Source organism: Plecotus auritus (genome assembly GCF_963455305.1).
Source record: "Plecotus auritus genome assembly, chromosome: 7".
Lineage (NCBI taxonomy): Eukaryota > Metazoa > Chordata > Mammalia > Chiroptera > Vespertilionidae > Plecotus > Plecotus auritus.
The window spans coordinates 76,381,681-76,453,769 of record NC_137774.1 but is presented as its reverse complement, the minus strand read 5'-3'; positions in this window follow the sequence as shown (position 1 = coordinate 76,453,769).

Genomic DNA, 72,089 nt, shown 5'->3' with positions numbered 1-72,089 from the left:
CTTACACTAGTAGGTTCCAGAGTGACCTCTAGGAAGATGAAGAGTTAGGCTTATAATTTTCCCTTCAACATCACCTATAGAATAACACAAATTCTGGAAATATCTTTAAATCTACAACTTTATCAATCTTTTTTTTAAAGCATGGTGTCCTTAAACCATAGTGATTCAAGAGGAATCAAGAGGAGCTTACTGGATGATGAGGGATTTGAGAGCTAGACCTTGCAACCTTATATCTATTACTCAAACTGTAAAGGAGAGCACATATGGATGTCAGAGGGGCAGGCACATGGCAACCACAACTGGGGGCCTATCCTCTAAATGTGGACATATTTAAGTGGCAATGAAATAACAGAGTCAATAAGAAACTCCAAATCAATGTCTTCTATCATTAAACGAATATTTTATGTCAACCATGGTGCTACATCCCCAAGAGATAGTTGATGTCAGAGAACATGAGAACATAAACTCCCACACTAAGTGGCTGAGGAGGTGGAGCAATGAGTCATGAAATCAATAGCTAAGCTCTTCTCAAGGTTATGCAGCAGATGGAAAAGTTTCTATAAAATTCCAATGACCACTTTGGAACCCTTTGACTGGGCTGATTCTTACAATGAGTCTTAAGCTCCAATGGGGGCTATAAAAGAGACCAATAATGATGACAGAAGAGGCTCAACAAGGTTAGCCAAAGACTGAACCTCACAAGGGAAGTGGAAGTCTGTTGCCTATGAGTGCCAATGGGCCTTGACTGCCCATTGTAGGGAGAAGCAAATGGCAAAAGGGCTTAGAGAACTCTCAGGCTGATAGTTAAGTTTCTAACTCCTCCGCTGCCTTCTTCAGTAATGAGGGAATCTCGTTAGGGGTTGACACTGCACCAAGCCTTATAGAACTCCATTTGGAGGCACCAAAGTGAGATGGGCTTAGCTTGTCCTGGGTTCTTTCTCCCATGGGTAGAGACTGATCCCATTGAGGCAGTGCCCATGTGAGACCAGGCATGGCCAAACAAAAAGCTTAGAGCCCTGGCTTCAGACTAGAAAGAATGGCTTTACATCAGGAACACTAATAGTGAACTCCAATTTTGAGGATCTAATGCCATACCTGAGTCTTGGTGTCTTTTTCTGGGGAACATGGGCAATAAATATATCCTTTACAGTATAAATTGCTGATTCAGTAAAAGAATGAGGTCAAATTACCTAACACCTTTCTGGGCACAGATTAAATGTTCAGAAAGTGGTAACTTTCTGACCCATCACTTTGCAGATCTAGAGAAACTATATTACTGAACAGATGTAGATTTTGACTCAGATGTTAGGAACTCAACAGATAGATTTGGGCCTGCTCACCTCTCTCATAACCAGTTCTGTTTCCTGTCTTCCCACCTGCCTCCCCGCCTTTGGTATTCCAACTTAAAGTCAGCTCAACTTCTGATATAGCTCCCTCTCCACTCTGGCTTTGCTTTATTGTAAACCCCAGCAAGATATTCCTGTGATTAGGACAATTCCTTCCCAGCTCTGCATCAGGTCTCCTTGGCTACTTCTGTGAGCTGTTGCTCTGCTCAAAGATTAAATGCAGTGTTTGCCTAAGTGGGTTTGGTGGAAAGTCAAGCAGGCCTGTCTCTCCCTAAACCACCTCCATGCAGGTTAGGAGCCAGAAATCAGAATAGAAAGTCTTGTGATGGAGAAGAAAAAGGTGTGTCTCGTGTACTGGAGTTTTCTAGAACAAAGAGAACAAGAACAGCCTCACATCTCAATAGATGATCTCTGAACAGGAAAAATGTGCTGTGAGCAGTCGTCAGACTTTATGGCGAAGGGGAGTTTCTCTCTGAATGCCGAAGGGGGGAGCGTGCCTGCTGTAGAAGGGGAAAAGGTCAATTCCTTCAGAAAGAAAGGGATATACAAACATACAGAGGCAGGTTCAAAAAAAGTTCTTTGTGGTTGAAGCACGGAATGTATAATAGCAGGTGGGGCTGGGGATGAAAAGTGGTGCCCAATGTGAACAGATTGAAGACAGGGAGCTATGAAAGGGGCAAGAAGATAAGTCAGAAAGTTTTGGTGAATATTTTCTGTGTCCTTCTGCAGGGATTCAAAAGGGACATAGAGAACATTTACTTAATTATGCCAGGATTAAAGATGAGAACTCATCCAAACATACACTAAAACAGATCCCATTGCTGCAGACCAAGGCTCCCTCAGTCACTCAGAATCAAGGGGAAAAATATTTCAGAACAAGTATTTTTGGGTAAGGAAAAAAGAAGCTGAATTACTCAAATTTTTACAGTCCTACTTAAAAGGCAAAATTCCCCATGGGTTCAAAGCATATCCATATTTTAAATGACAATTCAACAGTGAATTCTCAGAGACATTAACAGGAGGAGTTATGAGGAACATAGCAGAGGAGTTAAAATTTGCAGGAAAAAAGGGTTGGGGATTATATGGACTTGAACTATGGAAAAGGTTGAAATGCATGTAAGAAAGCAATAAAGATGAGTGAACCAGAAACTCCCTGCTCACTTATGATAAAACTAGAGGCCCAGTGCACGAAATTCGTGCATGGGGGGGGGGTGTCCCTCAGCCCAGCCTGCACCTGCTCCAATCTGGGTCCCCTCAAGAGATGTCCAACTGCCCATTTAGGCCCTATCCTGGTAGGATCGGACCTGAACGGGCAGTCGGACATCTCTCTCACAATCTGGCTCCCAACTGCTTGCCTGCCTGCCTTCCTGATTGCCCCTAACTGCTTTTGCCTGCTGGTCTGATCACCCCCTAACCACTCCCCTGCCAGCCTGATTGATGCCTAACTGCTCCCCTGCCAGCCTGGTCACCCCTAACTGCCCTCCCCTGCAGGCCTGGTCACCCCCAACTGCTCTCCCCTGCAGGCCTGGGTCCCCCCCAACTGCCCTTCCCTGCAGGCCCGGTCACCCCCAACTTCCCTCCTCTGCCAGCCTGTTTGCCCCTAACTGACCTCCCCTGCAGACCTTGTCACCCCTAACTGCCCTCCCTTGCAGGCCTGGTCCCTCCCAACTGCCCTCTCCTGCTGGCCATCTTGTGGGGGCCATCTTGTGTCCACATGGGAGCATCCATCTTTGACCACATGGGGGCAGCCATCTTGTGTGTTAAAGTGATGGTCAATTTGCATATTACTCTTTTATTAGATAGGATAGAGGCCTGATGCACAGGTGGGGGCCAGCTGGTTTGCTCCGAAGGGTGTCCTGGATCAGGGTGGGGGTTCCCTTGGGGCATGGGGTGGCCTGGGTGAGGGGCCTGTGGTGGTTTGCAGGCCATGCCCCCCAGCGACCCAAGCAGAGGCCCTGGTATCTGGGATTTATTTATCTTCTATCATTGAAATTTTTAACCTTGAGCAGAGGCTGAGGCAGGCCAGGGCTGCAGAAGCTTGGCTTCCTCCATTGCTGGGGAAACCCAAGCCTCCTGCTCACTCTGCGGCCGCAGCCATCTTGGTTGGGTTAATTTGCATACTTGCTCCTGATTGGCTGGTGGGTGTGGCTTGTGGGTGTAGCGGAGGTACAGTCAATTTGCATATCACCCTTTTATTAGATAGGATATCTAGTTAATACCAAATAAAAGATACAAATAGACCTGTTATTTTTTTTTTTTAGAAAGTCTCTCTAAAATGATGATTGTGTTAATGACGAACCAAACGGCACCAGATGTTAGACCTTGGGTTTGTCTAAGAAAGGAATTCAGAACCAAGGAACTCAAATATAAGCAAAAGTTTATTTAGAAAGTCACAGGGGTAGAAGAAGTGAGCTGTGGATGAAGTGAGCCAGCTGGGCTACGTGGACTCACAAAACCAGTTACAGAGGCAAAAGAAGGGCCCTTGGAACTTAGGAGAGAGAAAGGAAAAGAAAATGTACCTGCACCTGGGGAAAGAAGTGGGTGGGAAAAGGTACGGGAGGGTTGGAGAGAGAGAGAGAGAGAGAGAGAGAGAGAGAGAGAGAGAGAGAGAGAACAGAGAGAAAGCACACCTGGGTCCTTCGTCATAAGGGCTTTTTTTTATTATTATTATTGTGGGGGCCATCTTGTGTCCACATGGGAGCATCCATCTTTGACCACATGGGGGCAGCCATCTTGTGTGTTAAAGTGATGGTCAATTTGCATATTACTCTTTTATTATGATGAAAAACATGTAACATGCAATTTCCCATCTTTTTTTTTTCAATTATAGTTCATATTCAATATTATTCTGTATTAGTTCCAGGTGCACAACATAGTGGTTAGACAATCATATACCCTATAGAGTAGTCCTCCTGATATTTCAAGTACCCACGCCCTGGCCTTACATAGCTATTACAATATTATTTTTCCCCCATTGAGTTCTCCCCGGCCACTCCCACTTCCCAGCACATTGACCTTACCGCCCCCCCACAGTGTCTGTGTCCATTGGTTATGCTCATATGCATGCATGCAAGTCCTTTGGTTGATCTCTTAGCACCCCCCCACTCCCGCCTCCCCCTGCTTCCCTCTGAGTTAGATGCTTCTCTGTCTCTGGATCTATTTTGTGTATCAGTGTATGTTGTTCACTATATTCCACAAATGAGTGAGATCGTGTGGTATTTATCTTTCTCTGACTGGCTTATTTCACTTAGCATAATTCTCTCCAGGTCCATCTATGCTGTTGCAAATGGTAAGAGTTCCTTCTTTTTTACAGCAGCGTAGTATTCCATTGTGTAGATGTACCACAGTTTTTTAATCCATTCGTCTGCTGATGGGCATTAGGCTATTTCCAAATCTTAATTATTACAAATTGTGCTGCTATGAACATAGGGGTGCATCTATCCTTTCTGATTGGTGTTTCTCAGGGGAGGATCTCAATAGAATATTCATCAGCTCCCCAGGTGTGTCTCCTCAGAGTTGTCTCCACATATTGGTGGGCACCAGGGAAGGGGTTCATTAGTCATCGAAGTTGGTTCTGATGTCAGCCATAGCATCCCCCCACCTGGCCTTGCTGCTTTTCTGGACCTGGAGCTGAACCCAGCTAAGGCCTAGATATCATCTCCAATTTGACCAAAACTCTGTCTCTATGGTCAACAGACCTGAGACTTTGCTCTTAAGATTATTTGATGTGGGTCAGCACCTTATTGTTGTGAGGCTTAATGTTGAAGGGAGTGGCTATACAAGGACTTGTATGGGAGTTATATGAGGCTATTCTCCAGCTCCCCTTCCTCTTCTGAGAGAATCTACTGTGTGGCTGGTGACATGTCAGGGGAGGGTCCAAACCACATACCAGCAATATGTTAGGGGAGGAAAGGTCACCCTGGAGCTTTCTGCCCCAGTGACCTTCTGTATCTGGCCTATCATTCCTACTCTGCTCATGCCTGTCTAACTGCCTACCATATCATTTTCTTCCCCTTCTCCCCCCAGCCCCCATTTTTTAGAAGCACTTTCACAAATAAAGTGCTGCCTTTAGGAAGGAAGATTGGCTATGGGGAAGAAGCACCTTAATTCGAAGGAAAAAGGTATGAAAGGCATACAATTTCTGAACTTAGAATTGTTCTTAGACACCGTTGGAAGAATCCTACTTTGAGAACAAGATTCACCATTTATTTTATATAGGTTTGTATGGGCTTCTGATCACACATACACTCACCTTAAACTTGAAATGCACATCAATTTAGTGGAAGAGATGAAAATTAAATTGATAATTTTAGTAAAGAATGAAGAATGCTCTAAAAATGTGTTACTTACAAAGGAATGCTCAGTGGTTGGGAAAAATCTTGAGGACATCATAGAAGAGGTGACATTTGAGCTGTTTAAAACAATTTTTATTGTTTTTTGTTTTTGTTTTTGTTTTTTTAGAGAGAGAGAGAGAGAGGAAAGGAGAGGGATAGAAAGATAGAAACACCGATCAGCTGCCTCCTGCATGCCTCCTGCTGGGGATCAAGCCCACACCTGGGCATGTGCCCTGATGGGGAATCAAACCTGTGACCTCTTGGTGCATGGTATGATGCTTAACCACTGAGCAACACTAGCTGGGCTGAGCTAGTTCTTGGGAGATCAATAGGAGTTCACCAGGTTGGAGAATGACTTCTGTTTGGAAAGCACAGGTCTGCCACATTGCAGAGAACAGCGATAGAGCTTCAATGAGGTGGAATTTTAGTCTAAAGGAGAGTTCATGTGGCTGGGCAAAAAGCAGGGTATACCAACTTGCAGACCAAAGAGTCTTTATCTTCTTTCATGGCCTGTAAATTAACAGATGTTGCTTATGAGAAGTACATATCTGCAAAGGGACCTGAGGGATATTTAATAGTGGGCATTTTCCCAAATCTAAGGGAAGCATGAGTCAAGTCAAGCCCAGTGCTTCTCCCCTCAGGGAAAAGCTAACTAAAAATGTTCATCCTCTCGGTATTAATTTTTGAGGGCTGCTATATCAAAGAATCACAAACTGGGTGACAACACAAGTTTATTCTGTCGTTTTAGAGATCGGAAGTCTAAAATCCAAGTGTCAGCAGGATTGGTTTCTTCTGGGAGCTCTGAGGGAGAATGTGTTCCACGCCTTTATCGCAGCTTCTGGGGGCTGCCTGCAGTTCTTGAAGCTCCTTGTCTTGTAGACACATCACTCCAACCTCTGTCTTCCTCTTCATATGGCCCTTTCCTCAGCGTCTCTATCTTCTCCTCTGTTTCTTACAAGAACACTCATCATTGGATTTAGGGTCCACATTACTTCTAGAATTGTCTTATTTCAAGATCCTTAACTTAGTTCCATGAACAAAGATCCTACTTCCAAACAAGATCACACTCACTGGTATGAGAGGTTAGGAGCTGGACATAAAACTTTGGGGTCACTATTCAACCTACTACAACTCCATTCCATTTTTTCAAAGTTCTTCCTTCTAGAGAGAAGGTGGCTCTATAATTTCACAAGGGAAAGGGAGAAGTGGTGATAATTATGCAGTCTAAGGTAGATGTTGGCCCATCCAGAAAGTAGAGCTTGAGGCCAGAATTAAAGTGTTAATACTTTATTTGAGGGTTGAAAATTCAGGACGGTGCAGGTAAGGGAAAGATGGAAGCGAGGCAAGGGAAGTGATGAAGTGATACCTATGCACTGCATTTTAGGGATGGCCACCACTTCATGACAAGCTATGGAGGGACCCATCAGTTTTGCTCATCAAGCACGGTGGCTCTGCAGAAGGGACTTTCTCAGGAAGGGTTGCAAGAAGGAACTGAACTTGGGAGGAGACTCCATAATGCTGGGAGAAGAGGAGAACTATTTATTCAGGTCCTCTACAGCTATTTTCCTTTAGTGAAGTTTTACCTTATGGGTAACTGACTTTCCACACTTCAAGGTTATATCATTGCCATTGAATATCGCTCGGGAGGCTGGGTCTCATGGTGTGCCAATCCATCCAAAACCAGAAGTGGATGGATGATTTGGGGTTGTCAGGGGTCAGCATACTGGGAATGAGGGTCATCTAGGCCCAGGGCTTCAACCTTGGCCCTAGCCAACTCAGGGAGTTTGGCAATGGAACCAGCAAAGATTGCAGGTGAGTGGCCTAGAAGTCGGATGGTACTTTCCCAAAGAAGAAAGGGGTTGAAGGAAATCTAATAAGGCTTATATTTGTGCCTGATACTAGTATCAAGGCACAATGTTGATGGAGACAGTTTTTACACCAAGAGTTTGCTGCAAACACTAAAAATTTTTACTTTCTAAAGAAGTTGTGGGGAAGTTAGTATGGGCGAGAAAGGCAAAGATATTCCATTAACTAGCAATTCCCTTTCACAGCATAGATGTTTTTATATATATATATATATATATATATATTTAAAAAAATACCCTTGACTAAGTTGTTTATGGGAATGTATAACCATTTGTATTGCAATACAAAAAGAAGTAAACAATGAATGAAATGATATGTACATCTTTCACCTGAATTATTATTTACCTTTTTTTTTTTTTTTTTTTTTTTTTTTTTTACTTAACAGAAAGGGAAGAGAGAGAAATGGCATCTATACACCCGAGCTTTGCATAATTTTTTTAAAATATATTTTATTGATTTTTTACAGAGAGGAAGGAAGAAGGATAGATAGTCAGAAACATCGATGAGAGAGAAACATCGATCAGCTGCCTCCTGCACACCTCCCACTGGGGATGTGCCCGCAACCAAGTTACATGCCCTTGACCGGAATCGAACCCGGGACCCCTCAGTCCGCAGGCTGACACTCTGTCCACTGAGCCAAACCGGTTTTGGCTGCATAATTTTTTAATGCTAGAATCATAATAAGATCTGGAAGAAATAAAAACTTATGATCAGAACAAGCATTATAGACATTTATGGAAAACTGGAAGTGAATAGTCCTTTCCCATCTGTTACTAATTCATAACCGGATTCTCTCTGGTACTGTGACTGAAGTACATTTTTATAATTCATTTCTTGGTTTCAACTATTGGGGAGTTCTCATCTTTGTTAATTTCACAACATCAGATGTTCATGAGGAAGTTACCATTATGACTCTGAGTCAACATGCTATCAATTCCAAGAGGAGAGGATGAAGCCAGATAAAGTGGTTTAAAATAGAGCTGTATTTCTAAACACTCTATGCTCCAGGAAACTACTGGGAAAACTAGGAAAATGGCTTAGGGCCTGGAGGCGGGGGGGGGGGGGGGGGTGGGGGCAGGGGAGGGGGGGCTGTGCACAATTACAGGCCATCCCATGATCCAACAGTCCTGTTTGTGCTGGTGTCTTCATTGGTGCCCAAACCCATTAACTTCTCATTAGCAGAAGTGAACATTTGACAGAATAGGAGAGAGGAAAGGAGAGGAGAGTGAGGAGGAGGGGAGGGGAGGGGAGGGGAGGGGAAGGGAGGGGAGGGGAGGGGAGGGGAGGGGAGGGGAGGGGAGGGGAGGGGAGGGGAGGGGAGGGGAGGAGAGGGGAAGGGAGGAGTGCTAAGCTTAGATAGTCCCACAGCCCCAAATTTTGATATGCTTGTCCAGAAGAACTTCACCACTAAGAGCAAAAGGAAAACCGCTGTTCTTAATAACAACAGTCACAAGCAAATATTTTTTTATGAAGCAACAGGTTTTAACACAGGATCTCATTTTAAGCCAGCAACTGTTTGGCTGACATTTGCTATCCACACAAAGAAAGACAAAATTATACTGAACCTGATCAAGATATATTGTATTCTAGCCCAATCTATGGAATTTTTAGTAAGATAACTGTCCTTTATATTCCCCCCTCCCATCATAATATCACTTTCCAGATTAATTTATATGTCTTTGCTTATATGTTGTATAAGTTACAGTATTTTTTACTATGAAAACAATATTCATCTGGTTATTTCATATATCAACAGAGACTGAAACAACAAAATGTAAACAAAAGCACAGCTGTCATTTCCCAGATCATGAATCTTACATTATTGAAGTACTAGAGTGTTTTTTTTTTAAGCTTCCTATCCTCTTTCCTCTAGTATCATATTATTGAACTTAAGAGGGTTTAGCTGGTGGAAAAAAATTAGTAGAATACTTTAGAAAAACATAATGATTTCAAAATGAATCAAGTTAATATTGTCTGACACAGTAATTCCAAATGCAGAAATTCATCCTGAGGAAATAATACTGATTCCAAGAAAATATTTTATACTCAAAGTTATTGACCACAATGTTATTTACAAGAGTAAAGATTTCAAAACCATTTCAATGAATCACCATGGTTACAAAAATTGTAAAATACCCATTCGTTGCCAGGTATTCTAAATTTTATTTTTTATGACTATTATGTAATAACATGAGGGGAAAAAATCTCAGAGAATGATTACTGCAGCTCATTAGGTGCCGTCTATAATTGATCCCATTGCTGGCACAGTACTCTGGTTATTTAAATGAAAAGTAGAAAGAAAAGCAGCAGACAAATAAACCAAACAAAAAAAAATTTCTTCATTAAAATGTTTAGACCTCATATTACTCTCTCTGAGTTCAACCTTTTAAACCTATTCAAACAAAATGGTAATAAAATGCTAAGAGTAATAACCAAAGTTTCTTAAAGTTTGCTCTATAATAAACCTAATGTAGATATTGTTCTCATTTTGCAGATGAGGACATTGAAGTCTAAAAATATTTAATCGCCTCTCTGAGTTCTCACAGCTATTAAGTGGTAGGTGGAGCATTTAAATTCATGTTGATTTGACTCCAAATCTGTGTTATTTTACAAACAACCTTTAATATGTTTCTTAAGGTTAAAACTAGAGAGATGGAAAACTATAAAGTATTAACAGAGGCAACCAATAGGTGTGAAAACTGTGAAAAAAGAAAATGAAAATAGAAATTAAGGCTATAGTGAGCTCTGAGATAATCAGATACTCTTTGGAGAAGGGAAAAATTGATGAGAAATTTTAATCAGACTGTCTATATTCAACATCTTTTTTAAGTCTTTGTAGCATTCTCTCCAATGACAACAATGGCAACAAAAACATAGAAATAATAAAATTTTCCATGTATAGGAGAATGATGAACTAAATAAAGTTCCATCAACATAATAGATATTTTTCAGATATTAAAAATTATCATTTTATAAACCAGCTTCTGTGGCTCAGCAGTTGTGCATCGACCTAGGAACCAAGAGGTCACTGGTTCAATTCCTGGTCAGGGCAGATGCCCAAAATGTGGGCTCGATCCAGTAGGGGGCATGCAAGAGGCAGGCAACTGGGATCTTTCTCTTTCTCTATCCCTCTCCCTTCCTCTCTCTCTCTTAAAATCAATAAAAACATAGTTTTAAAAATTATCATTATGAAAACTGTGTGCAAATATGGAAAATGTTTTTGATCAACTGTGAAATGAACAAAGCAAAACACAAAATGACCTGGGCAATATCAATGCCATTCTGTGAAAACACGGGTTATGCTCTTGGACTGGAGTCGGGCATCTAGTACAAAAATAACTATGTTTGGAGTAATATTTTTATATTAGTACATAATTGAGCTATTATATCTTCATTTCAATGATAGACATGAACACACACATATATTTAAAATCTAAGTTCCACAACTTTGCTTAGCTTAATATATAAAGCTCAATCAGATAAAAGAATAGATTCCATGTATCCATGAAAATGGAATAAAATGATGAAACAGTTTTATCCATTATACAGCCTTGAAAATTATTAACTTTTTTGTATAAGGCATTTGTATTATTATAAAATTGACATGAGGTTTAGGAGGAATTAACTTTGGAGATCATCAGCAAACCTTGGGAAAAGTCTCATGTTAGAAATTGAAAATCTATTGACTGACTCAGCTCAGAATGGATCACTCATTTTGGCTGTACATGTGAGCCAATAACTGCTGCCATCTCTAATTAAGAGGTATTAGGGATTGACACCAAAGAAAATAGAAGTTTGGGAATAGAAAAAAGCTAAGAAACGTGTGCCTGGTTGTCAGAGAGAAATAATTAAGTGTAACATGATTTAGAGAAAATAGTGTCCACTACTAGGACCTCAAATCTCCCCAGAGGGTAAAACAACATGACAGTTTAGAACCATGAGTAAGGTTAAATTTCACCAAAGGGCATAATGCCCCAGTTCCTGGCAAGTAAATATAATTCAAACACACTGACATGTCTGAGATATATGATGGAGAAGAATGAGTTGGATCAAGGGTATATGGGTTTATTTAATGATGAATAAATAAATAGTCACTAGGTCTAAATACCTCTAGGAATGAGAAGGAAAATTAATTCATTAATTAATCTATTTCTCAATCTATCTGCCAATGCCTTCATCCACCTATCCTTGCATCCATCCATCTTCTTATCCAGCCAGCCAACCAGCCAGCCAGTCATCCATCTTTCCATCCATCCATCCATCCATCCATCCATCCATCCATCCATCCGTCATACATTATCCATCTATCCATTTATTGATCAATCATCCATCCATCCAGTCAGCCAGCCAGCCAGCCAATAACTCATCATTTACCAGAAATTAAAAAACCTTCAGAATGTTTAGAATGTATAGTATGGGGGAGTATTAACAAAAAGTCTGAATGTCAAGGAGATTATTTGCCTAAAAGTTTAGACTTTATCCTGAGAATGATTGGAAACCATTGAAGAATTTTGAGCTGCCAAGTGACAAGATGAGATTTTCCTTTTAGAATCAAGTGGCTAGTAATTAGCATATGGTCACAAAAGGACTGCAGACTTTGACTTCCTAGAGAGGCAAATAGTAAAGGGGAGTGTCTGAGGTGTCTGACTAAGCTGGAAGAGAGACATTCTAGCAGGTTTTCTGACAGTGGGGTTTCAGAACTTCCAATTATTCCAGAAAACCACGCCTTTCTTCTTTAATCATACATAACCATCATCTATCAATCAGACATTTAATCTAGCAGGTTCTGCTGAGCTGAGCCTCTATTTCCATAGTCAATCTTAACTACCATTTTAGGTTCACATCAAACTTGTCACTAGGGGCAATATGATAGCATATAAGAGCTGGGAAATGATAAAAAATAATACAGTCTGAATTTTTCCCTCTCTAATGACACCATCACATCCCTGCAAGGTCTCTCTGGTTAAGAAATAAATAGGTAACATGCCAATTCAGTGCCTTTTTTGAAGATGAAGCCAAACCATCCAATTTCACCTCTGCAGAGTTCTGTCAGACTTTGTAGAAAAGTGTAGAAGGTTCACCCTGCCATGGTCTCTTTCCTTTCTACTCCCCAAACTCTCCCTAGTAGTAACCCAAAAGTATGACAGCCAAATATCATCTATGTTAAATCACTTCTTCAATAGTAAGATGATTTATAGTTGATTAGGTAATTAAATCAAATACAAGTAGCTGGAAGTAAATCTATTTTTATCATCCCTGTAAATTAAAAGTTCCGCATCATAAAAAATCATGACCATCTTGAAAATGACGAGTCAAGTGCCTTTTAGAGGCAAGTGGGATTTATTGTCAATTAACGTATTGAACTGTATAGTCAGCATAAGCCTGTGCTCAAGACTTTTAAAATTATTGGCTTCCGCTTCTGAGCTTCTCTCGATCACGGTAATGAAATGTACCTAACTATTCTCATATTGAACAATTCCGTAGGTTGGGTTTATATCTCACTATAACAACATTTCATTTTATTATTATCTCTAACCCCCTGTAATGAATACAGATACATTCCTTTTTTTTCCATCATGAGTTTATCAATTTTCATTGATTTGCCTATAATGAATACAGGCAGAAAAAGAAAGGCAGACAGATCATATCCATTAAAGTGTCTTTAGCTTCCTTCAAAAGTTAGTCTGCAGCATTGTTTAATTAAAAAAGAAAAAGAAAGTCATCAGGAAACTAATTAAAAAGAGACATTACTTTCGGGCCTGCTTATAAATAAGAAGTCAATTATTATTGCATAAAGGAGCTAGGGAGCTATGGCATTTTAGAAATTTGGTATCTTTACCCAGCCCACTTGGTAAAATAAAAGAATTGATTCTTATCAGATATTTATTGCCTACATTATCTAGCTATAACGTCCTATATTTTTCTTAGTCTCCTGTACTGTTTACTGTTGCATTTATGGTAGCTTGAATTCATGAGGATACAGTTATTAACATTAAAAGTAGTTTGACAGTAAGATAGTCCAGGATGCTCCAAAGGTCAGCTTGGACATAGACTATCTTTTATGCTAATCTTAATACCTATATCCGCCCTCAAATTCTCCTCATAGTCCAAGATAGATGCTGGGGTTCCAGCCATTGCATCAATATTATAAGAAGCCTAAAGGAGGAAAGATAGTGATGACAGGAAAAGGAGTTAACTCGAAGCCCAGGCAATTCTTAGTAGTAACCTTTTCCCAAATGCCACAGAACATGTCCACTTATATCTCATTGACCACAACTATAAAGGAGGATGAGAAATGTAATCTTTGAGTCTGACACAATACTCTGAAAAAATCACATTCTATTACTAAGTAAGGGAGAATAGATATGAGGCAAACAGCCAGCTGTGTCAGTCTTTTCAAACCAGTGTGTAGCCTCACTGTTTGGAGATACTCAATCCTGATCAAACTACACCATCATCTTCCCAACCTTGAATGGAGGGGAGCTCAAAGAAATTATTTTTCCTATAACAACTGAAAGATGTTTTAATTGGGACTGTAGGAGCAAAGAGGAGTGGCCCTTGGTGTGGGCTGGTGGAAAGGGGTCAGGCCCTAGCCAGTTTAATTCAGTGGATAGAGTGTCGACCTGTGTACTAAAGGGTCCCAGGTTCGAATCTGGCCAAGGGCACATGCCGGGTTGTGGGCTCAATCCCCCCAAGTAGGGGGCATGCAGGAGATAGCCAATCAATGATTCTCTCTCATCACTGATGTTTCTATCTCTCTCCCTTCCTCTCTGAAATCAATATATATATTAAAAAAAAAAAAGAAAGGGGTCAGGAAATGCTTTCTAGAGGAGGACACAGAGCTAAATCTTAAAGGAGGGATCCAGACCAGTGGTACATATCTGGCCCAGAGGCAACAAAGTATGTAAGGAAAAAGAAATGAAAGTAAGTTTCTGAGCACCTTTCTTAAAAGCTTCCCCTAGACACCATTGCTCTGGAGCAGAGTTGGCCAAATCCTATATAATAAAAGCCTAATATACAAATCAACCGAATGGTGGAACTACCGGTGGAACAACCAGTCGCTATGACACACACACTGACCACCAGAGGGAAGATGCTCAATGCAGCAGCTGCCCCCAGCCCACAGGCCCCAGGCCAGCCAAGGTGAGTGCCTGCGGGGGGCCCCCAATCGCCCCGCCGATTGCCCCACAGATTGGCCCTGATTGCTGGCCAGGCCTAGGGACCCTACCCATGCATGAATTTTGTGCACTGGGCCACTAGTTTATAATAATAAAAGTGTAATATGTTAATTAGACCAGACAACCTTCTGGACGAAGCCAGGGCTGCGAGGGAAGCTGGGGTCCCATGTGCCAGAGGGAAGCCAATGCCAGCAGCTGGGGAAGGAATGCCTACTCTTGCATGAATTTTATGAATTGGACCTCTAGTTGTCTATAAAAGGGGAAGAGAGTAGATATGTGAGACTTGGTGGTCATACCTTCTCTATTATGAGCACTCAACTCTACCTCCTGTAGCAAGAAAGCAACCACATGCAATAGGTAAGCAACCATGACAGCTTCTTCACAGTCCTGACCTGGGCTCTGGACTCAGTGTTCCAGCCCCTGCCTTTGAGAAGAGACAGAAGGATCCTTCCATTCTCCTGGTAAAAAATGGCATCACAAAATTTGGAGCATATGAAGAAGCGACTGATTGGTCCACACAAAAAATCAACAACAACAAAGTAAGAAAACCATGTGATGAACATACATGTCAAAAAGAAGATCATAGAAACTGTTATTTTCTGGATTTTTTAAACTTTGCAGTGTGCTGTAGCATTTAAAAATTTGTAATTTGCCATCGTTTTATTATTCAAAATAAGTATTCCCATTCATATCTGCATTTGTATTAGTACTTTCTTTCTTTTAGAAGGGCCTCAAAAACTGTATAAACAGATCCATTCTTGCCCAGAGGCATGAGAAAATTGCACATTGGGGGAATTGCAAGTAATTTGGTATTGCTCATGCGAAATGGTGAAGTGATTAAAATCACAGTCGGACTGCCTGGGTTGAAATCCGGGTGTTACCACTATTCCCTCTAAGACTTGGGGAAGTTATTTCAGCCCCGTTTTCCTTCATCTGTAGAATGGAGATAACAACATGCCTGGCCTCGGAGGGTTGTTGGAGGATGAGATGAGATAATTCACGCGCAGGGGTAAGTGCAGTGCAGTACCCGGTGAGTATGCCTCGGTGCTAGTGGTGGAGACGATGGTGAGCCAGGAAAGTGGCTGGTGGGGAAGGGGCAAACAGGGCCGGATTCGAAGGGCTGTGTGTGCAACAGCAGGGATTTGGAATCCATCCTGGAGCCGGTGGGGAATGCAGGAGTCTCAGTCCAAGCCTGGCCTGGTAGATTTGCATTTGCATGAGCTCCTGGAACTGTGAATCGCAGCTCTTAAAAAAGGAGGCCGACTGGGCCCCGCTCATACAGTTCTTGCAGTGTCAGCGAAGTTGGAGGTTTAGTTTTCAAAATCCCTCCCGGGGAAATCTTCTGTTGAGTTATATCAGCCGGCATCAGGGCCCAGAGCAGAAGGAAATGAAATGCATCAGCGCAGGCCTGGAAGTGTCCTGAAGGACCCCTGTAATTAAAGCTATCTATCCATGTTTCTGGGCGCTGGGAGGTGAACCCAGAGGTGTGTGTTGAGGATGGGCGGCAGGGCCAAGTGCCTGGGCCTTCCTCAGTGCCCCAGGTAGGGCCGTCCATCCCCGCAGTGACAGGGCCAGGGCTTCTCCACACACTGCCTGGCTCTGCAGTCTTTCACTAAAGGCTCAGTCAGTGTGCGAGGAGTGGCCGGTGGTGTTACCAAGACTGCCCAGGTGCGGGATTGGTATGAGCTGAAAATTACCTGACCTCCGGGGCTCTGTCCAGACTGGACAAGCAGTATTCTTATACGCTCCACTGGAGCTTTGGCTGTTTCTCCTTCCTAGCTCTTAACACAACTGCAATAACAGCAGCAGCAACAATAGTAATAATAAATCTCTCTGGGTAATATCTTGTTAAATATCAGGCTATCATCCTACGCAATTAGCTCTGTGGTGATAGGGAACAGTTCTGTTTCATTCACTTTGCATCCCCAGGACCTGCCATGGTGGAGGTGCATAATAAACCCGATTGTGTTTGTTGTGTAAATAACTCAATAATTTAGCGAGTCAGGTGAGAGAGGTGTTTTTTGTTTGTTTTATTTTGCTTTTATCTAGGGAGCTACCCCATTAACCTATATTAACCTGGTTCAGGATTCACGCCTTCACTCACTCATTCTTTTCCATTTTTAAGCAGCTTTATTGAGATATATTTCACATACCAAACAATTCACCCACTGAAAGTGTATAATGCGATGACTTTTAGTATATGTAGGGAGTGATGCATCTACCACCTAATCAATTTTTAGAAAATTTCCCGAAAAGGAACTCCACACCCTTTAGCCATCACTACTGCTCCACCTCACCCCAACCCTCATCCTCCCCAGCCTAGCAACCCACCAGCCTACTTTCTGTATCTATAGCTTTCCCCATTCTGGACATTTCGTGTAAATTAAATAATATAATATGTGGTCTTTTGTGACTAATTGTTTTTCTCTTAGCATAATTATTTCAAGGTTCATCCACATTGCAATGTGTATTGCTAGTTTATTTCTTTTTACTGCCAACTAACATTTCATTGTAAGGATATAGCACGTTTTATTTATCCATTCATCAGTCGATGGGCATTCGGGCTGTTTTGGGGGCTTTTATGAAACTCATTCATTGTTAAGCACTGATTGGCACCTACTCTCTGCTGAGTACCATCCTGGGCTCCTTATGCAGAGATAAGTAAGAGTTTGTCTTTGTCCAGGTAGAACAGTGCAGCCTTTATAGGGAGAGCATTGTAGTTAAGGAATAGATAACCCAAGAGATGCTGAGGAAAAGGACTAAATAAATCCAGATGAATAAATAAGTACATTTGCAACAAAGGGGCTAGAGTCAGTGATTCAGGCTGGATGAGTGGGAGTTCAGTGGAAGAGCTGAGAGGAAATAGAGGCTGTGGCCAAGCCTGTGTGTTCTAGACAGAGTAAGTGGGTTGAGGCGGCCAGAGGTCAGAGTGCATGGTGGGGAGGTGGAAATGAAGCCAATAGGAGCTTCTACACTCTGGGGTATTCAGGGTAAATGATGGAAAAAAGTCTCTTTCCCACCCCAGAACCCCAACCACACAGACCCTTTCTTTTGACATATTAAGCAATAGATTTTAATGAGCACCTATTATGTATAGATACTGGGGATAGAGTAGGGAAAAAGACAGAGTCTTTGAACTCTTAGAGGCCACATTTTAGAAATGTATAATATATTTTTCTGTCACTTTTGAAAGGATTATCCTGTTTGCATTCTTCCATTGCACAAGTTGCTTCTTTATTTTACACTCAAAGAGATATCTTGGCAAGTTGCTCCATAAAAGCACTTAAGTGTCCACCTTATGGTTGTTGTTTTTTTCTTTAAAGAGCCACATGGCATTCCTGCTAGAGCAGCATAATTTATTTAAACAGCATCAATTAATGATTATTTAGGTTTTTTCTGGTCTTTATTGTGACCCATGTTGCAATACATTGATCTGGCTAGTATATCTGGAGGGAAATTATTAGAATTAGAATTTAAGGGTTAGGAGTATGCACATTTTAAGGGTGTATTATTCATAAATTGATCTTCAGAGGGGCTACAATGAGTCCATGCCCCTGTGAAGGAAGTGTCAGAGGCTGGCACAGCCAGTATGACTCAGTGGTTGAGCATCAACTTATCAACCAGGAGGTCACAGTTCCATTCCCAATCAGGGCACAACGTGGGCATGATCCCCAGTGTTGGGCATGCAGGAGGCAGCCAATTAATGATTCTCTCTCACCACTGATGTTTCTCTCTCTCTCTCCCTCTCCCTTCCTCTCTGAAATCAATAAAAATACATTTTTTAAAAAAGGAAGTATAAGAGGCTGAATATTACACTGAGATGCCAGTATGATGCAGTGTGTGTTTGGAAACTATGATGTAGAAGCCATTTTGACTTGGAGGGGTGGGGTGAGGTGGGAGAGAGTAAGGGAAAGAAACACCAGTGTGCAGTTACCTAGGGTGAGAAAGGATATGTCAGAGGCAGAGGACTGGGTCAGAATTTAAGTAAGAAAACTCAGCCAGGACAGATGACTGTAGAAATGAGGAAATAAGTGGTTTCAAATCTATCATGTTGGACGTGAAAGGGACCAGAACCATGGCTGCACCTGAAAGATAAGGAAACTGAGGCCTTGAGGAAGGGACCTGACTCTCAGAAGCCAGCACCGTGCATTCCAAAGGCACAGACTTCATTCAGATCAGCTAGGAGAGCTGACCTTGAATGCTTCCCAGGGAAGGCTGGAAAAACAAACTCTCAAAGTGCCCATGTGGGAATTGCGCTTGCTTTTGGAAAGAGACCCTAGGCAGAGCTTGTCGTCTGGGGGACATATGGAACAAGGCGTTCTCCCCGAAGAGAAAAGGGTGTGATGCAAAGCTGCCAGGGGACCAGATGGGATTCTTGAAAATCAGAAGCTTCCTCCGTGTTTCCATCACTGCATCAAAATGGGGCTTCATTTGAGGGGTTCCCAAGTAAGACCATGAGACTTAGAGGGACATTACCTTCAGGTTTCTGGGGTTCAATTTGGACACCGGAGAATTGTGTCCTCACTAGAAATGTGAGATTCTGACAAATTCCACAGCTTGAAATGTAGACCCAAATATTCATTTCCAGTTCTGACAAACAAGTTTAAATTAGACTAACACTCCCACCAGGATCAACTAAAAATATTGTGTTATAATAGAAAGCATTATCAGAGCAGCTGTGACTGGGAGGGTGCTGTTCTAGAGAGAAAAGAAATTGACTGAGGTGAGCCCGATAAGCTGGAGAATCTGAGCAGAAAACATCGCTAAAAGTCAAAGAAATGGACTGGAACTTTTGTCACTCTCATAGGGTTGTGGAGGCCAAACAGAAAAGCAAATACAAAACTCAGAATTATCTAGACAGCCATGACCCAAGTGGACAAGATCCCAGACAGAATATAAGTATAGGAATGGAACCTAATAGTCAGAGCTGAGTTCCCCCTTGAATTATTTGTTGATTTGTAAGTAGGGACAGAAGGAGGGGCAGAAAGTCACTGCTGGGGGGCTGAGAAGCGAACAAGTTGAGGGGAGATAAGGATTGGGGTGCAGAAGTCTTCAAAGTGGAAGAGCTCCGGTAAACATGCAGGCCTTCCCTCGGGGCCGCTGATAGACTGCATCCGGAGGATCACTCAAATGAAATAGAAACATCCTTAGAAAGTTAAAGCACACTTTGAACCATATTTGTTTTGGATTGCTTTTGGATGATCTTCTCCCACTGGAAGATAAATACATAGTTCTAGGAGAAAGACAACAGCATCCAGAGACTCAACAATTTTTTTCTAATACATATTGTGTAGCATTCATCCAAAATTTACCATGTGGATCAAGAGATGAGGCCGGTAGACAAAACAGACAATAGAGATAGAACCAGGAGGGATCCATGTACTAGAGAGTACATCAAACATGGACTACTTTGATTGATATGTTCAGAGAATGAAAGACAAGACAGAAAATCTAGAAAGATAACTGAAATATAGAGAAACTAATTTAAGGAAAACCCTAAACTGGAAAACAATGAAATCCACATTGCAATAATGTTGGGCTCACAAAGCAGCCCTATACCAAGAGAGCATCAATGGACCAGAAGTAAGTCAGTGGGAAGTATCCAGACAGTTGCTCAGAAAAAGAAGAGAAGAGTGGCCCAGGGGATCCAGTGTTTTGATCTAATGTGCATGTATCAGGATTATCAGAATTGGATGAGTCATAAAGGGACAGAAGCAATATTTGAAGAAACAATGACTGGTACTTTTCTAAAACTGATAAAAGACATGGACCCACAGATTCAGGAAGCACAACAAACTCAGGTAAGATGTATACAAAGAAAATCACACTGGGTCACATTATAGTGAAATTGTTCAAAACTGAAGACAGAATATCTTAAAAGCAGACAGAGAAAAACATTATATTCACAGAAATAACAAGTATGACAGATAATTCTCAGGAAAAGATAGATATCAGAATACAAACACTGAATAAAAGTAAATGCCAAATTAGAATTCTGTAAAAGCCAAAATATATTTTTTAAATGAAGACATGGTCAGGAAAACAAAGCCTGAGGTAATTATAGCAGACCTAAACTAAAATAAATACTTTAAAATTAGAGTTATTTTGGTTCAGAAAAAAAATTATTCTAGATGGAAGCATGAAAATGCAGAAAGGAATTAAGAACAATAAAAAATTTAATATATTTGAATATATATGTATCAAATGTATCTATTGACTATAAAAAATGTCTTATGTGATTTAAAATATATGTAGAATTGCCCTGGCCAGTGTGGCTCAGTGGATAGAGCATTAGTCCGCACACAGAAGGGTATTGGGTTTGATTCCTGGTCAAGGGCATGTACCTGGGCTGCAGGTTTGATCCCCAGCCCTAGTCAGGACAAGTGAGGGAGGCAACCAATCTATGTGTCTCTATCACATTGATGTTTCTCTCTCTCACTCCTTCCTCCCTTCTACTCTCTCTAAAAATCAATGACAAAAATATCCTCAGGAGAGGATTAACAAATAAATAAATTGAATATATGTAAAATTGAAATATATGACAATGACATAACAAAAGGCAAGTTGTAATGCCAGGTTCTGTTCTAATCTAATCTAATCTAATCTAATCTAATCTAATCTAAGGTTCTAATATCAGAAAAAGAGTAAAAGCAGTATCTCATATACTTTGGACAAGGATGCATGCTGTAACCTCTAACTATTAAAAGAATAGCAAAAGTATGCATAATTGGGACCCACGCTCTTGTGGGGGGAGTCTGGACTCTCAGGCGGAGACTCGAGCTGGGGAAGGCGGAGGACTGAAAGCGCACATGCGCGCAAGGGCAAGGCTGACAGGAAGCCAAGACTGAGACTCCACCCCATCCAAGCTGAGCACAGAGGCTATTGCAATTTGGCAAGTCTAATCCTATAAGGCTGTCTCCAGCACTGAACTTCTCCCAGCATAGACACAGCTGATCCTTACAGCCAACTGGCCCGGAGGTCAATTCTTCCCAGTGATACCAACAACAATAAAGACTTAATTACAACAAGGCTGTACACACAGTCCACAAAGGGGTGCACCAAGAGTGTCCACCTCAGGTTAACTGGGGAAGCAGACCCACTGGGCCATATTGGAAACCTAGCACAAATATCTACCTTACCAACTCAGGGAATCAGTGAAAATGTGGGGTCAAAGAATCAGATCACAAACGAAAGAAATGGAGGAAAACAAACGACTGGATATAGAATTCAAAACCACGGTTATAAGACTTTTTAAGAATATCCTAGAAAAGGCCGATAAATATAACGAGACCCTCGAAGATATGAAAAAGGACCAACTAGAAATTAAACATACACTGACTGAAATAAAAAATATTATACAGAGACCCAAAAACAGAATAGAGGAACACAAGAATCAAGTCAAAGAATTGAAATACAAAGAAGCAAAAAACACTCAACCGAAAAAGCAAAAAGCAAAAAAAAAAATCCAAAAAGTTGAAGATAGTGTAAGAAGACTCTGGGACAACTTCAAGCGTACCAACATCAGAATTATGGGGGTGCCAGAAGAAGAGAGAGAGCAAGATACTGAAAACCTATTTGAAGAAATAATGACCGAAAACTTCCCCCACCTGGTGAAAGAAATAGACTTACAAGTCCAGGAAGCCCACAGAACCCCAAACAAAAGGAATCCAAAGAGGACCACACCAAGACACATCATAATTAGAATGCCAAGAGCAAAAGACAAAGAGAGAATATTAAAAGCAGCAAGAGAAAAACAGTTAATTACCTACAAGGGAGCACCCATACGATTATCAGCTGACTTCTCAACAGAAACTATGCAGGCCAGACAGGAGTGGCAAGAAATTTTCTATGTGATGAATAGCAAGAACCTACAACCAAGATTACTCTACCCAGCAAAGCTATCATTCAGAATTGAAGGGCAGATAAAGAGCTTCACAGATAAGAAAAAGCTGAAGGAGTTCATCACCACCAAACCAGTATTATATGAAATGCTGAAAGGTATTCTTAAAGAAGAGGAAGAAGAAAAAAGTAAAGAGAAAAATTATGAACAACAAATACATATCTATCAACAAGCAAACCTAAAAATCAAGTGAATTAAAAACCTGAGGAGCAGAATAATCTGGTGAATATAATAGAATCAGGGGCATAGAAAGGGAGTGGACTGATAATTCTCAGGGGGAAAGGGGTATGGGGGGTCCATGAAGAGAATGGACAAAAATCATACACCTATGGGTGAGGACAGTGGGGGGGAGGTAAGGGCAGAAGGTGGGGTGGGAAATGGGTGGAGGGGAGCTATGGGGGGAAAAAGGAGAAATAATTGTAATAATCTGAATAAAGATTTATTTTAAAAAAAAGTATGCATAATTACTATATCAATAGACGAGGACACCACAAGAAAAATATCCCAATAGAAATAAAAGACAGAAAAAAGATAGAAAAATGAGATAGAGAAAATTGAACAGTGGTGGCTATGCCTAAATATATCATAAATTATATTAAATGTAAATAGGTGAGCTAATCCATTTAAAATACAAACATTGTCAGAATTGAAGAGACTGATATATTCTGTTTACAAAAATACTCTTTAGATATGACGGTAAATCGATGTTAAAAATAAAGGCATGGGAAATACTTTCTGAGCAATCTCATCTTTGGATATACTCTTGATGATCTAATTTTTTTAAAATATTGAATTTATTGGGGTGACATTAGTTAATAAAATTATATAAGTTTCAGGTGTACAATTCTATAATACGTCATCTGCATGTTGCATTGTGTGTTCACCACCCCAAGTCATGTCTCCTTCCATCATCATTCATCACCCCTTTACCCTTTTTTACCTCCCCCATCTCTTTCCCTCTGGTAATCAAGTACTGTTGTCTATGAATTTTTTTTTCTTAATCCCTTCACCAGTATCTCTCAGAACATTCTGAGAGCTAGCCATTACCAAATTCACCTTGGAAGAATTTAGTTCTGTTCATACCTTAGAGTGTATTTAGTTCACCACCTGAGTGTTGCTGGGACCCAAAAGGAATGATGCTGAGAAGAAAGAAAATGCTCTGTAGAGTGAAAGGCAGGCCTATTTGGGTCAGACACTTTGGACAACAAGAGGGTGCTGTGTATCTGAGACATAGAAAAGAAGAGGCAGGAGAAGGAGAAGGCGTAACAACAAAACCAGCCTTGCCTATTTACACATTAGCTGATGTTTCATCCAAAAGGAAACCAATAGCCAAGTTTAAGTATCTGAAAGTTTGAGATATCCCAAGACTCAAAAACCAGGACATTTGGATGTTTACTTCTCCTTCATCCAGTGGACTGTTCCGAAAAACAATAAAATGATGTGGTGTGCAAAGTGGTGATAATGAATAGCTAGTCTGGCAATTATGTCACTAATCCATGCAAAACCACTATGACCCACCTGCTCTATTTTAATCACTTTTTTTCCGGTAGCCCCATTTGATAAATACACTATCTTCTATGAGGAAAAAAAAAAAGAAAGGCATGGGAAGGCTGTGCCATGCAAACACTCTCCAAAAGAAAGCAGATACAGCTATGCTAACATAAATGTGGCCGCCCGGGAGGCTGCAGCTGGACACAGCGGATAGCGTCAGTCTAAGGAGAAACTGGGATTTATTCATTTATTCAGCACATGGCTGCTGCACATCTACCATGGGACCAGGAAGGACAGCTGTCAGGAGGGATTTCAGGCATCAGGAAGATGAGCGGGGGGAATATTTTAAAGTAGGGAGGGGCTGTGGTGACCCATCTCAGCCCTACTAGGCAGATTGGACTCCTTTTCCATGCAGAAGTTTGCTTTGGTTTTGATAAAAAAAAAAAAAATTATTTTTTAACTAAGAAAGGTTCAGATTAATAAAGTGGGATGAATGGATGAATAGAAACAATGTGTTTGCTTGTGCTTGTATTTTTAATAGAACGATCTTAAAAAGAAGGGGTATTTGTATTGTTTCTGGATACTTGCTCTACATTATCAAGAACAAAGCGAGACCAGCCCACTTAACCCTTCCACTACTGCCACTGAATTCCTGGTTCTGTCTGGACAAGGCACTTCTTCTGTCTGTGCTAATTGAGATAAAATAGGAAGATAAGACTAGCAGTTTCCAGAAGTTTCTGGAATTCTATTATTTAAAAATATCAGAAGCTCAATTTGAGAAGGGTTAGTCCTCAGGGGACTTCTCTGAACAGTGTATGTGTTAAGAATAATAGTAATTATAATGATAATAAAATAATTATATATTAATAAGTTATATTGTTATAGTAATACATATAATTATTGTTGATAAACCCTCTACCATTTAACTATACCCACAATAATTATTATTGTTAATTTATATTAGCTAACATATATTGAGTGTTCACTCCATGCAAGGCATTGTGCTAAATTTAAAAAAATGTTTTTTTATTGATTTTTAGAGAGAAAGGAAGGGAGAGGGAGAGAGAGAAACATCAATCAGCTGCCTCCTGTATGACCCCAAATGGAGACTGAACCCACAACTCCCAGCTGTGCCCTGACCAGGAATCAAACTGGGACCTTTTGGTACACAGGACGACACTCAACTAACTGAGCCACAGTGGCCAGGGCTATTCTAAACTCTTTAAATGTTTTGTTTTATTTAATTATCACAAACGTGGAAACTCAATCTTTGATTAACCAACCTGCCAAGGTGACCTCATTTATTAGTGTCCAGTGGATGAATGAAGGTCTGTGTGAAAAGGACATCTTTATTGTCCTCTTCTCTCCTTGTCTATGCCCATTTCTTCCTCAAAGACCACCAACAAGTTAGGACTGTACCCCTGCCCCCTGTCATCCTACATGCAAGCAAGGCTGTGCTTTAAGGGACAGTTTCTGCCTCCATGTGAGATTACAGTTTATTCTCCAATTAATTATGCAGCAGCCTCGTTGGCTAATAAGGTCTAAACAAAGAGCATTTAATCCAATCCATGTTGTTGTTTTTTTCCTCTCTCCAGCATGAGCAGCCTGTCAAACACAATCAGATGCGGCATGCAAAGCAGAGAGGAAGCAGGCGCTGGCCACACCTGCTTAGCAGGGCTGCAAGCAGGAAGCTGGGAAGCTCACAGTCAGAGAACAGTTGGCTGCACAGATGGTGGAGCTGGGAAGACTTGGGGGAAAGCCACTCTCTGGCTCCAGCTCAGCGCTGGGAAGGGGCCCTCTGGGGGCTGCAGGCAGAGAAACACTTCCTTGCTTGACTTGATCCAACCAATGGGTGGTGAGACCCAGAAAGAAAAGGCGCAGATATTTGCCAAGAGCCTCCTATGTGGCGGACACTGAACATACGTGATCTCTAATTATCACACAATCATCAGAGGTAGAGAAGAGCTCTCCTTTTCTCCAGGTGAGATAAATGAAGACTTGACAGGTAAAGCAACTCACTTAAGGTAATACAGTGAGGAAGTAGAGCTGTGGGGGTTGGAATCCATTTCCTCCAGATTGTCTTTTCTGCACCAGGCGTATTGAAGATGCTCAAAGAACATCACTGAGCAGTTGATATCTGCCCTCCCCCTCCGCTTCCCCCGGAAGAAATTCCAGGTAGAGATGCCAGAAATGGGGAAAGCACCGTCCTTGCCTTTAAGGAACACTTGATACAAATGAGGAGAGCGTGAATAGATAGGGACTAATTACTTTTTTCTTATTTTTATGTCCTTTTTAAAAATTATCTTTATTGTTGGAAGTATTATAGCTTTTATAGGGACTAATTTAAAACCAGTAATGTGGTGACCTTTGTGACCCTGACACTGGGTTAAGTTAGAAAAAGACTGATACCAGAGGCTGGCGTGGCCAGAGCAGCCTGGAGGTTCATCACAACTAAGGAGCCATCATAACTCTGTGTGCAGACGCCACTGGGGCTCGTGGAGAAAGGAGACCATGTCTGATTCATCACTATGTCCAGGGCTTTGATCACTGTTAGGAAATAGGTATTGACTGTGTACATGGAAATTAACCTTAAAGAATAAATAAGGAAACACAAACATTTTCTATTATATCTTGTTTTTTTCTGGGTCATGAACTCCTTGGAGAAATTTTTAAACTATGATCTCTTTCCTGGGGAAAAACACACATAACAATTTCTGAGGGTCTAGGTTTCCCTAGAAGCCTCTTAATATTACCATCTTCAACATCAGAGGATGATTTAGGAAAGTGTAACACATCTGTTCAATTGAAAGGTGCACAATTTCAAATAATATGTTTCTAATAACATTAAGAAGAACTGCTTGGTTATAGAGTTAAAGAAAATAAAACCAGCAGGCAACAATTTTATATAGTTTATGATCTCTTCTAGGTATAAAATCATGATTAAAACTCCCCAGGTCCATCCCTAGTTCCTCCACAGCAGTGTGGTCTTGAATAAGCTACTTAATCCCTCAGTGCCTCAGTTTCTTTACTTTTAAAGAGGTACTTTTTGCATGGTGTTATTGTGAGAATTAAGTGATAAAACATACCACAGATAAAGCACTAATACAAGTGTCTGGCATTGAGGAAAACCTTAAATGAACATAATCATTATTATATATTTTTTACCTCTAAAATTTCTTCTCATCATTTTACATATATCATACACACACAAACATACACACAGAAATAAGTTATAAATAGACCTCTGAGAAGGCAATATAATTGATTTTGGAAAGTGCCTTGGTAAACAGGGACTTCAAAAATTTTTTTCAGTAGAAATATGTGTGTACATTACTGCAAGTCAAAGTAGAGACTGCTCTACACATGTGTAATATTATTGCAAATATGAGCTGCCCTTTGCACACTGTCTGGAGCACAGAACGTTTTCTCTACCCTGAAATGAATGCCTTTTCAGGATAGTTTGTCTACACTGAGTGGCCAGATTATTATGATCTCTGAATGCATAATAATCTGGCCACTCAGTGTATATCCTATATAATAAAAGGCTAATATGCAAATTGTCCCTTTGACCAGGAGTTCGACCAGTAGGCAGGCCAGCCAACCGCCCACGTCCCCTCCCCCTGGCTAGGCTGGCCGGACCCCACCCATGCATGAATTTATGCACTGGGCCTCTAATATATATATATATATATATATATATATATATATATATATATATATATGTATATACACACACACACACACACACACACACACACACACACACTGAGTGTCCAGATTATTATGCGTTCAGAGATCATAATAATCTGGCCACTCAGTGTATATTGAGTCCCAATGCTTACCTTGTCTTCTCCAAGGAAAGAGAAGAAATGGGCAATGACCGATAAATAGTGCAAGATCTTCTCCAGAAGACAGATGCCTAATGGACTAGTTGTCATGAGTCTTGCACGTCTTCACACCGCTGATATCCTGAAGTGATTGGCTCCATGTACTCCCAGGGGGTCAAATTACCCAAATGGAATTACCCTGCCACCATTTAAGGAAGCAAAGGGACTAAAAGCAGAGACTGTTAAATATCTTCTTTGAATATTAACTCTTCCATTGTGACCTGTGCTTCACCATCCAAAAAATAAATATTTTGTCCTAGCTGGTTTGGCTCAGTGAATAGAGCATTGGCTCAGGTTCAATTCTGGTCAAGGGCACATGTCTGGACTGTGGGCTCGATCTTCAGAAGGGGGCATGCAAAAGGCAGCCAATCATTGATTCTCTTTCATTATTGATGTTTCTCTCTCTCTCCTTCTCCCTTCCTCTCTGAAATAAAAATAAATAAATAAATAAATAAATAAAAATTTTGGTAAGAAATATTTCTATCTACTTTCCTCTACAACGACATGGCCAGGGGCAACTAGCAAGTCCTGGCAAGCTGCCATTCCAAAGAGAGTAAGAGAAAGCCCGGTATTCTAGGAACCAAGTAGAAGTTCCTCAGAAACGGGCATGTAAGTGGAGTGACTGAAGCAAAGTTTTAAAATTCGCAAAGTTTCAATTACCCAAACAACAGAACTTCCAGGAGAGTTTTTGTGACTGATGAAGTTGAGATGAAATTAGCAGAGAGGAGAGCATATGTTTCCTGATGAAGAGGAAATTTCAGAACCATCAGGAGAGAAAGGAGGGGAAGGATATCTTTGTCAGAAAATGCAGCCCCTACTGCTCTGAGATGACAGGGGGAAGTTGAGTGTTTAAGTAACACAATAACCTCACAAATGGTCTGACTTTTCAGTAGAACATACCCAAAGTCCTCAGTAAAGGTGGAGTGGGGATAGTGATGTGCCCTTCAGCAACGATAGAGAAGAAAATGTGTCTCATATTCTCATCTTTACTTATTGAAGAAATATTTCTTGAGCATCTCTGTCTGTCATTTTGGTTTGAGGCACTGCCTTTTTTTCTAACCATGAACAAGCTAAAGGAAAGCGCTGTCTTGTTCAGGAGGGAACCCAGATAATTAATACGCGAACACATTTATAAATAAAACAGATACAGTTAGTACTAAGTGCCATGAAGGGAATAAAACAGGGTAAAATAATAATGCTTGGGTTAATCAGGGAGGACCTATCTGGGGAAATGAACTATGCAGAGCTTAAAGCCACCTATTTCAACATTTGAAGACAACATGTTTCAGGTAGAGGGATCAGCAAGTGCAAAGGCTCAGAGGCTAAGCTTCATTTGTTGGAGGAAGAAGAAACCTAAAGTGAACAAAATATTTAAGAGTGGTAGGCAATAAGGATATCCCCTTGGGAGACATATACTTGGCTGCATTTCTATTATCTACTGATCGGTGCTATGATATAAAACAATCTGGAATAAGATGATCAAATTTACATATACAATGCTGATCTTTGGATCTACATTTTTTCAAGGGTAACCATAACACAGTCCCTGTAAAACAAAAATGAACTTACTTTAATTGAGTTACAGAAAACCAACTGACCGGAATCTGATTGATATTTGTGTATTAGTCAGGATGGGCTAGGTGATGCTGTGGTAACAAGCATTTCCAAAAAATCTCAGCAGCTTAAGAAAAGAAAAAAGTTTGATTTCTTGCTTTCACTAAAAATCCAACACAACTCAGCTTCAGAACCTTGCTTATTTTGTTAACTGGGAAATTCAGGCTGATGGGACAGTTGTTGTCTAGAGCATCTCAGGTAGTTGCTGTGCTGTGAGAGAGTGCTGGGAGTCTTGCACCGGCAATTAAAATCTCCAGTGTGGATGTGACAGCCACTAACATTACTTTGGTTGACAACTCAATGGTCAGTATTAATCACTTGGCTCTAATTCAATGGCATCGTGCTCAAGAAATGAAGTTCTACCATGTGTTCAAAGGCAGGTAAAAATGGTACATATTTGTCAAATACCCTTCATGACAATCACAGCTCAACATGAAGTTATTTTTCAACATTTACTCTCATTTTCCTCAAGTGCCAGTGATTTGCCTAGCAAACCTGTTTTAGATGTGAAAGTGTTAAATGGGAAGCTAGGTGAGTTGCAGAACTCCAGGGCAGCAACAGTATGCTATTTGGCCTTGGATTCTGAAGCATAACCTAGTTATTATAATACTAGAGGCCCAGTGCACGAATTCGTGCATGGATGGGGTCCCTCAGGGTGGCCTGTGGAGATAGGGCCCCAGCTCGTGCCCCCAGCCTCACAGCCCTACAGCCCCGCCTGACACCCCGCCTTGGCCTGGTGCTGCCCCCTCACCTGCTCTACCATCCCGCCTGTGGGTGATCTATCAGGGATGGGCCCCCTGCCCTGCTCCCTCAGCGCCTGGGAGCCAGGTGGTGGCCCCGCCCCCTGCCACCACTTCTTGTCAACATCTGTGGAGCAATCAGCAGGGCAATCAGGCCCCCGCTCACACCTGCCTTGGCCTGGCATGGCCCGCTAACCTGCTCTACCATCCTGTTGCGATCCCACTCTCATCGGGGCCCATCGGGGCTGGCAGCACCTCCACTGCTGCCGGCTGCCAGCGCCGCGTCGCCAATGCCCTCCATGTTCCATGCTGCCCCCTAGTGGTCAGTGCACATCATAGTGAGTAGCTGAACTCGGTCTCCCAGTGAATGACAGCTCGAGGGGACAATTTGCATATTAGGCTTTTATTATATAAGATGTTTAGTGTCTACTTCATCTGCCTTAGATCTGGATGTTACCTCATCATTTCACTTACTCTTCACAACCACTCCAAGCAAAAGGTACAATAATCTACACTTGACCCCCATAGGAGTGAATGCTCTGGACTGCTGAATAACAGGCTCTTAAATGTTGGGTGTTAGGTTAGGTCCACCTGATGCCAAAGCTCCACAATATACTTCACCTTGATATTTAAGGTTTAGTCATTCCAGAAAGTAACCAAGATATGGCTTAATCATTCAGGATGAATTGATGGTCTTCCATAGCTTTTGCCTTTGGGTATTTCATCACACCTTTAATTCTGCTATGTTTTACACTTTTGACATTCATCATGGTTTTAACTAGCAGACTGAGAGTCCAGTGGATGAGAGTTTGTCATCAAATTGGTGGGCCAAAGAAACTAGAGTTGATAGTTACTTGCCACCCTCCCTGTATACCCTGAGGTACATGTGCAATCACAGCAATACTAATAGGGGTGTGAGCCACACCGCCAATGATTTCTTTTTCAAGGGACATATTTTCACTTGACACTTTTAGATTCTACCTTAAAGAGTGGTGCACTATCAGAACAAGCCCTCTGTCCAGGGTCAGAAGTCCTGAGGCATTGGTGGTGACAAGCTTATGGTCAGATATTTAGATTCTAATTCTCCTGGGGGCTTAATCACAAGGAACAACAACAGCATGTAATTATTGGAATTAAGAGTCTAGGTCAGTGGTCGGCAAACTCATTAGTCAATAGAGTGGCAAACCGCGGTTCGCAAGCCGCAGTTTGCCTACCACTGTCCTGGGGGGATGATATTTATAAATTAAATCCAGGATTGACCTTAATAATCTGTATTTTCTTTTTTCTCTGCTAAAAACCCTGGTTCCCAATGAAACCAATATAATTACTCATTTGTTTTTAATCTCACACCACACACACAACAGACCAGAGTGACAATAGAAACACTACCACCACCAATATGATTTCTTAAAATTTTCCCCAAGTTTTTTTGGATGAGAGTGTATCTCGTAAGAGGTGTAGAGTAAACTTATTTTAAAACCACCATGTAGTTGCCCCCTCAGTGTGTAAGCCAGCAACCGCTCATACAATTAGGCTCATGTGTTATGTTTTAGGAATAGTTTTTTAAAAATATAAGTTTGTTTTGTGATTATGTAAAATATTCACATGGTTTTAGAGTCTAATTTATAGTCAAATGGGTCTATAATTTAAAAGAACAAGATTCTATCCCAGTTCTTCCCATTGTTTTCTCTTCCCTTCTTTCTGTCTCATTTTAGAATTCTGTAAGTCCTTTCATTGTTTTTAACATGTTATTACACACACATATTCCCTTTCTCTCTTAAATGGTAGCACCAGGCTATAAATACATTTCTCTATTTTAGATTTGTAATTTTGAAATATATCCCAGCGGTCACTCCATAACAATCCATGGAGATATTTCACATTCCTTTTCACTGCTGTATTGTACTCCCCTGCATGGATTTTCTGTAGTTTAGTACATCAGTCTTTGATAGGTAGACATTAGGTTGAGACCTGGCTCTAGTTTTCCCCTAAATAATAGCTAATGTTATCATTATCAGTATGTATTCACAAATTCAAAATTTATAATTTCTCTATTTTTAGGCCCATGCTGTGTCATAATCTCTCTTTACTGAACAGGGATTACAGGGTGATGCCTGCCAAGCTAAGTCCTCTACATTCTATCCTTGTTGTTCACGCCCTGTCAGCACACACTGGGAGCTCTCAACTTGTTACTTTGTGAAAGAAATGGCCCCCATGGGGCAGCCACCTCCTGCAAGAGACCGAAAGGATGAGAGAGGGCAGGGATTTAAGCAAGTGGTGTTTCTTAGACAGAAATCCAGTTCTGTGTTTACAGACTCACTGTTTTTCTGCAGGGCAGCCTGCTTTTCTTCAGCCGTGCTTTACCGCGTTCACCAGGAGCCTTGAGTGTGGCTCTGGTGGCATTTGGGAACTTGAGAATTTGTGAAGGTCTTGGACCTTTCTTCATGTCACAGTCACCGAGTGCTCCCCTGAAGACACTACCCTGCAGTTTAGAAAGCATGGACTTTGGAGTCGAGCAGATTGAGGTGTAAATCCTGATCCTGATTTGTTTAATTGTGACCTTGTGCAAATCCTTTAGCTTCTCTTAGCAGGATGCGTGCACAGCTGTGAACCGGGGATCAAACCATGAGCTGGTGGTATTGCTGAGGCAGAATAAATGAAATCAGGCAGACAGAGCACTTCGCACAAGGAGTCATCATCACCATCTTTTTCATCTTCATCTTCATCATCATTATCTGCAACAGGCCTCATCGTGTGGTGTATAGCGTGCAGGCCTGAAAACTTCCCGCTTTGGTTTGAATCCTGCCTCCACTCTTTCTGGATATGTGACTTCATGCAAATTTCTGTATATGTTCCTCAGTTTCACCAACTTGTCTGGGGATAAAAATAGAATTATGGTGAGAATTAACTGCACACACACTTGGAAAGAGCCTGGAACAATGGCATTCATTGCGACTGTCTCCGTATGAGAAGGAAGGCACATCTATCTGTATTATTTAATGCTGGAACTCCCATATTTGAATTTAAAGGTATAGCTGGGTTATTTAATGCTGGAACTCCCATATTTTAATTTAAAAACTCTGCTTCTGAGATCTGAAGCCAGATGATCTGGATAGTCATCTGCTCATGTCTTGTTTCTCAGCATGAATGAAAGATAAACGGGGTGCCCCAAATCCTCAGCGCCTACCCCCCCACCCCACCCCGCCGCCGGGTCTATCCTACCCTTCCCAGAGGAGACACCGAAGCTGCAGGCCAGCTGGTGGGAAGGAGGGAGGGAATCAGACTCCAGCTGCAGCCCACCCTAGCCCCCCCGCTCCCCACGATGGGCTCCTCCTGGCAAACCCCTTCAGGTCTCCATAATTCACGGCAGTCTCCATGCTCAGACACGCTGCCTGGGAAAGCGAGCTCTGAACCAAGGGTTTTGGCAGGTCTTAAAATATCTCCTTCTGTGCAAGTGCAATCACATCTCCATCACAGGCACCTGGGAGCACAAGGCGTACAGGGGAGAGGAATGAGGAACAAATGCCGCTCTTGGTTTATAACTCACCCTTGTCACAGGGAGAGCCAGGCACGGCCAACCTGGCTTGCAGTGTGAGATCCGGGGCAAATGAAGGGGTGCCTTTTTGGTTGTATCTACTTTAATTTTCCCAGGTAAACAAGGTGTGGGGCTGCTCTTAGGGGCAGGTACGGGTTGTTTCTACAATTGCAGTGGCCAACGCTTAGAAAATGCATGTGTTACTGTCCACGCGCCACTAGCTCATATAGGTTTGCCACCTCCTATATTTTTTCTAGAAAATTCTGGAAGCGGAGGGAGCATTGAAACTGAGATAAACACATGAGAAGAGCTCAGTCTGAGTGTTCTGTGGCAAAGTGATGTGTGTGGTGGTTCTGGGGCGAATCATCATAGGGGCTACATTCATTATTAACATCCAAGAGGGAAAGATGTGGGTGATTTTTCTGTTTTATACTTCATTCATAGGAAAACGCTTGGTACATTACATGTATGCAATAAATTGTTGAATAAAAAGAGGGGGGGAATAGAAAAAGGAAGTAAGAATGATCTGATCAATCAAAAGACCACTTAATGATAATGTCAGAGATGGGATTCAGTATAGAATCTGTGCATTGTGAATACCCTGGAAAATGACTGCCAACTCCCTCTCTCTCTGTCCCCCTGGGCTTATGCATCTAATATCCTAAGTCTTGAATATTTATCAATTCTCCCCAAGTCTCAGTAAAGTAATAACATTAGCTTTCATGTATTGAGATTCACTATATACTAGACATCATGCTAAATACATGCATTTTTTCATTCTCCATGAGACAGTTACTATTTTCATCTTTATTTTTATAGACCAAGAATCTGAAACATGGGATTTTTTTTTTTTTTTTTTTTTTTGGTTCACCATCATTATACTTTTACAGACAGCCAAATTTTGAAATAATATGCCTGATGACTGCCCCCATGATTTCAATCTGTTTACAAGTGAAGTGAAACGGAGGCCCTTGGAGGTGCAGCAGCATCCACAGTGACACCACAGGCAGTGGAAGAGCGGGAGTTAGAGCTCAGCTTCTACACTCCTAGGCCAGTGGCCTTCCCACTACACTTCAGGACCTTAGGTGCCAGTCATGGATATTTGAAAGTAGAACCAACTTCAACCTGTCTCTGGCCTTGCAGTGAGATTTTGGGAAGAAGCCTGACCATACCCTCACACAGATGTTTGGCAAATCAGTTTGGATTCTGAGTTGCAGGTGACAGAAAGCCAGCTAAGACTAGATAAAGTGACAACAGCAAAGGGAATAGAGTGGGAATGACTCATGCAACTGCACGTTCCTTGTATGAAAATGAATTCAGGTACAATTTCCTGCAGGGGCTCAAATTATATTCTCTCTCTCTCTCTCCCTTTCCTATCTCTTAGATCCATTTTTTTTGTTTGTTGCCTTATTTCTCAATCATACCTTTTCCAAGTGAGTTTCAGACTTACAGACCTCTCAGTCTTGGGAGGAGAGAGATCCTTTCTTTCCTCGGGGCCTTATCAATCTCTGATTGGCCTTTTTGGGGTTATAGCCATGGTCCTGGATCAGTGGTTGTGTCCTGGAGGATAGTATGCTCTGAGCAATTAGCTGCAGTCACATGGCCATTTCAATGGTTAGAAGACAGATGGGTCAGGGTGAGAAATTTTGCAAAGGAAAAAGGGATATTCTATAATCAGAAAAATAAGAGAAGAGATACTGGGCAAGACAATAGGTGAATGCCCATTACTTACCTACACCCAAGCAATTCCCTATCCATAAGTGGCTCATTGCAACCCTACCGTCCTGCCCAAGTGGCTTATGAAGAACCATGGATTTATCACACTCGGTGTGATAGGGGTGTTTGTTTAAAAAAAAAAAAAAATCGGCACTGCCTGGCCCTGCTTGGTGTGGCTTAGTTGTTTGGGTGTGGTCCTGTGCACCGAAAGGTTGCTGGCTCAGTTCCCTGTCAGGGCACATGCCCTGGTTTCAGTCTTCATAGGGGTAGGGGGCTTGCAGGACGCAGCTGATCAATATTTTCCTCTCTTCCTCTCCCTTTACTTCTCTCTAAAAATCAATAAAAATATTGGGGGGAAAAGTCTGCACTGCCTGCCACAACTTTCTCTTACTATAGAAAGATTTAATCATTTATCATTTGAAAATCACTTCCTGACATCTGAAATGCTAGCAGTACTAGTAAAGGCAGGGAACGCCCACTTGGCAAACACTGGGGCCAGGCGGAGCATTGTTCTCGGCTAATCACAGCACCAAGCCGAGTCGTTTTTATTGACGATCTCCTCAGGCAGGATGGATGTCTCCATAAGCCCGAGAAGGAAAGAAAGCAGCAAACATGACAGAAGGAAACTGAGAAGAAAATGTGACAAATGTTGAAGCAGGTAGGAAATTGTTTCAAGAAACCAGAAATCCGTGGAGAATATTGAACTAGCTTGGCCCATAGATGAGCAGAGTGCAATTCCACACTGCAGGTTCTGAGGCTCCAGTGTGAGCTCGGACACACATTCCCATTGTTTGCAGAATGATGGGCCTCTTTGGACCAGGAGGATGTCATTAGGATCTTCACACTAGGATACAAAACTGATCTGTCAGCCATGACACAGGGAGAACCCACAATTCCTATTATTTGTGTTCTTTCTTTGGCTCTGCCACACCCCTCCAGCCCCCTTTTTGCATCTGAGCATGTGACAATGAAGAAGTCTTTAGCTGACATCTAAGCTCTCATTCTAGAACTGTACATTGGCATTTTATTTTAGATGACTTCTGCCAATTATCTGAAAAATATAAATGAATAAAGAAAGACTGAAACACGATAAATCAGCAGGAAAGCTGGACAATCAAAAACATGAATCCTTAATGGTTGACAGAGCAAGAACGCTATGTCCATTTAAAAAAAATTTTTTTTATTGATTGACTTTATAGAGATAGGAAGGGAGGCAGGAGAGAGAGCAAGAGGGAGAGGGAGAGAGAGAGGGAGAAAAATATCGACTGTTGTTCCACTTACTTATGCATCCACTGGTTGATTCTTGTATGTTCCCTGACTGGGAATCAAACCAGCAACCTTGGCATATCGGGATGATGCTATAATCAGCAGAACTACCTGGCCAGGACTAAGAACACTGTGTCCTCTTTCATGGAGCCTGGTCATTTCAAATCTGGTGCTAAGAAGTCATTGAGTCTATTTTGTTTGACTATAGCAGGTGCTTCTAATCATGAAGACTAGAGGGGTGGGAGCACATATATGCTGGTTATTTTGCCTGAAATATTATCTGAAACATTGGAAAGACTCTTGGACTTAAGCTGAGGAGATTTGGGTGAATTAAAATAACTAATGACAACAACAACAATAATACCAGTAACAGCACAGGTGATACAATTAGGCCCTTATATACATTGTCTCAGTTGATCCTTATAACAACCGTGTGAGGTTGATATAATGTTAGTCCCATTTTACAGATGGGGAAATGGAGACTGAGGGCAAATTAGCAATGCCCTCCAACCTGCAGAGTGAACTAGAGACTGAGCTGGGATTTAAATGTGGCTGTCTCTGCCGCAAAGCGTATATTCACCAATACTTTTCTGTACTGCCTGGGTCCTCACCCAGGTTCTGTTACTAGTCTACTTTGCGATCTTGGGAAAGTCACTTCCTCTCTAAGTTTATTCATCTGTAAAACAAGATTGAACAAAAATCTGTAGAAATCAATCTTTTTCAGTGTGAGAGCTTTATTTTAAGGCCAAAACCATTTTTCAGGCACTCAGATAACTTTTTAAGAAGCTAGTCCCTGAGAAAATAAAGAAAATACAACTTTTATGCAGTCAGTAATTTTATTTATTTATGAAATTCATGCACGAGGGGGCGAGAGGGGAGTGTCCCTCAGCCCAGCTTGCACCCTCTCCAATCTGGGACCCCTCAAGGGATGTTGGACTGCCTGTTTAGGCCCGATCCTGGTAGGATTGGGCCTAAATGGGCAGTCGGACATCCCTCTCACAATCCAGGACTGCTGGCTCCCAACTGCTCACCTGCCTGCCTTCCTGATTGCCCCTAACCACTTCTGCCTGCCAGCCTGATCACCACCTAACCACACCCCTGCCAGCCTGATTGATGCCTAACTGCTCCCCTGCCAGCCTTATTGCCCCTAACTGGCCTCCCCTGCAGGCTTGATTGCTCCCAACTGCCCTCCCTTGCAGGCCTGGTTCCTCCCAACTGCCCTCCCCTGCTGGCCTGATTACCCACAACTGCCCTCCCCTGCTGGCCTGATCCCTCCCAACTGCTCTCCCCTGCTGGCCATCTTGTGGTGGCCATCTTGTGTCCACATGGGGGCAGCCATATTGTGTGTTGGAGTGACGGTCAATTTGCATATTACTCTTTCCTTAGATAGGCTAAATAACAGGAAATATTTCCCAGTGGTTGAAAGCACAGTGTCCAGAGTCATATTATTTGGGTGCACATCTCGTGCACTTACTATCCACGTGGCCTTGGACCAACTGCTTAGTCTCCCCATGCTCTATTTCCTTTATCTGTAGAGAAGGAAAATAATAGTGCATCCCTCATGAGATGGTTGCAAAGACCAAATGAGTTTCTATTTGGAAAGCACTTAGAAAAATTGCCAGAGAATAGGCAATGCAATGTAAGTCTTTGGTATTATTTTGAACTTGTATTTCATTCATCATAGTGATAGTAATCTTCTAATATTATCACAGACTTCCTAATTTTTCACGCGAGGTTAGCTATATATTCAGAAACTCTAGGCAGACCATCAAGGTCTGAAACACAAAGATAGGAAACAAAAGACAAATTCCTTTCTGAGCTTTCTTCCAATTTGAGCATTGTATAAAAAGGAAAGATCTCTTCAGCCCCCAAGTTCCTGATGTCACAGAGGAATTATTTTTTTTTTAATATATTTTTATTGATTTCAGAGAGGAAGGGAGAGGGAGAGAGAGATAGAATCATCCATGATGAGAGAGAAACATCAATTGGCTGCCTCCTGCAGGCCTCCCCACTGGGGATTGAGCCGCCAACCTGGGCATGTGCCCTTGACCAGAATTGAACCTGGAATCTTTCAGTCTGCAGGCTGATGCTCTATCCACTGTGCCAAACCGGGTAAGGCCAGAGGAATTATTTTTACTTGTTTGTTGTTTCTACTAGACTGCAAGCTCTCAGAGAAGGAAATTTATAGGTGATCCCTGTCTGTAACTACCAGTCCCACACTTCCATGTCTTCTTAGTGGTAATAAAACATATTCAGTGTGGGAAGAAGGGGGAGAGGAGAGAAAAGAAGAGGAAGGAAGGAATATGTCATGCACACAGTGCTCTAAGACTGGGGGGCCTGGAACCTTTGCAGATGGAAAAGGTTTAGGAAATAGTTGACTATGCAGACTGGGAAGTGAGAGAAATGATCAGGAAGGGGGGTCACGTGCACCACGGTGAAATTTAGAACAGGGACCAGAGGAGCATCAGGTGCAGCCCGGCCCAGCGGCAGCAGCAGCCTGCATGAATATTTTAACATTGAATCTAGGTACCACCTCCCTTTCCTACCATCTGCTTCTCGGGGCTCCCATGGCACACCCACGCTGTCTTCCCTCACTGAGATGTCCCTCACTCCTCCCCACCCCCAGCCCACTTTCTCCCCTTTGGCTCTTCCAATCAGACAATTCACCCAATAAACCCTGCTGCATCTCAAGTAGAAGGGAAGACCACTGTCTGTGTCGGCGCTGAGCTGCGAGTCATCACAGTGCGGGTTGACTCACCACAGGGATTGAGATCCTGGTCCCAAGCCATACTGTCAAGGTTGAATTCCTCTCTGTGTCACTGACCAGGTGTATGACTTTGGGCAAGAACTTTAACCTCTCTAGGCCTCACTCTACTCCTTCAGAAAATGGGAATAATACTAACAACTATCTTACAGGGTGGTCGTAAGGGTGAAAGCTTAGACCTGTGCCTGGCACATAGTAGTCACCATGTAGCTGGTTGTCCTGGACATATAATCCTGAAAATTCTTTCTTCTACCTAGAATGTGATTGAACCTATAGTTTTTCTTTTCCTGGTTTCATCCTACTTGTCCTGTAGTCTCTGCTGAAGTGGTACCATCTTGGAAATGTCCCTTCTGTCTCACCATCTGACTCAGCTGTTCATCCTTTGTGCCCATTAATGCTCAGACACATCAGTAGACAATGCACTTTTGCTCTATATGATAAAGTCAGTATGTTTATCTTTCCCACTGGACTTCTTAAGCCCCCCAGGCTCCTTAAGACAAGGCACTGTGGGCCATACATTATTTGGGGCCAAATAATGTGTTCCTGTTTAGTCAGCATGTGGTTTGGGTTGGTGGGCAAGCAGAGGTGTTCTTTGTTTTCTCTTTAATATTTTTTATTGATTTTTAGAGAGAGAGGAAGGGAGAGGAAGAGAAAGAGAGAAATAACAATGTGAGAGCTAACCACTGATCAGCTGCTTTCTGCACACCCCCTATTGGAGATCAAGCCTGCAACCCTGGCATGTGCCCTGACCAGGAATCAAACCTACAACCTTTCAGTGTCCAGGATCATGCCCAACCAAGTGATCCATACCGGCTAGGGCCAAGCAGAGGTTTGGGGGAAAAACAAGTGTGAGTTCACTTCCCACCTCTGCCACCATGTTGTATCAACTACATGGTCCTATGTCTGTATTATTTCTCACTTAGTCACTACCCCTGCTTTGATTCAGATTTCTTCAGTGCCTCATCTGGATCTCTCCAGATCATTACAAACCATTTCTATTTTGTTCCCTTGTTTTCAGACACTCCTTCCCATATGCCCTACATACTGCAAGATTAATCTTCCTAAAATGCAAATTCAATTATGGCTTACCTCCCTGTCTCTCCCACTAGACTGTAAATGTATTATATCTTTCCTTATGTCCACATTCCCAGAATAGTATCTGATGCAAAACAGCACTCAAATTACCTAACGTTACTTTTTCCCTTTTTCTATGTTTATATCCTCAGTCCTTAGAAAAAACAATTCATGCATGCACCAGGATGGTAATAGATAAATATATAGTGACATGTTCATAGAATGGAGAAGTGAATAGAAGATGAGATCAAAGAACTAGGTCTACTTGTATTAGCATGGATAGTTCTCAAACACAGAGTCTCGAGTGAACCAAGTCAATTTCAGGATGATATGCATAGTATATGCCCTTAATCTGAATTAATAATACATTACAATGCTTTATGTTTTTATGGTTAATCAAGGTATATAAGATATGGACCACATGTTAAAAATTATTACCTCTGGGGATAAAGTAGAAAAATGTCATTGAGGAGGGCAGTATGTAGAATTTGGCTTTGTCTACTAAGCTTTATAGAGGGAGAAAGAGAAAAAGAAAGAAAGAGAAAGAGGTGAGAAGGGCAGAGAAGGGGAAGCGAAGTAAGGGGATGGAAGGAGAGGAGAGAGAGCATTCTAGAGATGGAAGGAAACCTAAGTAAACTAAAATCCAGAAAGGCCTGAGCTATGTATAGGAGAGAAGAAACTCGTGGAATCTTTTGACCCTGGGCAAGGTGGGAGAAGGAGAAATCCTGCTGCAGATGGAGAGAAGTCAGCCAAACTTCCACAGACCTGTGGTCAGCATGATGCATCAGAATCCGTGGGGCTCCCATCAGAGGCTGAGCTGTGCCCATCTGAGGACAGTTGGTCTAGGGCAGTGGCCGGCAAACTCATTAGTCAACAGAGCCAAATATCAACAGTACAACGATTGAAATTTCTTTTGAGAGCCAAATTTTTTAAACTTAAACTTCTTCTAACGTCACTTCTTCAAAATAGACTCGCCCAGGCCATGGTATTTTGTGGAAGAGCCACACTCAAAGGGCCAAAGAGCCTCATGTGGCTCACAAGCCACAGTTTGCCAACCACTGGTCTAGGGGCTTCCCTGGTACACAGAGGCTGCACATGGAAGGCTGGGAGGAGGGAGGGAGGGCTGAGAGGAATTCCAAGGCCTGCAGATCCTTTTCAGAGTGCAAGGCATGGGCTGCTAAAGATCAGAGGCGTGGAGGGAAAACCCAAGGCACAGAGCATTTGGCAATGGCTGGTGAAAGGTTGGGGCAGGGCCAAGAGCTGAAACATACCCTTCAAGATGCACAGGGCCTTCCCCAGGCACAGGTGGCAGCTTCATGGTACTGGGGCAGGGCAGCCAAGGGGGAAAATCATCTGAGGCACAGAGAGCTGGGGTGGGAGGGCTCACAACAAAGGGAACTCGGTGACGCCAAACGCTGGTGGCTGGTCTCCAAAGTATGGTGAGCTCTCTAGAATCTGCCCCGTGCTTAGCTCCCAAACCCTGTTAGGATAAGTCCTGATTCTACTCTGAGAACATTTGGAGCCAGTGGTGCACTGAATGTAATGATGGCTGTGATGGGAATCAAGTAGTTCAACTCAGGTGATATTGGCTCCACCCCAACTCTAGCAACAGGACAGAGAAAGAGCCATGCACTTATTTGGGGGTGAATGTTATCTTCTTCAGTCTCTACTGTTCTTTTACACAGTGTCTGGCTTACACATATGGAGCTCAAAAATGATCATTGAATGAATGCTAGTCTTTGCTATTCATTCATCTTCTGGGTCACCTTGCTGGTGGAAAGCAAGTTATCAATTTGGGACCCAAAGCTCTACTTACTAAGAATGATTTTGCCCTTTCTCTACTTCTCTTGGAAACCAACATTGGTGGTCAGAGACACACTTTTAAGTAAAAATGAGCAAAACAAAGTATATATTTTATAACACTGAATTTATTTAATAAGAAGGGCTGACATTAATTTAATGATGTCTCCTTATTTTCCTGGTGTTACAATGTTCTTTTTTCCATGAAATTATGATATTAAATAGCTGTTTTAAAATATGTACTTAATCAGCAAAATGAAAATTTGGCTGTGCTGAGAGGCCCTCCCTTAGAAAGGCTGGACTTATTTTTATTCCTCTGATGATCCAGACCTTCCCTCTCCCACCCCGCCTCACCACTTAGCTGAATGAATTCATTACTCAGAGCTTGGATTAAAAAGTCGCCCACTCCTAGAAATATTTCCTGACTCTGCAGACATTGTCTGATCTCCCTGTAAGAGAAACCCATTGTGTCGGTCACTGTTTAGAACCCTCAGCACATGTGCTTTTACTAAGTCAAGGAGAGTCTTCTCCATCCCAGGAGATTACAAGCTCCATGAGGACAAAGATGATGTGTATCTTTCTCACCAATGTATCCACAGGGATAATACTGTGCCTAGCATATGGTAGTTGCTCAATAGAAATATTTGCCAAACAAATGAATGAGCCACTGCAAATTTAGGAGAAACATCTGGTTTCTTTATCTTAGTTACCCCAAAATCTACACAAAGCACTTTCTCCTAACTCTCAGTTCCATCTTCTGTGGGAATGGCAATGTGCAGGTGAGCTGAGGATGAGGCAAGCTCTGGGGTATCCCTGCCTCTTCTCTACCTACAGCGTCAGTATATTATAAAGGGCTAAGAGGAGCTACCCAGATGTGTTATGGACACTTACTTGAAGTTATCTCAGTCACTTCTCATAAGGGTCTTGTGAGTTGTCATTTTATTAACCTCATTTAATTCATGAAGAAACTGGGGCTTAAAGAGATGGAATCACTTATTTGCCTAAACTTACCTAATGTTATATGGCAGGGCTGGCCCCTGAGCTCAGCTCCATCTGCTTGCAAGGACCACACCACGTTCCACTGTGTTTGATGTGTCCTTCATCATCTTGTCAGGGCCCAGGGCAGGCCACCCTGAAACAGCCCACAGTGGCATATTGACTATGTTGAATTAAAGTTACTTGACCAGCAGCTGCTGCCCAAAGGGTAACTTGCCCTCCCTTGTCTCCTTGGATGCTGGAGGTAAATCTCCCTGTGAGAGGTGCCCTCCCTGCTGCAGAGGTGGCTAAGTGTGACACCTTTGGTGCCACAGATAAGGAATCCAGGGCCAGCGAGCTTACAGAAACACACTTTCCTACTCTTTCACTAATTTAGAACCCAAGCCCAAACTTTGCTTAGATTCATCACTAATGAGTGCCTGAACCTTGATATCTTTGCCATGTCAATTCTTCAACCATGTATCGTCTGTCTAAGAAGTATAAAGGGCTGGCTGGTTCATCATTTTCAGGAGCATCATTTATGATCTCCTGTGTGCACCTATCACATTGGTTTCCCCCCTGTTAATCTGGTCTTGTGTCAATGTTATTATTAGTTCAGGTGTAAGAAGGGTAGAGGGGTGTGTGTGTGGGGGGGGGGGGGTATTTCCCCTTCCCAGAGAATCTCCATCAAGGAGAGGCACCTGGTCCTTATCCACTCTTTTGATTTGTGCAGCGGAAGTGCAGAAGCCAATGAATTCTCCTTGGGCACCACCTGCCCCTCTGGGAACTGGCACGCAGGGCTCCTCCTTACCACTAGAGCAGACCCGTGTTGGCACCATTTCCCACTTAATCAGTAGGAAATCATTACTGCATTGCTAGGAAAATGAAACAATGCAAGTTCTACAAGATCAACGGTGACACTGAGGAATGAGGGGCTGCCACAAGCGCCGTGCAGCCGGATTTGTATGCCTGCCAGCCCAGTCACAAACAGCCCCTCTCACATTTGTCTTGGAAGACAGGAAGCTCTAATTGTGGCGCATAATCAACACTCTGGCAGCAGAGAGCAGCCCAGGAGCCTCACACATGGGACAGGATGGAGGCCAATCTGGGTTTTCTGTAGCAAGCCCAACTCACTAACCTATGGAGTCATCATTGCCCTGAGCCAAGAGGGTTCCAGGTACTTTGTTGCCAGGTAACCTTCTCAGCATCATCCCTGCTGACTCTTGAAGTTCCTTTGGTATAATGCTTCTTTGACTCAAAACTCCCTGTTTGCTAAGTGACCCACCTTTGGACATCCTGGTCAATGTTTCCCAAAGTGTGGGAGCCCCTCTGAGGAGAAGGGAGATAGAGAGGATGAAAAGGTAAATGATGTTAATGACTCCTAGAGTGAAAACTATCTCCTTCTTAGTTCGTTTGCATTTCAAGCAGCAAGGGGATCTCAGTACTCCCTGTCTTTAACACCTCTCCAACACTTCTCTATCTTCCTTTTTGACAGAGGCAGCAGCCCTCAGACCATCTGGAATTCCATAACACTTCCTTTTTATCTTGCTTTTCTAATTTAGAACCCAAGCCCAAACTTTGCTTAGATTCATCACTAATGAATTCTTTACTCTCATTAATGATGAGTGGCACCCGTTTTCCATTTATGGCGATGCTTAGAAGGTATCCCTTTCAAATGCATTTATTGATATTTAATAGAAAAAATCCAGTTTCAAGAAAAATGGACAGGCACACAGCACAGGTGTTCCGCAGGTACAGTGAAGGTGGTACAAAAATGGCTGAGATTTGGGAAACACAGCTTCTGACTATGGGAGCATCATTCTGATGCGGTTCCTAACTCTGTCTCACTACGCTTCTAGCCACAGGTCCTAGTAACAAGCCCGGAGTTTCGCTGTTTATCTTCTCTTCCAGGAAACTAAGGCTTTGATATGAAAGAAGATAATTATATTTCTAAAAGCCTCTCCTCTCAAAAAAACATTTCTCATTTTCTTTGACTTTTTTTTTATGATGAACTTCCAGTATTCTCCCCATTCTGCTCACCTTCTACTGTACAGCCATGACTCAGTGTTAGGCATTTTTCACCTCCTCTCTTGAAGATATTATGCAGACTGAATGTGTAATGCCAGGTTTTGGGGGTCCCTGCACACAAAGTATGGCATTTTTCTCATTCCAGTCATTTCCCCACCTAACACAGGTCACTACTCCACTGAGGTTTTTGTTTTCCTGTTTGTGTGCTGTCATCACATGCCTATTTTTAAATATGTATATACATTGAATTCAGAGAGGAAGGGAGAGGGAGAGAGGATAGAAACATCAATGATGAGAGAGAATCATTGATCGGCTGCCTCCCATATGCCCCCCATTGGGGATTGAGCCCGCAATCCGGGCATGTGCCCTCGACTGGAATTGAACTTGGGACCCTTCGGTCTGCAGGCCAACGCTCTATCCACTGAGCCAAAACTGCTAGGGCAGCACATGCTTATTGAGATTACTACACAGGCAGTGTTTGTGAAAACTCCTGGATGCTCCTTAGCTTGTACTTGCAGATATAACTAAGAACTTCTGGACCATTATGTTGGATACAGAATAGCACATTGCTCAAGCTTCAGAGGCAGATTAAAAAAGCATTGAATCTTGACTCTGGCTCTTGCCAGCAAAGTGCCAGGCCCAAGGGAGACCCAAGACCTAGGCCCATGAAGCTGTTGCTCATGAGGCTCAATTGCCGGCTAGTAATTTCCGAACATGAAATTACACCACCTACTACTTAAGCATAGTGACACCAAATAATTTTTCCTTGGATCTATACAGGATTTACTTGGGAAGCTCTGTTAAAAAAAAAATCATCTACACTATTGTTAAGTAGAAGGAAGGCAGAGAACAGTAGCTGTTTGGATTTATTAGAGACCCAGGAATGCTAAGATCAAAAAGTAAAGTTGCCCTGCCTGGTGTGGCTCAGTTGGTTGGAGCATCATCCATACACTGAAAGGTTGCAGGTTTGATTCCTGGTCAGAGCACATACCTAGGTTGTGGGTTTGATCCTTGGTCAGGGCGAGTATGAGATGCAACCGATCGATGTTTCTCTCTCTCCCTTCTTCTTCCTAAAACCAATAAACATATATGCAGATGAGGATTTGTTTTAAAAAAGGCAAGTTAATATTCAAGGTCAGCAATAAATATCAAAGTGCTGTTATTCCATGTATTCACAAAAATGCATCGAGGCACCACTCTGTACAAGATGGGCAACATTGCATCAGTCAAGACCTTTCTCATCTAACCTGACAGATGAAGGTGAGGAAACGATGCTTATGGCCAAGCCCCACGGGACTCACACCTGGACCTGGAAAGGCATTGTTAGCTAAGGTTGCCTCCACTGCTGTGGGGCTCCATGGAGTGCCTGCTCTGTTTCTCAGGTTCCCCTGTGTCTGCTGATCTGTTTTATTTTACTCTCTCAGAAGCCCTGTTTATCTCCACAACTCCTTCACCCCAGTTGACCCCCTATTGGAAATATCAATGACTGACAGTCTTACCGCTCCTGTTGGATGAGGTGTTACTCCGGATGGAGCCAACTCAGTCGGGGAGGGGGATGGTAATGAAGGTCATTTTCCATGCACAGGTCAACAGCAGCTCACCTCTGAGGGTGGCAGAAAGTCAGGGACTGTAGGATGCCCAGACACCCAAAAGTTGTCTAATAGAGAGGGATACAAACAAACAGAGCCCATGTTGCTCTAAGAACTTTTTTATGTCTCCCCGTGATAGAAAAGTGGGGATACCATCATAGACGAAGGTTAGACTAAGGCTAAATACGTTGATCCTATACAACCATGACCCAGTGTTAGGGATTTTATTTCTTTTCTAGGATGTGATTTTTATATTCCAAAGGCAGCCAGTCACTCCCCTGCACTAGAAGCCTGCACGACTTCCCCTGCACTAGAAGCCTCTCTTCACCCAATCCTGAAATATATTATTTTGCCAGTCCAAATATGTCAGGGATTTTATTGCATTTGCATTTCAAACCTGATAAAATCATTTTCCGGCTTGACATTTTTCCTTGAAGGCAACTTCAAATTGAATATTTTTTCCTTGTTATCTCTCTCTCCTTTCCAGTCCAACTTCACGTTCAGATTGCAAATCACTCAGTATCAGGAGCGAGGCGAGGATCCCCTGTTACCGTCTTTCCCTCCCTGGTGTGTGGAGAGGCTCGGCTTTGCATTGCCGAGTCAGGTCTATGCTTACAGAAAAATCTTTCGCAAACACCTTAAAATAACTTTATTGCCCATATCTCACCAGTCGATCGTTGCTTTCTGCCAGGTGTTACCAGTGGATGCCTTGTATTGTGTCCCAAAGGAAGGCGAGGTTAAGAGAGACATTCATATTTAAAGATTTGAAGGGCTTCACCCTTCATCTATGACCCTTATTCTTTTCTTTTTAATGTTTTTATTGGAGAGAGAGAGAGAGAGAGAGAGAGAATGATCGGCTGCCTCCCGCACATTACCCACTGGAGATCAGGTCCAAAACCCAGGCATGTGCCCTGACGGGGATTCAAACCGGGGCCATTTGGTTACCAAGTGAGCCACACCAGCCAGGGCTATGACCCTCATTCTTGATTTCCTTTAAGCACTTGTAACAAAGGACAGAGACTTGTCTTTTTTTTGTGTGGTACCTGAGAAGAGTCGAGCCTAAAGTATATGGTACATGATAAGATTCAAAAAAAAAAAAACATCTAGTGCAGTGCCACCTGTGAGTGTAAGCCATTGTGCTCTCTCTCTCTCTCTCTCTCTTTTTTTAAATCTGGTTCACATAATCTTCCATTAAACCTGTTCTTAGGAAAATCTCTTATATACAAACCACTTGCACTGGGAAAGTCCCTAGTTTAGTAAGGAAAAAAGTCAAACATGGAATTGAAAAGTAGGCTTCAGTTTGGAGCCACTTAAAACTGAAGGACAAGGAGTGCATTATTTAACCTCTTGAGCTGTGGCTTTCACCTTTGTAACAGGAGGGCGAACCCTCTGCAGTTTACAGGGTTGATGTGAGGATACAATTAGATGTACTGCCCAGAACAGCTTTGCAATCTTCAAAATAGCCCTCTTGCCATTGTTCATAAGGGATGTTTTGTTTAGAACGTCTGCTAAGGGCCAGGCAGTGTGCCAGAATTTGATCCTCTTTGTGATATTGTTTCTTTATTTCAACCCTATTCCCATAGGGTTGTATTCTTCCAGTTTGATACATAAAGAAATGGAGGCACCTAGAAGTCCAACTTTTCCTTAGTAAGTTGCAGAGCCAGGGTTCATCCCCAGGTTGTGGACGCTGCTGACATCGTCACAGTGCTCTCTCTGCCTGAGGTATAGGCCTTTTAAACCCTAAAGTTAAAAGGGAAAACAAACGGAAGTCATTGTGAAAGAAGAGAGAGAAATTTAACGCTCAGAGAGAATTTTTCTTGGCACTTCCTCAAAATACTAATTGAAAACTTGTGTAAACACGCAGTACTGTCATCCAGATGGTGAAACATATAATTAAAATAATTTTCCTAAATCTGGCAATCTAGAATTACCATTTATTATTATTAATATAGCACCTATTCACACAGAATTAAGGGTTTTTTTTGCTTCATTTTTGTTCTGTAATATTTAGCACAGCCGCCTAGGCATGAGGATTATCTGTCTTTTGGATAAAGTCTTTATAATGCCTTTCATTTGCATTCCCATAAAGAGGGTTTTCTCAGGCGTGGAATTATTTGCCCAGCAATCCTACAATAGGGGGCAATCTGATTCCTGTGTCAAGGACGGGGATATTGCCCTGGCCAATGTGGCTCAGTTGGTTAGGCCCCATGCACCGAAAGGTTGCTGGTTCAATTCCTGGTCAGGGCACATGCCCAGGTTGTGGGCTCGAACCCTAGTAGGGGGCATGTAGGAGGCAGCAGATGTTCTGCTCTTACATAGATGTTTTTCTCTCCCGCTCCCTTCCTCTCTCTCTAAAAACCAATAAAAAAAAAACTTTAAAAATGGATGGGAATATTAATGTCTCATATAGCTATGCCAACTGGCTGCTACATGTAAGGCAGGAATTTGGTTTCCCAACTATGGTATGTCATGTAGTGATTTGAAATATTTTAATATGCTTCTTAACTCTGGCCAGACATAAGCTGTTTAAATTATGAAGATCAAAGTAATAAAATGGAACTAATTGAAACTGAGAGTCTTTATGATTTTGATTACATTTAGCTTTAAATCCTAATTCTAGATGTCAAATATTTCCCTCTCTCTCTCCCTCTCTCTCTCTCTCTCTCTCTCTCTCTCTCTCTCTCTCTCTCTCTCTCTCTCTCTCTTTCTCTTTCTTAGAGACCCAGCCTTTCTCCTAGATCACTGGTTGGCAAACGGCAGCTCGCAAGCCACATGCGGCTCTTTGGCCCCTTGAGTGTGGCTCTTCCACAAAATACCACGTGTGGACGCACACGTACAGTGCGATTAAAGGAGTACCCTAATTAAGTTAATAACAATGTACCTACCTATATAGTTTAAGTTTAAAAAATTTGGCTCTCAAAAGAAATTTCAATCGTTGTACTGTTGATACTTGGCTCTGTTGACTAATGAGTTTGCCGACCACTGTCCTAGATAATCAGCAACCCCTGAAGCAGCTGAAGACAGTAGCCGGGACCTGACTAATGGTGCCAAGGTCTGACCCTCTGGCAGGTTAAAGATAACCTCTTGACCTACGTTATGTTTCAGCTCTTGAGTCCTAAGGTGGAATGATCCCCTAGCTACTCTCCCATGAGAATGGACAGAGGGACCCAGAGCAGACCTCAGAGCTGAAGTTATTTATTACCCTTACCTCACCTCCAACCAATCAGCTGCCAGCACAACCCCGAACCCCTAACCCACAGTGTCTTGTGATTTTTCCCTATATAATCCGTAACCACATGCCACTGGGAGTCGGGCCTTAAGCATTAGCTCCCCGCCTCCAGATAGCCAATTCAATATGAAACGATTTCTCTTTCTATGCTGCAAACTCCTGCTCATGCATTTCTTTGGACCGGTGTGTGCAGACCGATGGACTCAAAACATTGGGGTCCCAGTACTATAATGTACAAGAGTGTTAAATATTGACCTTATTCATTAGAACAAAACATTGGAAAATGCCTAGATTTCCAACTTTAGAAAAGGGTTATGTGTGATTTTGTTCACCAACTTGATGGTATGTTATCTAGTGACTTGAAATGCTTTTAAAAAGCATGTGATATCATGTAATCCTACTTATTATATACTAATAGATAGATTGTATTTGCTGTATAATGTTGGGTGAATCAAAACTAGAATTTAAAGTTCTATACAATGAATGATTACAACACTCAGAAAATTAACAAAAAGGAAATTCATTGAACTGTTAACAGAACTTGTGCTTGATAAGAGAAAAATTGATTTAATCTTTTCAAGTTTTTATATTTTTACATTTATGTGATAGTGGTACTAATTTTAAAGTAAAAATGATCACTGATGTATTTTTAAAATGTGCTTCTGCAGATATAGAAGTGAAAACCAGAATGGCTACCTGATTCCAAGACAGCTTATATAATAATGACTAAAAAATAAAAATGACAGGCCTTTGGGCATTCTCATTTTCTCTCTAAGATGCCTCACAGCTTAGTAAGCTATATAATTGTGTGGATTCCACTGGCTGCTTTACCAATGTATTAATTTTGTTACTCTGACGGAAACACCAACTGCTGAGGGACTGGGGCTATTTGCCTGTTAGTTCTGATTGGAAAGGAGAGCGCTATTATGCCGTCTCAAATAATCAGAATTGACTCACTGGAGAAGGCAAATGAGTTGAGGGACGCGGTGGTGATTTCAGGCATGAGAAACCACTTAGCGGAAGGGCATGCAGAGTTGGAAGACTCCTGCTCACACTGCCAGGTCAGTCTTGCAGAAAAAATATAAAGACAAACAACAGAATATGAACACTTTCTATTCGGTTCTTTCTTAGCTCAACAACAACAAACATTTTCCCTGATCAAGCCCAATTCCTTAGCCAGGGGTTGGCCCTGTGTAGATAGATAAACAGGGCATTGGCTTTGGAAATGGGATGAAGAGGTCAACGTCTCAGGTTAGTCAACTGCTGGCTGTGAGAACTCAGATAAGATGCTTAACATTTCTGAATGTCCAACGCTCTGTTTGTGAAGAGAGGATAGTGTGAAGTGAGAAGGGAGGTTTGGGGATTGCAGACTGAGGTTCAGAGGTAGGATTGACACTTTCTTCCTGTGTGGCTCCTCCCCCTTCCCACCCATGGTGGTGCTTTCTCAATGCTCCCCAAATAGCCACACTCTTCTTTTCTCATATGGGTGTTGTTGTGTGTTTTTTTCAGGAGAGTTGCATATCTTATATAATAAAGAGGTAAAATGCAAATTAACCCTCATACCCTCACAAGATGGCTGCCTACCACCAGGCCGGCAGGGAGTTAGTGAGGGATGACCAAATGACTGAACAAGCAGGCTGCTTGGGGCAACCAGGCTGGCGGGGGGGGGGGGGGCAGTAAGAGGCAACCAGGCTGGCAGAGGGGGGGCAGTTAGGGGCGACCAGGTCGGCGTGGGGATGCAGTTGGGGGTGACCAGGCTGGCAGGGGGGCAGTGAGGGGTTACTAGGCTGTGGAGGGGGGGGGTAGTTGGGGGTGACCAGGCTGGTGAGGGGGGGCAGTTAGGGGCGACCAGGCTGGCAAGGGGGGATGGTTAGGAGCAACCAGGCAGGCAGGAAGGTGAGTGATTAGAAGCCAGTGGTCCAGGATTGTGAGAGGGATGTCCTACTGCAGGTTTAGCCCCGATCCCCAGGATTGGGCTTAAACTGGCAGTCAGACAACCCCCGAGGGGTCCCAGATTGGAGAGGGTGCAGGCTGGGCTGAGGGGACCTCCTCCCCCTGTGCACAAATTTCGTGCACCAGGCCTCTAGTCTATAATAATAGAAGCATAATATGCTAACAGCCGACGACCTTCTGGGTGAAGTTGGGGCTGTGAGGGCCGAGGCAAGTTGCGCTGCAGCTACGAGAGCCAAGCCCCTTGCATGCATTTTGTGCATTGGGCCTCTAGTTTAAATATAAGAGACTGTATTTTAAAACTTTAGGAGTAAAAAATAGAAAAAGAATGTCTTTATAACACAAACAAAGTAACATTTCCTAATCAAGACAAAAATCACAGCCACAGAGCAGAAGTCAGTAAGTTTGACCATGTCCAAATTTAGAACTTTTGTTTATCAAAACACAAACGCTAACATATAAAACCCAAAGCAAACCACAAACTGATAGAAGTTAGCAACACATAAAATCCACAATAAAATTCCAAGACTCAATAGGGAATACCAAACAACCAGTAATAAAATGGACAAAGTCTTTGAGTCGACATTCTTATCAAATAGAACAAGATACTCATCTTCATTGCTAATCAGAAAAATGCAAGTGAAAGACAGCATAAAATATTAATATAGGCCAGTTTGATAAAATTAAAAAGTTTGAAAATATGAAGAATGGGCACTCGCATACAACTGCTGGTTGGGAGCATGAATATTTGCAATCACTTTAGAATACAATAGGCATATTTCATATTGCTTAAAAAAATGTATACCATAGAGAACCTCTTAAACTTTGTTAGCACTATTGTTTCCTGAAGGACATTTTAAAAAACCTGGAAACATCCAACAATAGTTGAACAGGTGGATAAACTGTGGCATAGTCACACACTGAAATACCATGCAGAGATGAAGTAAGTAAACATTATCTGTACACATCATAGATTAATCTCACAGACTCCTTTGAGCTAAATCTAAATAAAAACAAGGATTAAAAGAATACGTACAGTATGATTTTATTCCTATACGGCTCCCAAACTTGAAAAGTGAATAATACATTGAATTAGCAGTACCTGGTAGGACTCTATAGAAAAGCTAAGACATGATTGACCATAAAGTTCAGGAGATGGTTTCTTTAGGTTCAAAGTAGGAAGGTTCGTCCAAGATAGGAAACCCAAGGGAGGCTTCAAAAGTATTGGTGATATTCTTTCTTTTTTGCTGATTGATCAGTGCACTGTTATATGTTTTATTATTGTTTTATAACTTATAAATCCATAATATATTTATTCATGAAATATTACAGACTTATTTTAAATGGAGGAAGAACTAGTTAAGTAATTCTGGTGCCTTCTCATAGTATTCATTTTCCAATCAATTTGATTGTTGGTAAATATAGATCTCTGAAACCAAGTCAATTTTTCTATTCTGGCTTTCTGAGTCTATGAGATGACTAATGAGTGGACAGCCAGACCACTTACCTTGTCATTTAGGTATCTTTTATTTAGATCTAAATCTGTTTTAATCAAGGCATGTTCCCCATGAATTGAAATCCCATGAAGGCCATGCTAGTTATAAAAATGGACAATGAAGCAGTCCCTTTGAACAAAGTGTCATTCATAATGATCTGTGGAACTGTCACTTCCTCAACTGTCCTTTGATAATGATGCAGACCTTTCTTGCTCAGCTGACTGAAGCTGGGTGACTGAATATTCTTGCAGATCTGATGTTCATTGCCCTATAGAAATGGACACCTTTTCTAACCAGAACTGTTAATATGAAAATTGTTCCTTTCCTCTGATGAGTTTCTTTAAATGTTGGATTAATTAATACAGTGAATGGTTAGATTTCTGGTGGTCTCTGCTTGTTCTATTGGTGAAGATGCTCTCAGGCTTGAGACAGGGCTGCTGTGCTGCATTCTGTCAGTGACAGAAAATCTCCCTCTTGGCCACTTGGGTCTGATCTTTCTGAACATTGCCTGGAGGACTGTGGATGGTTCTGAATTACCATGGGGCAACCAAGATAGAATATTACTATTTGCTGCATAAATTGAAAACTATAAGTGAATCTTAGATCTTGGCTGCTAGATACAATTCAGCAAATCTTCATCTTTGGAGGAATTCAGACCTAGTGATATAAGAAGGTTTTATGGTGTGTAGGGAATTATGAAGGTGAACGCCATTATTTGGCTGCTTCACTGTTTCAGCAAGCTTTGCTTGTTGTTATTTGGTATTCACAAATTTCATGTTGTGGTACCTCTGGATATGCACCAGAATCTTTTGGAGTGTTGTGTTTTGTGGTTGTTTGTTTGTTTGTTTTTTAAGTATGCCCAGCGTTTATACACATCAATAGTATTGGATTTGTGAGTGTGAGATTTAGGTATTGATGTATTTTAATTTTTCTATAGGTAGCTTAAATATGCAATGAGGATTACAAACAATCTTTGAAGTCAAATCAGATCTGAATTTGAATCTCAACCATAGCAATTAGCTGCTTGGCTGTATGCTTAAACCTTTCTAAATGACTAGTTTCCTTACCTGGATAAAGTGGCTAATAATAGTGTCAACCTCACCAGTTTGTTACAAAGGATAAATGAGGTCGTCTCTGCAATGTGCTCAGGACAGTGCGTGGCACCTAAAAATGTCCAATGCATGATGGCTCTTGCTGCCATGCTGATTTGCTTTATGAATATTTACGGCAGAGGTGCAGACTAAAGAAGATATTGGAATCGGCCAGTCAAGAAGGCTGCAGAGGTTACTTAAGTCCCTATTTCTCCCTGATGAAAGCAAAGCACCTTCCTTCTGTTTTATTTCTCCTACACTGGGGCCTCTTTCATAAGAAGTGTGGGAGACGTCAGATCTTTCAAATCCATACTTGAGTTCTAACAGTGCTATGTGCTTTTCACACCACGAACTCTCCTGAGCAGCCTCTAAAACGAGAAGACTTGGACTAACCCAAAAGGGTGGGTGGAAAAGCTCAGCTGTCCCCGGCATCCTGCCAATCTGGACAGAACTCGTGGAAATGTTTTATCTCTGAAAATAAAAATCAATTTAGTGGACCCGAAGATAATGTAGTATTCACAGACATGCCATTTTTCTTCCAACATAATTCCCCCTGATACTGCTAAAGGGTTCAGTTGTCAGCCGCGAGTCAGAGGGAGCATTTTTTTTCCCCTGAGATAAATTATGAATTGGCTCCCACTCCATCAGCCCAGTGCTAATATGTCACCAGCCATCAAGGTCAGGCACAGTTTCAGTTCACTTACCCCCAAGGTGATAGAATGGCTAACAGCACAGGATTTTGATTATAGAGGTTCAACTTCTGGCTGTGCCCCTGTCTTAATAGCATCACAAATGACAAGTTACTCCATCTCTTGGTGCTTCCATTCTCATCTGTAAAATGGGAACAATATTACCCACTTCACATGGCCTTTGCAAGAAATCAGTGAACTAATGCTTTTTTAACATCCTTTTTTTTTTTCATTTTTAAAAAACAGGTAGCATTTAAAAAGGACTCTGTGGGGTGCCCGGCTAGCTCAGTCGGTAGAGCATGAGACTCTTAAAAAGGACTCTGTGCATTGCGGCTGTTAGGATAGTGGTAGTGATTTTGAGAAAACAAGGCATATTTAAAGTTATCTGTGTGCTCTATGCATCATAGCTTCCATTGATAGCTGAAAAAACATACCAAAAATGGCAAATAAACCTAAAACCAGGATGCAAGGAATTTATATTTCCCCTGGTAACCAAAATAAAATGCTCATATTTATAGGTTTAAAGTTGTAGTGGCTAGAATGCTAGGTGAGCTGCAGAAATGTTAAGTGAGGTACAGAAAAGCTGGTTCCAGTCCTTGTTCTCACCATAACTAGCTATATAATCCTAGGCAAAAGAATTTCATTTTCCTCATCCTGTTTTCTTGGGATTAGATATATCTAGGTTGGTGTCGATGTTAAGGCCAAAACCTGCTTGACTCTGCATTGAAAATGCTCATATTTAGGGAATCAATGTTAGTTTCACAGAAGAGCTCAAAAGAGGTCTCCCAACATGGGATGATGTCAGTGGTTGCTGATAAACACCTGGCCTGTTGCTCTGTTACTTAACTGTTAAATAAGTTAGACTGATTTAACTGTTAGATTCCAAACCAAAGACCAGGGACTTGATCTGTTCTGTTCTGGTTATCCTCCTTGTTGCCACAGCCTGCTTTATGTGCTGAAACACTACAAGGCTATGGGCCCCAAGGGGCTGCACTAGTTGGGCCTCCTTGCCCTCTAGCCATTAGTTGAGTCAATGGCAGGAACTGCTAGGAGATCAGCAGGAGATCATATGGGAAGAGGAGATACAGATTCCAGTATTTATTGCCAGGTCTCCTTCCTGTTTAGACTATGGTGTACTATGGTTTAGAGCTCAGTGGTTCCTCTATTCAAAGTCATGTCTTCCATCGGGCTGTCTTATCATATATCTATAGATCTCATGAGGCTTGGCAGCTACTTTCTTCACTTGCCCCTCGGGGGAATGATCTAAGGATGATGATGGCATTCCCTTTGTTGCTAGCATCAGGATACATCCCCATGTTGATTTCCCATGTCTTATAAGGAGTTCATTCATTAAATTCCCTTTAATTGCCTTTTGTGTCTGTGCCATCTGGTTTATGTTAGGCCGTGCTCAATACCATAATTTAAGACACACAAAGTCCATTGTATTTAGTAGATATTCAAGGAGTGTTTTTTTTTTAATTTCTTTATTGATTAAGGTATCACATATTTGTCCTCATCCCCCCATTCCCATCCCAAACCTTTCCCCACGCATGCCCCACCCCGCCGTTGTCCGTGACCACTGGTTAGGCTTATATGCATGCATACAAGTCCTTTGGTTGATCTCTCCCCCTTACCCCCACCCTCCCCTACCTTCCCTCTGACAGAGAGGAATTGACAGGACTGCTCCAGCCATGAAGACAGAAGAGAAACTGTCCAGAGATGGAAGACACTGACGACGCCTTGCCATACTAGCAGTCAGCAGCTGTGCATCGCTGCAGGTTGCCCAGGACCAAACCAGAGATGGTCGGACCTGCATTACCACCATTTGTTCACCATCCAGAACTGAAATATCATTGCTGACATGTACACATAAGGAACTGTTTGACATTGAAATTGGGACTCAAAAGAACTGTTGGCCCAGAAAGAAACTCACTACAGACTGATTCATTTGCATCTCAGCATAACCATTATTGCTTGTCTCATTTTTGGTTCTTATAAGTGTATTGCAAGGAGTGTTTTTAAAGTGACCCCTTGGCTTATTATGATAATACATGTCTGAATCCTAATAGTACACTAGCTATCAGAATTAAAGTGGCCAAGATCATGTATTTCTTTTTTTCTTCAATGCCCATTTTTTTTTTCATTCAACTCCCAATTATTAAGCATCTATTGTCTTTCAAGAACTACATAAAATGTTGAAATAGATATTTTAAAGAAATTAACGCAGGCAAATACCATATGATTTCACTTATGTTTGGAATCTAAAGAATAAAATAAATGAACAAACAAAATTGAAACTGACTCATAGACACAGAGAACAGAATGATGGTTGCCAGAGGGGAAGGGGCCTAGGGGACTGGGTGAAAAAGGTGAGGAGATTAAGAAATGCAAATTGTCCCTGGCTGGTTTGGCTCAGTGGATAGAGTGTCAGCCTGTGGACTGAAAGGCCCAGGTTCGATTCCAGTCAAGGGCATGTACCTTGGTTGCGGCTACATCCCCAGTGGGAGGTGTGCAGGAGGCAGCTGATCGATGTTTCTCTCTCATTGATGTTTCTGACTCTCTATCCCTCTCCCTCTCTCTCTGTAAAAAATCAATAAAATATATTTTAAAAAAAAGAAATGCAAATTGGTAGTTACAAAATAGTATGGGGATGTCAAGTACAGCCTAGAGAATACAGTCAATAATATTATAATACCTATGTATGGTGCCAGGTGGGTACTGGAAATATTGGGGTGAACACTTTGTCAGGTATATGATTGTCTAACTAACATGCTATACACCTGAAACCAATACAAAATATTGATAGTAAACTGTAATTGAAAAATTAAATATTTGGGTAAAAATTGTATTTTATATTCACCCAAATATTTGTTACTTCCAGCATTCTGCTCCTGAAGAACTGAGTTACCCACTGGTACCATTGTCCTTCAGCCCAGGAACTTCCTTTAGCATTTCTTATAGTGTATCTCTGCTATCAATGAATTCTTTTAGTTTTTATTTATCTGAAAATATATTTATCTCACCTTAAAATTTGAAGGATATTTCAAAAGAATTCTGGATTGATATTGATGTGTGTTTTTTTCTTTGAACACTTTAAAAATGATGCTTTACCCTCTTCTGGACTCCATTGTTTCTGGTAAGAAATCAACAGTTATTTTCTTGCAGAAAATGTGTTGTTTCCACCTTTGCCTTTTCTGTACACAGTTCGATTATGATGTGTCTGGATATCTGGATGTGGTATTCTTTATATTTACTTTGGATTGGTTTAATTAAACTCTTTAGTCTTTAAATTCATATTTTTCTACAAACTTGGAAAAGTTTGTATACTAGTACATTATTTCTCCCCCAAAATCATGATCCATTTCTTTTTCCCTCTCCTCTGGCATTCCAATTATACATACATTGGATCTTTTGTACTGTCCCACAGATGCCTGAGGCTCTGTTCATTTTCTAAGTCTTTCATCTTTTTACGTTACAGATCTATCTTCAAGTTTACAGACTCTTTCTTCTGCCATTTCTAATATAGCTGTTAAGTGTATATGGTAAATTTTAATTTCAAATATTGTACTTGTTAGTTCTAAAATGTCCATTTGTTTCTTTTTAAAGCTTTATGAATCTTTTTGGACATTTCTTATATTTTACTTATTATTAACTATTTTCTTTGCATCATCAAATGTAGTGGCAATAGATCATTTAAAATAATTTCCTGCTATTTCCAATCTATTAATCATCTCAGCCTGGTCTCATTGATATTATTTTCTCTTTAAAGAATCAAGCCCATTTTCCTTTTTGGTATGGGTAGTATATGAATGTTGTATTATTGAGACCCTATATTATGTTATATTCCTTCAAAACATGTTGATTTTTAAAATTCATTTATTTTAGCAGAAAATTAACCTGGTTGGACTCAGACTGAAAATCCTACCTCTTAGGAGGCAACTCAAACCTCACTTCCCTTATTTTATCTTTGGCTTGGGTGTTTATAGTCTGCTCTGTGCATGGGTGGTTCAATGGTCATTTAGACAGCCAGGCAAAGTATATGCACATGTTCTAATGTCCCCCTTCTCATATTCTCTCTTTTTCAGAAACCCTCCTCACTTTCAGAAGGTGCGATCGCCTCAAATTTGATGCTCTAATTTATTAGTCAAGACATACTGTGGGTTTAGCTGCCCAACATGGCACAGAAGGATGCCTGCCATCAGCCAGGTGCTATAAAGGTGGGAAACTCACCCAGGTAATGCTCTTCTTTCAAGTGACGACTCCTTTCAAGAATGTCTGCTTTTATGTTTCCATGTATTTTAATTTGTCCAGAATTTATAATTTAGATTTGTGGGAAGGTCTGTAGAGTAGAAGCTTTCTAAGCCCTACTGAAAGCCAAACTGAAATATATCTTTTTTTAAAAAATTCAATATGACCAGGTGTTTAGAAATGCTAACAGGGTAATGGATTCAACCCCAAAATGCAAACCAAATATTACAGCTTCTTTTGAAAAGGGCATAGAACCTATCCCAGAAAGCATGCTTAAAATATAAGGGTAGCATTTGATTTGATTACACATGTAATTGGAAAACCTAATGGCAGTGTTTCTCAATCTCTATCAACATATGCCTCTAAATTTAAAGGAAATGACTTGTATTTCAACATCTTCACTCCTTCCAAGTGAGGCTAGCATACTCATGCAAAGCAGCTTCTTCATTGGAAGGTGGTTGTGAAGTCTTACACTTTCTTTAGAAAACCTCAACAGCAATAAGAGTAATTGCAAGCATGACATTGCTGTGCTGTACTACTACTAACCTTGCTTGCCAGGAGCTCTGCCGTAGTAGATATTGCTATCATCGTCATCTTACAATTAAATTGAAGTTCATTGAGGTAAGCAACGATAAGTTTGCCCAGCTTGTCAGTGGTGGGTCCCAGGTTTAAATCTAGGTTCCTGGGTGGATAATGTGATTCTCTTGTTACTTATGTTCTAGGCTGACACCAATTCTCATTTAAAAATGATATTTGTCTAAAACTTTAATGCTAGAGGAACTAATAAACTTCGATCAAAGAGAGATCAGTTGACATCTGAAGTCAAAAGAGGTACTGAATGCACCACTAATTTTCAGATCTTTTGACACAGACTGAATCATGAACCTGTACATTCACATAGCAGTAAACAGAAGTTGATTGGCAGAAGTAAATTCAGTTCCCAGGAAGGGGGAGGAAGTTGCTGTGGAAAGCCTATCAGACCTTTTTGTAGACCTCATAAGAAATTCCATTATTCCAGAATCCTAACATGATTGAAAACCCAGGGCATCAGTCACTTTCAGAAGCTAATCATATTCTTAACAGCCAGAACAGTGTGACTTTGGCTCAAGATAGGTCAAGCTTGTTTGTTTCCCTTTGGTTGGGGGTCAGGGTGGGGCAGGGGAAATTTAACTAGATTGAAAATAGTTTTTAATTTGAAAGGCACTTGAATAAAATTTTTCTACCAGTTCCAACCTATGTCTTCATTAAGAAGGTCATTTTCAAAATTTTTGCACATTTTGTTTCAGCCAGTGTGAGGAGACACCACGCTGTGGTTTTGCTCTAGCATTGTCTTGGGTTAAAATGATCTTGGCATACACGGAGGGTATTTGCTGAATATAACTGAATTTGTTGCTTTGAAAGGCCAAACCAGTGCACCCTAAAAGAGCTGTATAAGCCCTATGTGCCAGAACCAGGAGAGAGGATACCAAGAAACTCACCAATCTTTTAGCATATGTGTGGTTGTGGCCTCACATTCTGGGCTAACTGCACACAAAACCTCTTACATTGCTTATTTATATACTAGAGGCCCAGTGCACAAAATTTGTGCACTGGGGGGTTTCCTTCAGCCCACCCTGCACCCTCTCCAATCTGGGACCCCTCAGGGGATGTCTGACTGCTGGATGTCCCAGAGGGATCGGGCCTAAACTGGCAGTCGGACATCCCTCTCACAATCCAGGACTGCTGGCTCCTAACCACTTGCTTGCCTGGCTGCCTGATTGTCCCTAACCACTCTGCCTGCCAGCTTGATAGTCCCTTAACCGCTCCCCTGCCGGCCCGATTGCCCCCAACTGCACACCCCTGCCAGCCTGATCACCCCCAACTGCCCTCCCCTGCAGGCCCAGTCGCCCCCAACTGCCCTTCCCTGCTGGCCATCTTGTGACAACATGGGGGTGGCCATCTTGTGGCAGCCATCTTGTGAGGACATGGGGGTGGCCATCTTGTGATGACGTGGGGGTGGCCATTTTGTGATGTGAGGGCATGAGGGTCAATTTGCATATTACCTCTTCATTATATAGGATTAACCTAGCCTGGGAAATACCCAAGCCAATTCTTGAATCATTGAACTTCCTGTGATGACATCACAATCAAATGTTGCAGAAATACAAGAGGACAGAGAAGATGGACATCACGCTTAGATCTGGTGACATCTTCCCTATTTTTGAGTCTAGGTACAAAACAATTGACTATATACATGACAGTTTAGATGTAAAATAATGCAGGTCATACATGTGTCTGGCACACATTTTATTTCCTTTCCTTTCATAGTATGATGTAGGATATTCCATTTCTTCATCCCTTCCCTAACTTACTGACTTTTTGCTCTGAATTCCATCTTGTTTCTCCTGGTTCTTCTTCTTGACCATGTCTCGCCACTTAAGACCTTGTTTATTGCATTGTGCCAGGTGCTAGGGATACAATAGTAACCCCCCTTCATGAAGTTTATTCTCTAGTGGTGGGAACACAGTAAAGGTCGAATTGTGGAGTCACCTATGTGATGACTGCTTTGTGAATGACTTGTTAAAGTTGCAAGTCATCGTACATAGCTGCATGCATGTATTACCTATGTAGTCATAACTTCTGAAGTTATGTTATTTTGAAAATCCATACCACCTTTAGCTTAATGACAACTTTCTTTCAATATAATGATTTCTTACACACAAACACATGAATAGGTACTGGGCTATAAGAAGTTATATTGAGATATTACAGTCAATATGCTCTCCTTAAGAATTTCTAGTCAGAGAATCTCATATGTACCAAATTTGAATTGCACTCCATGTTCAGATAAGCCCCAAACATCTTGCATACCCGGGACCCTTCAGTCCACAGGCCCAATGCTCTAACCACTGAGCAAACCATCTAGGGATGAAGAGGTAGCATCTGAGATTAATCCATCTTTGGTCCATTGGTGCTATTCTATGCATTACAGAGCTCTTTTGTGCTTAGCCTTTATTTTGCATTACATGTATTTTCAGTGCTCTAACTTTAAAATGCAGTTTGTGTAAAAGATAGTTATTAGTTCCTGCAAGTGGTAGACCATTGATACAGAAAGGAGAATGCTTCTTTAAACACTACCCACTATTAACTATTTTTTATCCTTTGATCTGTGAAATTTTCATTATATGACTTTTCACATGAAGATTATTTACTTTTAAACTATTGCTCATTCCTCACATTTATTTGTTATTCTTATTTTTTATTAAATTTATTGGAGTGACATTGGTTAATAGAATCATATAGGTTTCAAGTGTGCATTTCTATGATACAAAATCTGTATATTGCATTGTGTGACCACCAAATGGATAAGTTCCTAGAAATATATAACCTTCCTAGACTAAATCATGAAGAATCGGAACATCTAAATATGTCCCATGAGGAAATTGAAACAACCATCAAAAACCTGCCCAAAAATAAAAGGCCAGGACCAGATGGCTTCACCAGTGAATTCTATCAAACATTCAAAAAAAGGTTTAAAATCTATCCTTCTCAAACTCTTCCAAAAACTTAAAGAGGCAATACTTTCTAACACATTTTATGAGGCCAATGTAGCCCTGATACCAAATCCTCATGTTTATATTATCAATTCATATATGTACATATACATAAACACATACATGTGAATATGCAGTTGATCCTTGAACAACACACAGTCCCCTACTCACACAGTCAACAATCTGCATATAATTTGTTGGCCCTCCCATATGCAGAGTCCCAAGTGCAGATGAAGCTAAGCATTAAACCCATTTGTGTATTATATATTGATACAAAATTAAAAATAACTTTGCCATTAAAATTAATGGAGACTTATTTGACTATTTTTCAATTAGTGGCATGGTTTCCGGAGCTAATGTTGTTAAGTAAGAAATAGGTGTGTAGGAAGTGCAGCTTTGGAGATCACATGCCTGGAGGAAGTACCCTTTAAGCTGAGACTTGAATAATGAGAAAGATTTAAACAGGAGAAGAGCAGAGAGATAGTGAAGAGAATGTGTTTAGGTCCTTCAGCAGAAGAGGGCTTGACTTGACTAGGGAATTGGGAGTAAAGTCTATACTGAGTCTATTAAATTAGTGGTAAGTTGGCACAGGATGTGGCTTGAGGGACACTGAGAGCTGACTTATTCATGAAAAGAGCAGTGGGGCCTTAGACGGTTTTTCTCAGTGGTTAGAGCATCAGCTCATGGACTGAAGAGTCCCAGGTTCATTTCCAGTCAAGGGCACGTACCTCAGTTGCAGGCTCAATTTCTGGCCCTGATTGAGGCGTGTGAGAGGCAACCAATCAATGCATCTCTCTCACATTGATGTTTCTCTCTCTGTCTTTCCCCATTCCTTTCACTCTTTCTAAAAATCAATGGGAAAATATCCTTGGATGAGGATTAACAAAAAAATTAAAAAGAAAGAAAAGAGCAGTGGGGAGGTGAAGGGCTTCATAGAGCAAAGTATCATGACCATATTGACTTTTCCAAAGGCCACTTAGATTGCTCTGCCCCTAGTGAATTGGAAGGAAGAGATGGCATGGAGGTGAAGGTGGCTCAGAGTGGACTGGCAACAGAAGTGATGAAGAAAACTGGATGAGATTGAGTTTTAAAAAACACACCACACTTTTATTTTGAAATAATTACAGACTCACAGTAAGTTTCAGATAGTACAGAGAAATCTCCAGTACCCTTTACCCAGTTTCCCCCATGGTTATAAAATATTCATTTTGGTGTTTCATTGACATAAATAACAATTAATTGCCTATGAAGATAGAGAGGGAGATATTTATATCTCTTTCCCTAGGGTTGAAACTTTATCCTTAGAATCCAAACATATTATTCTGACTCCTTTTGACTTTAACAATGATGAGAGCGAGTGTTTACTATATGCTAGGTCCTGTCGCAAGTGCTTTGCATGTCTTCTATCATATATTTTTCACTACAAGTCTCTGTGTCTTATTAACATTTACACTTCATAGATAAGTTAAATAACTTGGATGATTGATTAGTGGGAGAATCTCATTTCAAATCCAGGCACTTTGACTTGAGAAACCACCCACTTAACCCCGAATAGTAACATACCCTCCTATCTCTAATCTCACACTCAATTAGAAAATGAACGATTAGGTTTGTACATTTCTCTATTTTTCTACTTCAGGTAAGACTAAAATATTGGCTGTTTTCTACATTTTTATATTATCCATATATTCCCTGGCTTTCAGAATGAAAGATAACTACATGTTGGCCACATGTCTAAATGCTGCAATGCTGAGGAATTTCCAGTTCCTTAAATGTCATCTCTTTGAAAGACTCTGGGAAGCTACTTGCAAAGTGAGAATCCTTTGTGTGTGATTAGAGTGTTCAATTAATTCTTAGAGGAGTTTCTTGCAACTTCAAATAATTTCCAGCAGAAGAAAAAATCCCAGACACCCTGTTTTTCCTTGACAAATTCAGCTGCAGAAAAATAGAGGAATGTGCAAACATCCATGGTGACACTTTATCTCATCAAAGAAACATGCTGGTGACAATGATGACAACTGAGTGGAAACATTAGTCCATGACCGATTCAATCTCAGTATAAATCATGACTTTCATGTACTTGGGTGTTCAGACAGAATATCATCCTGATATTTTCTATATAAAGGAAAACTTTGCATGGCCCACTGGGACACTTTTGAGAGTTCTCGGAGCCACTGTCTGGATGCAGAAACAGATATAAACCAGAAATATTCCAGAGAAATCAGAATGCATGGACACCCACCTGTGGATATAGTTATTTTATACCAAAGCACCATCTATGGTTAGTGCACAGTTCTCACCAGCAGCATTTGTCTTGAATTATCAGTATCAGAATCTTTCCCTCAGACTTGCTTCTCCCAGACATAATTTCAAGTGGTCCATTTAATCATCTCACAGTGATTTTTCTTTCTATTAGGCATTGAGTCGTTCACTGCAAGAGTGAGCCAAGGGACAGGTGAGTGATAAGGTGGATAGAAAAGTCTTAGGAGGAAGAGTGTGGGGTTGAAGCCTGACAAACCTGTCTCAAATTTATTGCATGATCTAAGTAAGACCAAACTCAGCTCAAGGTCAAGGGACTGGTCTAAACTATACTCATGGCCCTGTTGTCTCATCGGAACATTAAAAATGATAAGCATAAGGCATCTGACACTTAGAGAGCTCTCAGGAACAATGTAAAGATTAATACCATTATTTTTCTTTGTACATATCCCTGTTTAGTGACAGTTATTAGAGGTATATTCTTTCCCCTATTCATTGGTATAAATTAAGTAAGACATCTAGTGTCAGGACAATAGTAAGTGCCCAACAATATTGAGCTGGATGCCAATTAAGAACCTGTTAGGCTATATGCAACCAAAGACAATATCTTTGAGAAATGTAGATTTATTTGTCCCACGAAACAAAAATCCCAGGGTTGGGAGATGCAAGGCTGATACACTGCCTCACTGATGCTAAGAACCCAAGATGTTTACAACTGCACATTCCACCACCCTCAGCAGGAAATAAGTCAAGTAGATGAGCTCCTTAGAAGGAGTTTTCATCCTGAGTTCCCACCAGCATCTGAAGTAATCTGAGTGCATACAGAGCTGGGAGCTGTCAGGTAGGTAATTAATGGGCCCTTTAGACAGTTCTCCAGTTCTCCTGGACACCACTCTTCACATTAGTTCTTATCAAGAGCTCCCTGAACGCATTTGTTTGTTAGCGGAATGAAATATTGATCAACTCAGTCCTCAGCATGTCCACTCGGGGACTACAGTGCTCAGATCCTTCGTGTCAGTCACTTTCAGACCAGCCCAGAGAAGCCTCGCTGTAACTTACTGCAGAAAAAGGCTAAAATAGTATCATTTTCATGTGTTCCAGGATATGAGAAAATGTAAAAAGCAGGTCAGCAAAAAGCAAGTCTCAATGAGAATATTTACACCCAACAGATTAGCAAAAATTAAGAACACTAACAGTAATGAGGGTAGGAAACAGGATACATTTACACTTTTCTGAGAGGAGTATAATTTCGTCCAAACACTTTGGAAAACAAGTTGGCATTAGACTGTAACACTTACATATTCTGCACAACTTAGCAATACACACCCCAGGGAAATGTTATCACGTGTCCACCCCAGAAACATGCATAAGAATGTCCATAGCAGCATTATCCATTGTGAAAACAAACAAACTAGAAAAAAAACACACCCAGATTCTAAAGAAGGAAACAGATAAATAATGTGTGGTATATTTGTACCATGGCATCCCATGCCACAGTGAAAATGAACGTTGAACAAACGGCCATGGGCTTGACTTAGGAGCCTAATTTTGGGGAAAAGTCCCTAAAGCAAGATATAGTTTGAAACCATTTTTTAAAAGTATAGTAACAAGTAAAGTTAAACTAAGTTTAACTCTGGATGTGGGAGTGTGTGTGTGTAATAAACTTTTTAAAAAATAATAAAAGAAAATAAATTTCTCTTTTATTATTATTTCAATAATAATAATAATAATAATAATAATAATAATAATAATTAAAAAGGACAACTAATTTTCCTGTAATCATTTACTTTCCAGAGTCATAGGATAGTTTCTTCATTTATTCTAGCTGGATTTTTTTAGTTCTAATCGGGTGTGGGGGGGTGAATGGGGGAGATAGATTGGAGTGTTGGAGTGTGCTAACTTTATCTTAGCTGGAATCAGAAGTCCTCAGTCCTTTTTCAAAACATGGACAGGTAGCCCGTGGTGCCCGTGACGGAGATGAAATGAGCAGAAAGTAGGAGGAGACTTTAGTATATGTGTCCCATTGGAAAGTTTCACTTCCACAATATGCCCCAGCCACATGAGTTGCTTTCAATGCTATTACTGGAAGATTCATCTCTGAAAAGTGCCAAGGACTTTATCAAGCACCTTCTTGGGCTTCATGTTGCTAACCTGGTCTGTAGGGAGACTCCCACAGAGCACCTGGAACACACACCATTCTCTCGTGCTCGGGTAAGTGGCGAGACCAGCTTTGCCCGCAATCAGGGGACAGCCCCCAGTGCCTTCTCTGCCATGCTGGTGGCTCTGTTTACTGAGGGTATTTCTCCTGAGAGTAGGGTGACCATACAATTTATTGTCTAATACAAGACACTTTTTAAAAATTTATTTTTCTTTATTGATATCAGAGAGGAAGGGGGAGAGAGAGAGGGGGAGAGAGAGAGAGAGAGAGAGAGAGAGAGAGAGAGAGAGAGAGAGAGAGAGAGAGAATAATTGACACACCCACTACTGGGGCTCACACCTGCACCTCAGGCATATGCCCTGACTGGAATCGAACCATGACCTCTGGGTTCATAGGTCGATGCTAAAATGCTGAGCCACACCGGCTGCACACAAGACACTTTTGAGAGTAAAAAGGAATGCTAACCATGTAGCACATTGAAAAAGCAGTTGTAAACTGGAACCGATTTTGGAAAAAGCAGAGCCTATGGTGAACTTATGACAAGTGTAGTCAGATCACATTATCCTGTGGTTAGCGCACAACTTTCACCAACCAGCAGACATTTCCATTTGATTGAAAAGGCCAAGTCAGGCCAGAAAGTCAGTCCTACTACCATGACCTCTGTGGAGCCGATCAGCTGGAGGTCATATAAGAAACAAGACTAAAGCTAAAGCAGAACTAACCACGTCCCAATTTCCTCCCCATCGAGTCCAGCAGCCGGTGGCTACTTCTCACCCACATCTTAAAGAAGAGGGAATCATTTCCTTTGATCCTTTATCCAGAAATGCTCCAAAGAGTTTACTCTCTCTCTCTCTCTCTCTCTCTCTCTCTCTCTCTCTCTCTCATTTCCATAATAACAACTCTCAATGTGTTCTATTCTTCCAGTTCTCACCAGTTTCATAGTTTCTTCACCCTAAACCAGTGGTCGGCAAACTCATTAGTCAACAGAGCCAAATATCAACAGTACAATTGAAATTTCTTTTGAGAGCCAAATTTTTTAAACTTAAACTTCTTCTAACACCACTTCTTCAAAATAGACTCGTGCAGGCCATGGTATTCTGTGGAAGAGCCACACTCAAGAGGCCAAAGAGCCGCATGTGGCTTGCGAGCCGCAGTTTGCCGACCACTGTCCTAAACCATTAAGAGGTGACATAATCACATCAATGCTTGAATTTGAAACCAGGAAAAAAAGAAGACTCTGCTTATCCTGAATGAAACAAAGATTTTTATTTCTCCTTCTCTCACTATTAATATTAAGATACAATCCGGGAGTTGACTAACTGGGGGGAGGGGAGGTAGCTATTTGAATATATCTCTTTGCTGAATAAGTGACAAAAGTTAAAAAGCAGTAATTTAGGAAACTTAGATGTGACAGTGGATGATCGATGGTGGCTGGCAAGGCTGCAAAATGAGAAACATTAAAACCATATATTAGACTAGATCAAGCTCCGCACTCCAGTCTGTGTCAGCAAGTTTCTTTTGATATGTCAAGTCTTCAAGGCCTGTAACTCCAGTCGACTTTGAAGATGGATTTTAAAAGGAATATGTTTATGTTTAGGAGCTTAATAATGCCATGTGCACCAAGAAGCCAGGGACAAAATCAAACTGAATGTGTTACTGTTTATTTGCTGTGGGATCTTCCCACGCCTGGCACCCCGGAGCTCAGTGTCTACTCAGAAGTTCTGGAGGTCCTTTCAGAGCAAGATCAAATACCACCTCCTCCAGGAAGGCCTTCTGATCCCCCCAGCAGGGTGCATTTCTGCTTCTCCAGAATCCGCAGCCCCCTGTTTAGACCTGTCTGTGGCACTTAATATTTTCTCCCTTGCAAAAGGCTTGCCTGCCTCGGTGTCTTATCTTCCTTGCTAACCTGTGAGCTCTCAAGAATTGGGACAGGGGTTGTTCCATCTCTGTACAGAGCCTGGACAAGAACACTGTGGTTGCAAGTGTGCCTGAAGGTCCTCTGCTATCACATCAGTGCTACCACCTCATGAGGTAACAACACTGCATATGCGTCTGTTAGAATCTCTGTTCATCAAGAATCAGTCATTTATTTTTGTGCCTTGAGGATAGAGCATATGTGCTATTCAACTTGGGAATCCCAGTAACCAGAACAGGGTCTGAGTGATAGTGAATATTTTTTAGATGTGTGGATCCATGTATCAATGAGTGCATAAACGAATTCCAAGAATTTTAACTCTTTGTAGCTGAGTGTCCTGGACCATAAGCTTTGTCTCTAAGTAGGTATTCATCCAAGGACAAATCAGTTCCCTCTCTAGAAAGGCTAAGTCAAGTGATCTCCAAGAGCCTTCTACCACTGATAATTGTATTGGCTAAATTCTTTGAATAACAATAACACTATTCTCCCAATTTAATGTTGCCATTATATCTTTCTTTTATGTAAACATATTCATCAACATTGTTAAGTCACATGGGGACCTGGGTTGGAGGGGGAAGGAAGAACCTTCTAGCAGGAAGCTCTCAGGGGTTAGTTCTCTCCTAGAGTCTCAAAGACAAGTCAAGAGGAGCTGAACCTCCGAGCATCCAAGAGTACGACTCTTCATTTTCCTCCCAACAACAGGCGTGAAACAGGGAAAGAGAGATGTGAAGGTCAGCGGGGAGAGGACCACCTTTTCATTCTTCCCTCTCCATCTGCCTAATTTACTTCATCTCAGGACTGGGCATTTAAGATCATTGCCTTCCTTTGCTATAACTTCTCAACATGTCACATTCTCTAATCAAACCTAGATTCAATATTTTGAAAATTGTTACCTAAATTTTAAATAATATCTCTTTGTTATTTGTATAGTGCTATTTCAAACCTGGCCAATGTCTTTTAAAAAACAACCACCTAATTAAGGTATGATTGACATACAGAAATCTGCACATATGTAATAATACAACTTGATGAGTTTGGGGGTCAGTGTACACCCAGGAAATCATGACCACAATCCGTGCCATAAATGTACTCAGCACCTCCTAAAGTTCCCTCCTGCCCTAATAGAGTTTATGTTAAGTAGGCAATGTCTTTTGAAGCCAGGCTAGTAGATAAGATGTTGGATGTTGTGTTCTGGAGTATCACCTATTAAATAAAAGTCATTTCCTTATGACTTGTATTGTATTTTTTAGAAATATAATCCACTTCTAGCTGGAAATTTTACTAGAGTATTGCAAATAAAAGTAATGACAGTTTTTTAGAGCTTTTCCTGTGTTAACATTTCTGTCCTGTTCATGGTATCAGTATTTCAGAGCTCATGATCTAAAAATCACATGGTCTAGACTTGAATACACCTACAAATCAAAGAAGCCACTCACCCTCTTTGAGCCTCTGCTGTCTCATCTTTTAAATGGAAACAATTATAGGCATTTCGTAGGGTGGTTGTAAAAACAAGGCAGGTGAAGCCTTTCCAATAGTCCTTGTGATATCAGTTGGCCCGATTTCATTTCAGTTGTGATTATTGCATATTTGATTTCCCCACAGCAATTGTCCCCAGAACATAGATATTAATCTCTGCACATAACAGCTGAGGATACTGAGGGGGAAAGGGGTTGTCAAGGCTGTCTGCTGAGACATGAGAGTAAGGATTTTCTTTGTACCCATCTATAGCTTTCACTGCACCAGTAGCAGCCTTCCTGTCAGGCTATTATATTCACATGAGGCAACACTGGAGGATAGATGAGCTGGAGGGAGAGAACCTAATGGAATATGGGGAAGGGGAAGAAGCTGATCAGTGAAGGAGAGACTGATGTCTACATATCACTTGGATCAGATCAGAATTAGGTCCCAGCATCAAGTACTTTCAAATATACCTCCTCTTAGAATATGGCCCAAAGCCATGACATTCTGAATTCCACTTTATGTGATGTGCCAGCGAGATAGTTAGAGGAATTTGGATCCCCATCAGGCACCCATGGTCCACAGAAATAACTAGGCTCTAAATAGATTTGTTCATTGCAACTGTGTCATCAGTTCACTTTAAACAGTGCTGGGTGGCCAATCCAAAAGCAAGAGAGGGAGGCATTGATTTGTGTGAAGTTCCCTAATTAAAGTCAGAATAGAATGATTCCTCTGTCCACCTGGAATCATGCAGCTCCATGTCTACCCCCACTGTCCACCTGGAATGCTGCAGCTCCATGTCCAGGCATCATTGCCCAACTCGAATCCTACAGCTCCATGCCCAGGAATCACTGCCCACCTAGAATCCTGCAGCTCCATGTCCAGGCATCACAGCCCACCTCAAATCCTGCAGCTCCATTTCCTGGCGTCACTGTCCACCTCGAATCCTGCAGCTCCATG